This window comes from Puntigrus tetrazona, chromosome 17, assembly GCF_018831695.1.
Source record: "Puntigrus tetrazona isolate hp1 chromosome 17, ASM1883169v1, whole genome shotgun sequence".
Taxonomy (NCBI): Eukaryota; Metazoa; Chordata; class Actinopteri; order Cypriniformes; family Cyprinidae; genus Puntigrus; species Puntigrus tetrazona.
The window spans coordinates 10,885,442-10,952,732 of NC_056715.1; the positions used below are offsets into that span (position 1 = coordinate 10,885,442).

The 67,291-nt window shown below is 37.0% G+C and overlaps 1 protein-coding gene across 2 annotated transcripts; it reads left to right on the forward strand.

The window, feature by feature from the left end:
• Positions 1-25,664: 25,664 nt before the first annotated feature.
• prkd1 (protein kinase D1) lies at positions 25,665-59,294 on the forward strand. Of its 2 annotated transcripts, XM_043263847.1 has the most exons (19): positions 25,665-26,871; positions 41,506-41,644; positions 45,379-45,510; positions 45,593-45,753; positions 46,004-46,027; positions 47,305-47,512; positions 49,076-49,153; positions 49,709-49,907; positions 50,601-50,724; positions 50,810-50,887; positions 51,097-51,382; positions 51,907-51,959; positions 52,424-52,496; positions 52,819-52,925; positions 53,562-53,723; positions 53,923-54,021; positions 54,703-54,970; positions 57,195-57,280; positions 58,279-59,294. In XM_043263847.1, exons 1-19 carry the CDS (start codon positions 26,707-26,709, stop codon positions 58,495-58,497), a joined length of 2,661 nt encoding a protein of 886 aa, XP_043119782.1. In that variant the 5' UTR covers positions 25,665-26,706; the 3' UTR covers positions 58,498-59,294. The 2 variants fall into 2 exon arrangements, with proteins under 2 accessions (XP_043119782.1, XP_043119783.1); XM_043263848.1 differs by lacking the exon at positions 46,004-46,027.
• The last annotated feature ends 7,997 nt before the right edge of the window (positions 59,295-67,291 follow it).

The following is a 67,291-nucleotide window of genomic DNA, read 5'->3' on the forward strand; positions in this document are numbered from 1 at the left end:
GCTTCTATGTCATCGATCCAGAACCAATGTGTAAAAGGCCTCTTATTTTCACTTGCAATATCAAAGTTTTCACTTGGAATTAGTCAGCATTTTTTTAAGGGTGTTTTCAGGATGTACAACAGTTTTCACACTGAAGAGCCACAAGTGAGTGCTCGGGGTTTCAAGGAAAAACATAATTTAAAAAATAAAATAAATAAACAAAAAATCTATTTAAAACATTTCTCTAAAATTAGAATAAATACATAAAAATATGCATTTATTCAATAAATAAATCTAACTGTACAGAATTACAGTGAATAGGAAACAACATACAACATTATATTATGTTTTATTCACTATAAAAATAATTTTTTTAAGCGACCATGCAGCATACGTTCAGCATAGTGATTTACAGAAATACTGCACATTCAGGTCACAGTTTAGTTACCCACTGATGCATACTACACGTAAGTTCACGTAATGGGTGGGCTAACACAGTCAATCAGAAGCCTCTTAACCAGAATGGCAATTACTAAATATTAGAGAAAAACTTGCTGTAATCAAAAAAATAAACCCAGTCATGCTGTATTAAGCTATTCACACTTCCTTGAAATTGATTCTGAAAAACACACGTGATTCATTACATCTGAGAGAGATTAAGGCCTTAAGAAATAAGTGTTTTATAAATGTATGAAAGGTGTGTTTATAGTTATGCACTATGTTTATAGTTAAAACTCCCCCGCAAGCTCTTGAGCACTTCTTCAAGAGTAATAAGGAACATGTAAGAGTCTCCCCACTATATTTTTGTACACGCACCCTCGGGATCTGCTGTTTGTGTTGGATCATGGGAATGTGTTGATACAGTTAGTGTGGTAACAAGCAGACATCTCCAAGCTGACATTTTGAGTATCAGGGGTGTGGAAATACCTCGCTATCTCTCACTCACGTCAACCCTTGAGGGGGGAGCGAGCAGGGTACGAGGCTGGGGGAAGGACGAGGTGTAAAGGGCTCGGCTCTCCCTGCTCTAGGATCGTGCCACTGGGGCTCCAGACAATCTATAAACTCATCGGTCTGTTTACGTATCAGCAAACCAAATGTCTCAGATCGTTTTCTATTGCCAAGCCTAATGTATACACAAAGCACCGATGCTGTGTACACAAGACGGGCCGATCGCTGGGAGCTGTGTGCTGTCCTTGCTTTCACAGCACACTGTCGCTTTAATAAATAAAGCACTCGCTCCAGTTAGCTGCTCAGTGAGAGCCCCAGCAAAGCCACATTGCGTGCAAACCCGGCTCACTGCTCGAGCCGTGGAGCGCTTGAGCCTAATCCAAGCTGACATGTTACAGTAAAAGTACTTTATAAAATCAATATTAAATTCACAGCCTTTGACATCCTGGGACATCTAAGATAAAGGGGAAATAAGGCGTAGGGTAAATAGTCCTGCAGCTGTGTCACTCGCTGAAGAAGGAAGCCCGGGGAAGACACAGGGGACCGCGGGGAGAATTAGTGCAGTGCTAGTCATGTTTTATACCAAGGTCTTGACATCAATGAAAACATTATAAAACGGCACGCAAACTCTGACGGAGAAAAAAAAAAGAGAAGGAGCCAAGTAGAGGCCGAGCCGGTGCAGTGAAGGGCAAGTCGCCGACCATTCAGAAGGCAAGAAGAAAAAAGAGAGGGTGGGGATAAGGTATAGAAATGGATACCAAAGGATTGAAATGTTACGTCCCTGGGTGTTTATCCTCAGGAAATCGATCTGTGCCTTTTTATATTTGTTGGACAATTAAAATGGTCCACATGCTGATTGCAAACAAACTATAAAATATTCTAAAATATTTTTAAACAGATATATTATGATTACATGGCATGGTCTGTTTTATGAATGTTACATATATAATATTAATATGACGTTATATTTTAATGTAGTACTATTATCTACTCTTACTGTTACACCACAATATTTATGATAGATGTGTAATATATATTATTATTATTATTATGAGGAATATTATATACCATAGTCTATTTAAAAAAAAAACTGTAATAATTATAATTAATTCTACAAATCTATTAATGAAGTTGTGATTTTACAATCATACAATATGCAATTCCATTTTAAAATGCACCCCACCCCCAAATAGGATATATTTATTTATTTAGCAACACATGGTGTACATTTCCCTTTCAGATTAAATTAATCAGAATTATTGCCGCTATTCAGTTATGATTGACAGGTCTTTTCATGATTCCCCACTCTAAATGCTCTAACGCAGATTTCAGTGTTTGTGTAATATTTCCAGAGATTGCGTTTATTTATTTATCCTGCAGGCTGGCATGTTGAGATACAGCATGGGAGGATTATACGTGTCCTACTTTGGAGAGAGTAATTTAGTGTCCACAGAAGCAGGCACGCACACCGACAGTAGCGCAGCTGAATGACTGAGGCCAGGGGAGTTTAATAGGTCATCGGCGAGAGGAGATATGTTGTGACAAGGACGCAAGTTGTAAAAGGTCAGAGGAGACGGAGCGCACCCTACCCGCTGCTGCAGCCCCCCATCCCGACCCCCCCGACACTCAACAAGCTCCAAAAACTGCCAAATCAACAGATACAGCTTTATTAACCCTTCACCTCATCATCATTTAATACTGAGTCTTTGTTCGAAACGTATGTTTTCAGCATAAATTCTGGGTTTTTTTAATTGGACGGCTCGCATGGATGATTGTTTAGACTCTGAAGGCTGCATATGAGAAAATGGGATACTTGTATTAGTTCACATCCTAATTTGAGCTTGAAAATGGATCTTAATTTCACACCCGGCTGCAAACCAAAACGTGTCAGCTGGTTGAGTGACTTCAGAAAGAATGACCTAAATTTCCACAGCACCAACAGCAAGCACTGAGAATCAGAAAGTCGCCTATGGTAAATAAGGCAATACTTAATTAAATAACAGTCTTTTTATTATTATTGTTTTTCCATTCTTCTTATTATGTCAGGCGTTGACTTGAAAACTGTACAGGGAGCAAATGAGAGCGGTGGTGTCTCTGTTTACACACATTAACACAGTAGAAGTTGAAGATCCTCCTGGTGCTTGCTTGCACACACTCCCTTGAGTTTCCACACAGTTGTTTTGCTTTATTTTGATTCTTGCTCTTCCATGCGATAAGCATAGCTCTGCATTTAGTAGTCAGTACAAGGCAAAGTACATGTTTTATAGGTCCTAATGCACCCTAAAAGAGGATGTCTGTTGCCCTCTAAATGCACTCAGAGGTGAACGAGGCAAAGAAAACAAATATACCGATTTCAACTGAAGTAGAAATTCTTTGCTTTAATATTGGCATAATAAATATACATTAAAAAAAGTTCACTCTGTTTATTTAATTGAGTGGCATTTTTATTCATTTAAGAAAGGACGTGATGCTTAATTTAATTAATTTTTTTAATCATCTGGATCCCAAACCGTCTTTTCCTGTTGCTGATCGGCACACAGCAGGAATCAGACTTTTCTGAATGCATGAATGAACTGACCTGAAAATCGATGTACTTGTGTACACTGTACTGTGTGACAACACTAACAGAGAAATGGAGCAAAGTAATGCTTCTGAGCCGAATTTCCCCTGAACTCGTTCTAATTTCAGCATACTAAGACAGCATACTAAATTTCTTTACAAAAAAGTAGTTGATAGCGGCATGATACAGTGATCATATCAAATGGAAGTGCATATGGTACTTTACTGTTTAATATAATAACAAATTATTATATTCATAAACTATGATACTCAAAGGCACTTAAATGCCGTACAGTTTGTTGTTGCAAATTTTGTCAATTAATAATGTGTTGTTTGTTTTTAGTGCTGTCAAACAATTAATTGCTAATAAACAATAAAGGTTTTTATTTACAAAATATATCTACTATGTATACTTATGCATGTATATGTATACAAAATACACACGTACACTATATTTAAAAAAAAAAAAAAAAATATATATATATATATATATATATATATATATATATATATATATATTATTTTTTTTTTTTTTTTTTTTTTTTTTTTATATATACATGAATGGTTGTGCATTTATATATACATAAAAAACGCAGTACACACATTTGTGTGAACAAAAACTTTTATTTTGAATGATTAATTGTGAAGAATCGTTTGACAGCACTATTTGTTTTTAACCAAATACTATGATCTCTTGAGAAAACCTACCTACTTGATGATTTTTTTGAATTTGAATGTGATGCTATTAACAATTAAATAAAAATGTAAAAAGTAATTTGCAATACCAATATTTTATTTTAAAATAGGTAAATTATTATTACTGTACTGCATGCCGGCTGGGCCTAAGTAAAGTAAATGTTAAGTAAAGGGGTCTTAAGCCTGAACAAAAGTAAAGACCTGTAACATAAAGTTGATTGATTTACATTGACACAAATAATATATTCCAAAACAAATGATCTGAATATACAAAAAAATACAAAATAAGGTCATACGGTTTTTAGAATGACATGAGTTTTAGTAAATGATGACAGAATTGTCATTTTTGGGGTAAACTGTCCCTTTAAGGCAGAATGGATTTACTACTACGTTAGTGAATCACCACTGCATTCTACTTCTCAGCTTCCTACCATTTTCTACCATTAACAGCATTCTCCTTGCTTTTTCCTAAAAAAATTTCCATTAAATCCACCACAGTCGCCACAGACAATCTTTCTGCTGCATACGGGCCGTGTCTTCCTCTTGTACTTTATAGTCTCTCATTTAAAGGCACTAACTGATCTGGCACCGAAGTCTACACCTAACATCAGTGGTTTTTGCGGCCCTTGTTAACACCGGGACTCTCTCTGCCTCCGCCCCTTTCTGTGTGTGTGTGTGTGTGTGTGCGTGTATGTGATTGTGGAGTGATAGACAGCTTGTTACCCTCAACCTGAGGCGGCGCCTCGTTAACACAACCCTTGGAATATGGACATAATGAAAGAACCTGGCAACACATCTCACTCGCTCTATTAGCCTCTCAGTTTCCTCTCTGGGAAACTGCTCAGGGCCTCCATTCAGAGTGGCCGCACAAAGGGCCCGATTCTTTAAACGCTAGACAGGCCCACGGACAGCTGGGTAGAAAATGTCACACGGTGCGTGGAATGCCCATTATCAGACACACTCATTTGTTCTCCGGGCCCTCCAAACCCTGTCAATCTCCACATCCCCCTTCCCGTCAGCCACACACACAACCTGATACCGAATTGACAAATCGAGCCTTGCGTCTGTGACAGAATATAATAAACTCGGGGGAAGGGGGAGCGGCGAGTCCACTCCGTTCTGCCCAATCTAATTGGTTTCGACATCAAAGATGTCAGTCAACGCTAGACTTCCCTTTTAGACAGTTTCTCTCACTCTCTCTCTCTTTCTCATTATGCCAATGGTCCCATTAAAAGAGCCGTCAGTTCCCTGCACTGAGGGATTTGGTGGAAGTCATAATTAGTGATTTCATTTGACAGAGCAGTTCTGTCTCCATTTAGGTTTTTACACCCCCAGGCCACATTTTTCACATAGAGTTGTCTCAACCGCGCTGATCAGCATAGGTGCACCTGGTCTGAGATCCAAGCTGTCACACTTTCGCTATTGTCTTTTGTACACTGTGTTCATAGATGGCCTCAGGGGTTGAGCGCATTTTGCTGAGATTTTACCAACTAATTGACACTTCCATTCAAACTTGGTTAATAAAGATGCTGACGAAAGAGCGCGCTAAATATGCAATGTGAAATTCTAGATTATTACTATGTGAAATTTCAGGGTTGTGAGCAATTCACAGTTCAATTGAGAATGTCTTTTAAATTGTGTTGCATTTTTTTAATCAACAAAAGCGTTTTATCAAGACTTGCTTAAAAAAAAGCTGTCTAAAATATCGTCTACAAAAATATCTGAATTCATTTATGTATTTCAACGTATTTAATCATTTCGCTGTTGTGCAGGAATGCATTACCTTTGTAGTATTTCTTAACAGTTCATTACATTTCTGTCACTCCATTACAAATTTCAATCCGACTTCCTGTGGGGCGTGGCCAATATAATGTATCTCAAACTCAGGAATTGAAAGGAAGTCAATTCTACAATTTTGTATATTCGCCCAACCGTGCCTGAAATGCATAATTCAGTACAAAATAATAAAAAATACTAGCTAACTGACACATTGAGACACAATAAAAACATAACAAAATAAAGCATGATTTTTGAACGTTAAAAAAACAGAGTTATGTGTTTTTGCAAATAAAATTCCACATGTAATATCCCTCAAGAGAGTCTTGCAGTAACTCTCATTGTGTTATAAGCAACCGGCAACCCTTTCACATCCACCGTCACTTTGTGACAGTCATGTGCCGTAAATAAAAGTGTCATCTCTTTCCTGTGGGATTTAAATACTCCAAACCATCCTGTGATTCTGCCTATATTCTGTATTTCCCAATGTATAGATGAATTTCTTTTTTGCTCTAGGGTGAAAGCTATTAACAGATGTCGCTATACGGTGATACATAGCCTTTCTAACTTTACAGGGCTACGTCCCTAAAGTTAAAAGGATTAGGTCTGGCCTGTTTGACATTTGGAGCTCCTCTAACGAGTGATTCTGTCTCCGAGTTTCAACACTCACTGTACCATACAAACCCCAGTTGATTGGCAGTTTGTGTGTCTATGCGCAGCTTGTCTATCCTAGAAGCATCACCACCTGCTGTTGCATGACTGCTTAAGCTCCTGCCCCATACAATTTGACATTCAGTGTGACTACGGAAAACATCAATAAATAAATAACCCAGACAAATAAATCCATAGAAATACTCATTTGAAGGCTCAATGAAACGCTTTGTGAATGTAATATGCTGTGGATGCATTTCAAATGTAAATTATGGTATTCTAACACATTTGGTTTTCCATCTTTTCCGTCTTCATTTAGACGCTGGTTCTACAGGCTCACAGCTGGACTTTTGTTTGCCACTCCACTCACCCTCTTTGCCTCTCCGTTTTTTTTATGTTGCCGTTCAGACGATATTCATGCGGCAGGTTGTGAGAAATCAACGCGTTAGGCCTCAAGTTCATGTGGCAGAGCTCAATGGCATAAGCCATCCAAACACTATTACATCAATTGGCTAAGTCAAGTTTCCTTCTCGTGTTGGCACTGTCTGTGTGATTGGACATTAGACACTATCTGTTTCCTGATTCATAATGTATTATATCCTATGAGAGGAGACATCCATTCTTCAGACCCTGATGTTTAATTCAGATCTTTGGCTTGAATCACAGTACCTTGTCATATGTGAATCCTATAAGAAGAGACATTAGAGAAGAGACGTGATTACAGTTTAATGCTGGGAGATATTTATGTACTTTCTGTAGCTATAGCAGCTAGTGTTGCTGAGCAATCATATAAATCTATTCTACGAAAACAATTGTATACGTTTCAAATCTTTTACATTTGACAGGCATTAGACTAGGAAAACGTATTCATGTAAAATTATCTACAAAAGGAAAAGAGAAATTACATAAAATATGAAGATTTGTTTACATACATTGTATTTTGATTATAAATGTATTTTGCTTTACGGAGAAAAAAAAAGAAGAAAAAATTAGCCAGATCAATAAAAAATCATACACGCGCACACACACAAAAAAAGAGGTGAAATGCAGAAAAAAATTTGCACTTAATATATTTTGCGTCTATTGTTTCAAGGATTTTTTTAGATCGAAATGAGTAAAACAAATAATATTTAATTTGTATTTAAACAAATCCATTTGCATATATATATATATATATATATATATGTTTATAGGATATTTTATAGATGGAATTTTTAAAACAGAGTAAACCTTAAAAATAATAAAAACCCATCTTTGAAAAATTTTTTTGAGTAAAATAATATTTAATTTGTATTTAAACAAATCCATTTGCATATATATATATATATATATATATATATATATATATATATATATATATATATAAATATATATATTTAAATGGAATTTTTTAAAACAGAGTAAATCTTAAAAATAATAAAAAACCCATCTTCCTTGAAAAATAATAATAAGTATATTTATTTTTTATTTATAAGTTTATTATTTATTTATTTATATATAAGTTTATTTATTATGAAAGCATGATAAAAACACTTCAATTGAATCGAATATTATTTTTGCAGGGGCAACATTTTTTTAAACCTGTATATCTATAAATATTTTTTTATTTATTTATTTATTTATTTTTAATTCATTAAAAATTAGTGCTGTCAAATACTTTATCGCAACCAATTTTTTCATTATGTGTGTACTGGTATACTTAAATACACAGACATGCATGTCTATATTTAAAAAAAAAAGTTTATATGTTAAACATATAAGTTCATGTAAATAGAACTGCTTCTTTGTGCGTGTCTTTATATAAACATAATAAAAATACACAGTACACACACATATATAATACGTAAACAAAAACATTTATTTTGTATGTGATTTAGCGTTGGATGGCACTATGAAAAGCATAACACCCTTGTGTTTGCATTTATAGAAGAGCGTGGATTTTAAGACGTTGTAGAAGGAAACCGATTGCAGTGCCTTACACCATGTTTTCCCATTTTAGGTGTCTGTACTGTACCCAAGAATAGGTGGAAACCACTGTCCCAAGGCTGACCGTCCTTCGACACTCTCTATCACTCACAAGTGCTGTATAAAGTACTGTGGGGACACGCGACAATACAAATCCTTACAGCCTGTGTGTTTGCGCCAGTGCTTTGGGGTCAACGGGCTTTCACATGCAAAGGCCATAATATTTACAAATACAGTGTGGATTACGACATGATGGCTGCAAACATTAACTCCTTAGCGTAAACCAGTGCACTCAATTAAGCATTTGTCATAAATTAGTGTACTTGAAAGATTTGTGGATTATCTTGGAACAGGTTTATATGTAAGCTGATCGCACGGAGTTAGCAGGTCATCGCTCATTACCGTAATCCCTGATCATTTGTTTGAGTCAGACAGAAACAAACAGGTTCGACCAATCAGGTTCAACACTGAATTACAGACTAAATATAGGTCATAGGTCATCAGCGTCTAATTGGATACCAGCACAGTCAACCACAGCAAACCATAGGCAACTTTCCAGTAAGTAATATCTGACCATTAAGCTAATTTATTTCCCCACAGAAGCTTGAGCCACGAGGACAAATCCTATCACTGCTGGGCATTTGCTTCTTTGAGATACCATGACCGCTTTAGCCCCGTCCGTTCATCTGGCACACCTCAGTCACGCAATTTCATTTGACGTCTGGGAGGGATCCCAAGGGCGGTTCACACGTACAAATAGTTTTCCGCTTATAGGCATACATATCAGTGCGCTCGACTTTCGGACGTCCACTCGTGAATTGTTGTGATGTAAAGATTTTCACATGTGAATTGTTTTCGGTGTATACACGCCCATGTGCGAATTACCGTTCCCATTTGAATTTGCAGATATTGATTGGTCTTTCTCTGTGAACTATGAGTGCGAACGGGAGACCGGGCCTAGGTGGACGGCGCGGATCGAGCGTTTCGTGTACGAGAGAGGGCCAGGCGGAGGCTGAGTGGGTATAAATGTGAGGGTTTGAACACCGGTGCGTTTGCATATGAAGCACATTAAGCGCAATATCATTTAGCATTCACAATCCGACTTTAAATCTGTCGAAATCGCACACTGTCGGTGTCCAAAAGAGCCGCGATCAGGTGTCAAATCAAAACATTTCACTCTGAAGGATACCGAAAGGCAAGGCTGGACGCACAGCGCCCCCTAGCAGACAGCGTGGAAGTACATTCTCCTAATATTCTCCTAATATCTAACGTTGTCTGTGCAATTTTGAATGATAATATATATTTATATATATATATATATATATATATATATATATATATATATATATATATATATATACATATATTTTTTTTTTTTTTTTTTTATTTAACTAATTAAATAGTGCGTTTTTGCTATTGGAAAATGTCACACGCGCTGCAGAATCGTAAGCACTTCACTCGCTTTAAACCGAATCAAACTATAGTTATAAGCTATAATTATACAAACTATAAATCAATAATAAATAAAACTATAAATCTATGATAAAAGTAATGATGTTTTTAAAAAAAGTACGCAACACCTACATATGATTTCTACAAAAAATAAAAAAAAATTACAAATATTAAAAAAGGCCACAAAATGTAGCTCTATTCAATGGCCTTTGATTTTTAAGACGGTCTCGGGGCGGTTTGAAGTTATCACTTGCTCTATGCTTTGCCTCATCGCGCCTGTAGATGGCAGTACTCCATAAAGTTTCAGGTGAAAGCCTTCTCCCGAGAGCTCGGGTTTAACTTCAGTCTGTTTCTGCAGAAGAAACCTAATTATACACATTCCTTTTGAAACCACAGCTCTTGACACATTAATGTATCATCAAAATATTTTTCGCTCATTAATATGACTTGTTTGTGCTACTGCTTACTAATATCTTGTGTTGTTAACATGCCTATTAGAAAAGGCATTTGGATTAAATCTGATTTTACATAAGGCAAAACTCACTTATCAATTAGGCTGTGACTGCATAGGTGTTTTTCGACAAATAAACAACTTAACAAACGCACCGCTGTGGCGCGCGAGGCTAATAATTCGGAACGAACTCTCCCGCGAGACGAACTTGGCGAAATTATTCCGGCCCTTCACAACAACATTTTAACATTTTAACTGGGGTTTTGATATTTTCTTAAGCCTTGCTATGTGACCGAAAGCGGCGACCCGGTGCCTCGAGAGCAATGAAAATCAGAGGTGAAAAAAAAATCCCCTCAAAAAAGCTCAAAGAAAGAGATATTTGAAAATGAGGAGTATGGGAAGGGCGGGAACTGTCAGGAAAAGACAGGAATTGCTAATTTAAGCTTGGTCTGGATGGGAAAAGGTTTGTGAACGGGCTGTTAAAGATTAAAAAAACATAGCCTAGTCTTCACGGTTGACTTTTAGAGATATTTAAATCGCGTGACACGTATGAATCATAATTCGGTTATTTTAAGGATGAACGGGAAATTAGTTTTGACATTTATTTTGGTACTCCTTACAGGCCCGAAGCGCAAGTAATATAAAGCTTCTCGGCTGTCAGGGTGCGTTTTGTTTGATTCACAGACGTCTGTAATGAGCAGACGCAGATGAACAAGCCGAAGTTTGCAACTTTGGTGAGTTTGAAATACTTTTTAATGTCTGTTTAGATTTGATTTTGACAGTTTGAGTTTCGGCTCTTTTGAGCATCACGCACACGAGTCTGTGGTGGGCCTAATTTGGTGAGTTTAGAGACTGATAATTCATAACCTTTCTGAAAATAACGTTAGGTGTGACCCGAGCTTTCTAGGAACTCTAAGAACTATGAGCTTAAGGTATTAAATTCAGTGATGATGATGATGATAATAATAATAATAATAATAGTATAGAGAAAGCTAAAGCTATAGAGCCTTAACCGTAGTCAGCAAGGATATCGCACACATCCATACGGGTTGGTTTCTACCAAGACGTGTTGTTGATCCTATCCTGTGTTGTTTGGCAGTGGCACATTTTACTGCATTGTTAGTCTCGCTCATTGTCTTCCTCGCGCGCGCAGTTTCCGCGGCGCGAGCGCGCATCGACGCGAGAGCGCCGCATTTGCGGGTTTTAAACTGTTGTCTGAGCGCGCAGAAACTAAGTGCGATTTGATGGACACTTGTTTGTCCACATTAGAAAACAACACTGCTTGTTTTTCATGATCTCCCACGTCATTTTTTTTTTTTTTGAACGGCTGCCTGTAGGCTACGCGGTTTATCCGGGACTGAGATTCAGCTTCTGCTGAAGACGCTTTAAAATGCACGGGGGAAAAAATTGATCCGAGGCTCCGCGCATTTGCGGCATCGTTTTTTTGTGCGCATGATTGTGTATGTGTGTGTGTGCTGTGGTGGAACAGAGTCCCACTGTGCTAAATGACCTGTGACTGAAGTCTTCCATGTCAACCCTATGATTCACACTGAGCCCCACGTCACCGTGCGCACACACACACACGCGCGCGCGCTCAAACCGACGCCAGACCCCGGGCCTATGAAAGCGCGCGCACACACCTACGCGCGCGCAAGCTGAGCACGCATCAGAAAGATTGTGCGTTCGGTGATGCCGCGTACAAGCCGGCTTCCGCCCTGGATGTTCGAGGGGAAAATCCTGCGACGTGTTGATCAAAATGATTACTATTTTGTGTTTTACCTCCGGTGTTTTGTTTTATTGGTACAGAAAGTGAAGGCGGACTCCAAACAAACAAACAACGAAAGTGGAGGGCTGGGGTGGGGTGGGGGTGTTGTATCGCGCCAACAAACCTCTGAGTGAGAAACGACAGACACGTGACTGGTTAATTCTCACTGACACTATAAACCTGGAAAAATACACAACATCACAAAAATCTTAGTCCCCTCATTCACATCAAACCGTTGATAGTGTTGCCAAGTTGTGCTTTATTAAGCTTCGCTCCACTTCTACATTAAACAGCAACATGTTTTTTTTTCACTCAGCACTCCTTTTCCCTCTCTCACCATCTGTTAAATCATGGGGGAAAGGGGGGAAAAGTTGGGAATTAACAAGTTTCCACATGTTGCAGGTGAAAGTGGCACAATTTTTAATTATACCTGGACTCCACTAATTCCAAATACTTAATATAACAAATGGCAAATCAGCTCCTGGCTGCTCCCTGGATAATTGGGACTCGCTGTACTCAGAGTTTCTTTAGCGTCTGCTACATTAATTAACGCTGCAATGAACCCAGCCACAATATGTTCTGTATTTGTTCAAATTGATTCCCCTGGTAGCGTCTGTGAAAGGTGGGAAAGCGCAGGACGATGAGGCTCCAACCTGAGCTTCATTAGTTCAGCTCACAACCCACTCGGCCTGCCACTGCTCCCATCGAGCTCTGTGGTTTACATATACGTCTGTTCTGGATAGTATAGAGCTAGCTGCGTTCGCCCGACCAGATTAAGTGGCAGAGCTAAAAGTGATGTCGAGTGATTTGGATTAGAGTCTGTAGCTTTTGCTTTCCAGGACAAAGATATACACATACTCAAGTGTGACCTAAGAGGTTTATGTTAGTGATATAACCTGTCATTTCGATATGTACCCATCCAGTGAGATTCCATAATGAATTTCATGCAGAGGGGAGTATTAAGTCAGGCCTTATGGAAGCAAATTAAATTTTGTCCCTTGTGGTAAAAGCCACAATGCAAGCTAATCTTAATATACGAATATAATGTGCTTTGCTTTGGAGATTGCTGTCAGCAGGTGGGCAAAAATATCATCAGATTTATTCTTAGTATCAAACCTAAAGATTACAAGTGGTAGATGGAGATGAACAAAGAAATTGTTATATTTGTCCTCTTGTTATTACAGGAAGTCATGTGTCTGAACACATCTGCACAATTTTTTACTCTTCGATTTTCTAAGAAAATGAAACGGTTAGTTGAATATTTACCCCCCTTTCTTTTCCCTCTCTCTTTCTCACTCTCTTTCTTAATCAAGCAATTTCATCATCCCTCCTCCACTCCCTCTCTCTTTCTTTCTCTCTCGACACACGCACACCTAGAATAATTATCCCGATCTGGTAGAGAGTGTCCTTCTGTCTACCAGCCATGTCTGCATTAATGGCCCCTCTTTCCCTCCTCTGGAGTCTCTACCTTTTTTGGATTAATTTCAGCTCGCCATTCTTTCTCGTTTTCTCTAAGAGGATTGCGCAGAGAAGCCTGTTGTACGCCCACACACAAAATCTCCTGTCTCCGCCCTTATGTGTTACAATGAGAGATAATGGTTAAGAGACAGGATTTCGAAAATGAATGGCTTTACATTCCATAAACACATTAAAATGAGTTCTCTTTGTGTGTGTGTGTGTGTGTGTGTGTGTGTGTGTGTGTGTGTGTGTGTGGGTGTGTGTGCACGCATCTGTATGGGGAAATGTGACGAAAAGGGTATGTGAAACAGAAAATAGAGAGGGTAAGAGGGAGGGAAAGAGAGAAGGACTACTTTGTGTCTGAATGTGTTATTAAGCTTTGTGTTTTCCAAAGCAAAACTCAAATACGTTCCAACATTTCAGTGTGTTTTTTCCCACAATATAATGCAAAGCAACCAACTGGCTTACATATTTGTTATATCTCTAATTACCATTAACATTATATTTTCATTTTTTTTTAATATAGTAATTTATCTTTATTCCATGGCATGGGATAGAATATTTGCTTCAGATTATTATTTGTATTGTTGTTATATTAAGAAAAACGATCCACTATCTATTTGAAAATATTCCAGTGACAAAGATTTGTTGCAAAATTTATATCAATATTCATTTGTTTACTTATTATTTGTTGAATTTCTCAGCATCATTACATACAGCTGCAAGAAAATAACAAGCTAAACTATATAGGACTTAGTAGGTTATTGTAATATTATTACTAATGCGAGATAATTGACTGTGACGGCCATAATGAGTCAGCTTCCACTAATAGGGTGTGCTTTAATTTGCCCACATCAAACCTTAGAGACATTTGAAGTAATTTGAGTTAATGTCCAGATGGAGAGAGACCATTGACTATTTCTGAATGCAGTGAAATTGTAGATGTAGATTTATCTTTTAATGTAAGGCACATATTGTAATATTATAATAAATCATATTGTTCATAAGTGAAAAAATAAATGTGGTTGCCAGAAATTCAGTCAAAATGTTGCCTGTATTTTGCAACTAAGATTTTATACATTTTAGTATATCTGTAGTGTATTACTTGAATGAATTAATTCAAATGGACTGATGACCACCATAAAGATATAGGTGGTACAGGAGAAAGTCACAAGATGTATCAAGAGTTCGTTGTGAGTGGCTTTTCTGTAAAACATGGCACTAAAATAATGCAATAAGTATTATTTAAATAATAGAGAATGTTGCACAAAAATTACATACATTCCTGATAGCAGAATAACAAATTATTTCTACATATGTAAAAGGAATAATCAACCTCCCACACACATTAAACCATTTAGATTTTTTCACCATAATGGTAAAATGGCTTACCGTTAGCAGTTATCAGCTTTTTACATTAACAATTTTACAATGACAAACATCACATTGAAGACCTTTAAGACATTTGACTGAACCTAACGAACACATTTGCATTTCTAGCAACGTATCTGTGGGAGTGTCCCAGTAATGAACACCCATTATATGGCCAACAGGACATCGAGGCTCCTCCCTGACACAGCGCCTGTGCATTTGTAGACATGAATAAATGTAAAGGCATCTGGAGGAGCTGAGAATATATGCGTGAATATAAGTGTCTGTGAGAACATGAGTGAAGACAAGACAGTCAGTATGATTGAAAAACACTCCCTCTCTTTAGTCCTCTCGTTCCGTCACACACACACACACACACAAACGCTGTCTCACCCAGTTGTAAGGCTGCTTTCTGGTGACATACAGTATGTGTGAGGCATATGTTACACAAACATTGTCAGCGTACCACCATTTTATTGGTAAACAACAAAACTCAGTTTGGTCAATAAATGATCCGTGGGCGTGCCATCGAACTCAGGAAAGCCTTCGGCGAGTCCCTCAGGAGCGCCCTGCTGCTTTTGCGTCCTTTGTTCAAAAATTCTTCAATAAATAACTACTCTTTAATGAGCCTCTTTTTTGGCGGCGACGCATTTTCAGACATTTGCAGCCAAATGTCTTTTGTTATTTACAGCAGCTATTTTCAAGCACGCCTGGCGTCGTCGATGTAAAATAACAGTAATTGCTGGATCGTTTGCAGGTTGTTTAGCTTGTGTACCGAGCCAGATGAGAACAGTTAATGAGCACAGCTTCCAGCGGCAATTAGTGAAGCAGTCGTGTACATCACAGATGATTTGCAATTAGCTAGCTACATATTATATACACTATGCCAGGAGTGCACTAGGCGCTTCGGTGTGTGTTTGTTGGAAAGGCGGAGGGGGGGGTCGACTGGCAGGGGAGAAAGCTGTACGCAGGGATGAAGGGGACACGGGACGAGATGCTAGCGAATATTCACACCTATTCCTCAAGGGAGACCTGTGCTTGAGGGGATTAAGCCCCTCCTCCTTTATTTCGCTTTACGTTATGTTAATTGGCTTAATGGTCTGTTTCAGAGGCTAAAAATTATCCGTAGCTGAGCTGCAATGTGAGGCCTGCAAAGCCTGGGAAGATACAACAGCACCGCACATATGCTGCAGTGACGTTTTTATAGTTCGGCCATCATAATCATAATGCCTTTAAAGGTGCAAAATAATACCTATATCTCTTGCCTGTGTATTCCAGGCAATTTGTTCGGTGATAAAACATGGAGATGTATTCTGGCTCCTATAGAAGGAGCGTATATGTCAAAAGAGCCAGTGTGTTCACGGTTTATAATAGCGGCGTGCATAGGAGGGGGCGGGAAATCACTTTGGTGGCTGTTTCTTGCATGACATCATACAGCACCCTCTGTGATATCTGGTAAGACTGTCAGGTCCTCTGACAGACACGCCAGATGGCTCTGAGTGTGTGTGTGTGCGGATTATTTCATTGTTGTTACACTCCAGGATAGCAGCAACGTTGACACCTTTTAGCTGCTAAAGTTCAAACCTTAAAACATGAATGTATGAGGAAAAATACAGCCACTGAACATCATTTGCGTTTTTTCTACCGGCGGACTTTCTCTGAAGCCGGTTTGGTCATGCGAATGGGAATCGCTACAAGCGTGCGACATATATATTTCAGTGTCTTTATCAGCGAGGCACAGAGCAGTCGATGATCGTCAATGCCATGTTTATATCATGTTCTGCTGTTATCAGACCTCATAAAGTTTCGTTATTTATAAGCTTGAACGTAATCGCTGTGCGTGTCTTTTTCTTTGTTCTTAGTGTCTTATATATAGCTCAGGAGCAAGCTGAGAAGCGTGTAATATTAAGGTCAGAATTACCTGCGTTTATTAGGAGAAAAATATGTCTGTACATACTGTGTTACTTTAACGTCTGAGCTTTGGGTTTTTGTCTTGCTTCCGACAGAAAACATGTCGCTGTTTATTTGCCTGCTGGGGCAAAGGAGAGCAGAAACTTGAAATGTGCGGATTGTGATATGGCTTCGTATCTCCCTGACAGGACCTGTCAAAATGGCCACCGGGTGACAGACTCTTTGGCAAATTTCTCCCTTGTGGGGATTAATTAGACCATTAAATATGACACTACATGATGTGTAATGCAGAGCTATGATGGAGAGCTAAATAAATATTTTAAATGTGATTCTATAAAGCTGCGATGTAAAGGATACTAGAACTAGTAACACTAGTTTTACTCCAGAAAATCCATCGCATTTACTCAGTGAATAATGTGTGTTTCTTTATAGGCCCCTATGCACATTAAATACCAAATAAAAAAATAATGATATATTTGCCTTGTCCAAATGCCGGAATGTGTGGTTTTATCGTGTTTACTCAACATACATTACTAGTACATTACTAGTTACTATCACAGTTACAACTCGCACGCAAACAGCTCATTTATATCACAAAAATACACACCAAAAGGACACTCCTTTCAGCCCAAAAACAGCTCATGTCCACCCACATACATACTCTGCCGTGTGTAACTGTGACATCAGCCACTCAGTACGTCAAAGTAGGGACATTTTTAAAGTTAAATTTAAACGATTCATTTGTTGCAAGACACTCATGAAAACAAAGGGAATCTGTCACACGTATAAAGTGGCCTGTTGAAGTATTAACATTTTTAATAATTAATAATAATAAATATTAAAAAAATAAATAGCTATTAATTAGAAGTTCCTTTTTATTTATAGATTAAAAATAGAATTATATATATATATATATATATATATATATATATATATATATATATATATATATATATATATATATATATATATATATATATCTTACTGAATTAATTAGACTTTTGAAATGCAGAAGTTTGCATTTCTATGTATAACAGCTAAAAACAATTTTTATTTGGAGGGAAAACATACTGCTATTAAGTGATCATTAAATACTAAAGGACATTCCAAAGAAGTTAGAGTTGCATGATAACAAATGCATAAATTGGGAAAAGGTTTTGCAAGTATACAAGTGTTTGGATGTCCCGGTGGACACAGCTGGGGTAATTATCAGGAAGCTAGAGAGACTAAACAGAAAAAAGGTTGTACCTAAAAATGCCCCAGCAAGGCCAGCAATCATTCGAAAGAGGAAACATTCAGTAGCAAACAATGGAAAAAAGCTTTGCAGCACAGTAACCATAACTAAAAACACAACCTAGCTGTGTTGTAAGAAAACCATCTGGTAAGATTAGACGGCCTGATCTTATGGCAATTTGTACATATTGTACGAGGTGGCTAATTTGCACGCCCACACTCGTACAAATCCATATGATTTTTGCTAAATGTACTCATATTTTATGAGTTGCCAATTCTTATGAATTTGTATGAATGTCCTGCACCTAACCTTGAGGTGGCGTTGGATTAAACCAAGAGACAAAAAAATGCTATTTTGGAGAAAAGCTACAGAACGATCCCACAAAAATGGACCAAATTAACATCAAGCAGTTTAAGATTTGAGATCAAGTGGTTTAATGCATTTGAGAATGTGATGAATATTTCTGCAAGCATTTGAAGTTGGTACCTATTGTCAAACGATTAAAGCAAAATGTTGTTTTTCAAAATATTAAAACGAGTTCATTTGTTCCCATAGCATGTTTACATTTTTGCTTTTTCAAGAATGTTGTCTGACATAAACGATGTGACATTAAAATAATACTTTTTTATTGTGCTTTTTGAAATGTCAAGGGTCAAAAGATTTGACAATACGAATCGGCTAAAATGAGAAAATTGTACTTTTGAGGCCTATAGACATTCCTTGACATAATATTGTGACGGAAAGTCCTCTGGAGAGCAGGTACAAATGAAACACGTTTAAAATATGCTCAATTCATATTCATGCATTTTTATGAGGCGCACTTGCAAGTTATTGGGTAGAGGTCTGAATACTTTTGCAAACCACCGTGTAATTATAAACTCTACGGCCTAAATGTTAAGGCGGCAGAGATGTTGTGTGATGCCAAACCGAAGAATGACCAACCTGCATCCTAAACAAACAAATCCATACATTTGAACCAAAGGACACGGTTTGTTAGGGGCTGCGAGAGAAAGGCCAGAGCAGGGGTGTTCAATTTACAGGTTTGAAACTGTAGATTAATGCGGTCTCTGGGGAATCTATTATCAAGTGTACTCATACATGCAACAGTGACCGCCATCCGCCCTAAATCCAGCCACACCCTGTACCCAATTAGGCCTGTCCCTGGTGACTGGGCAAGAGGAGGGCCTGCCGAGGTCTGCCCCGTGCTAACGAGATGGGTGACAAGCGAGTCATTAGCGGCCTGTGACTGTAGAACTAGTGATGTGAGCCATTAGGGGACAGTATCCGTCCTCTTCAAGTCCCAACTGAACGCGAGCTCTGCTTCCACAGTCCCTGCCTGCCTCCGCAAGCCAATTAAAGTTGTTATTGGGAGACACAAAATAATTAAAGGTGCACTTTGTTGTTTTTTATTTGGGGTGCTGAGGGACCGCCCCTGGCAGTGTTGCAATATGTTTTCTGATGTTTGCTTTTCAATTTCCCAGTTAAGTATCAAAAATAAGCTCTGGCCAGCATAACGAAGAAGCGATTTCTCTTGCGAGGGTGTTGTAATCATGTCAGCTATTTACATACTGGCATGATCGCGTTTCGTCATGATGTTATGAAAACTAAACGTGCCAATTGTTGATAAATAGCCAGCTCTAATAGTTGCATTACACACCTATACACTACTATACAAGTTGTAATATTTGTATTTGTATTACGTTTAAGTAAAAGGTATATTAGTATATAAACGTGATTTATACAGTAAATTGTATATAATATATATCTTCATGTAGAAATATTGGTTATACTGTACATCTATCTATCTATCTATCTATCTATCTATCTATCTATCTATCTATCTATTTTTATGTTGCCTTCATGACAATGATATATATATATATATATATATATATATATATATATATATATATATATATATATATATATATATATAGCTGATTTATTATTTAGAATGCTTTCAATTCATTCATTCTTTCATTAATTAGTTAGTTAATTCATTAATTCACTCTTAACAACTAAAAAGCTATTTTGTTTTAATCTTTCGTTAGCACATGCAACCAATCCATTCCAGATTCCCCATAAACCAGTGTTTTGATTTCAGTTTTTGTTTGAACGTATGGATGTCCTCAGCACACCGCTCGGCTTCCACTGGGCATGTATAATAATTCATATAGATTTCAAAATGCTCTGCAGAGGGCTCTGTGACTCTACATCTGTTTTTCAAAGTAAACTTGTTTGTGAGCACATTTTCACTAGAGGATTCCCAAGGCCTCAAATTAAATGTCCCGTAGGTTCCAGAAGTAGACAAGAGACAGAGCAAGGAGAAGATACACATTATATGCACACACCTGCAAACAAACATGCATAAATCACAAACATCTTGCCACATCATTTCATCTGCACCCTAAAACAAATACGATGCAATCAGGAAATCAACTGTATAGCTAATTACAGTTATGTATCTGTCACCACAAGCACCTTTACAAGACCTTAAAGGGATAGTTCACCCAAAAGTTAATATTCTGTCATCACGTGTGAAAAAGTTGTCTATGTATATATATATATAGTGTTCATAAATGAAAGTCAGTTGGGTTTTGAAACATTATTCAGAATAACAGAGAAAATAATTCACACAAGATCATTAATAATTTAAAACATGTTCATATTAAAACAAAATGTGTATACAATTCATAATTTAATAGTACATTCACATCAAACATAAATAGCAGCATTTAATGCCCCAAATTTGATTTTACCCTCAGTATCTTTTCCACCAATCAATATGATGCAGTTAAACGCTGCACAAACACAATAGACTGAGTATGTTCAGGCCCAACCCAAAACACTTTACTTCACACATCTATCGGGGTATTGGCATTTACATACCCTGTTATATATGCTTCCTATTGTTATTTGAATTTCACCCAGCAAAACTACAACATTCTAAACAGGACCTTTTTGCAGAGTCCTCAGAAGTGTCATTACAGAAAAGGCGTCTTCGCTGTGGGGATTTAAATCGCTGCCAAAGTCACAATCACAATGAATATAAAACAAACAGAATCAGCCAACGAAATGAAGACTTTTCGCTCAAGTAGTCTCTCCAGATATTTAATATGCGTCCCTGCTGACCACATACTAAATAAACAAGATCTGCACAACAAATTTTGTGCTTGAACGACGAGCTGTCAGTGTCAATCTCACTTACAAACTCCCCCCCACCCCAAAAAAAACCCCAAAAAACAAAGTAATAGTTTATCATATGAAACGAACCGTTCGCATTAGCCACTGCATCATGAACCTGAGTATTAAGAAATAGCGCACGGTTTCGTGGGTAAGCAGGGAACAAATTGCAAATCATTTGAATTGTAAGTTTTGTTAGCTTTGAAGATGTCTGCAGAAAAGATAATGAATGGTAACAAAAGGTCAGTGAATGAAAGACTGAATGAGATTGAGCATACAGAGAGGGCACAGTGGCTGAAGAGGCCCACAAAAGATTGATGAGTGGCTCTTGTCAAACAATGGTTTCACATCAGACATGCTTATTTCCCTTTGATGCATCCGCTTTAACCCTTTGATTGCCATAACGAGTTTATTTCAGATCTGTGTGCACCCTATATTTGATGAGTGATGATTTTACATCGATACATATTACAGAGATAAAGAGTTAATCCTGAACTTTAAATTAAGCTGTTTTTAAAACTAATCAGATGCTTATGTTAATGCATGGCATGACGCAATGCATATAACCGGACGATAATATTGTGATATTTGGATGACAATATTACATCAATAAAATATTTTCATTAAGCTTTTTTGGATATGGTTCTATATTTAGTGTAAAATTATTCAGAATATATTAGGATCTATTTCTCGATTGGTGCTTGAACATTGATGTGTTGCACAATTACTTGGTCTAAGGTCGAATTTAGTTTGAAAGGACGGAAGTAAGAGTGTCTTAATGCACAGAATGCTTATTTTCTAGAGTATAGCTTTTATAAATATTTTGGATGATGTTTTAATTTTTTTTATTTATTTTCAGTTTAAATTTTAAACTGGTCAGGTCAAGTTTTTTCAAATTTTTCAAATTTTATTTTATTTTAATATTTAAAGTGACATTTTACACAATAATTTTCATTCTGTCATTAATTACACTTTCTGATGCGGTTCCAAACCCATAAGACCTTTGTTCTTCTTCAGAACACATATTAAGATATTTTTAAAGAAATGAGAAGTTTGTATGAGAACAGCAACCCGTCTACCAAGTTAAAGAAGCATGAAGGCTAGTAAGGATATTGTTAAAATAGTCCATCAGTGGTTAAACTGTAAATCTATGAAACTAAGACACAAAGAAAATCTAAATAATGCAAGCGTGTGGTGCTGCTTCTTGGTTTTCTTTGAGCACAAAAAGAATTCTTGTAGCTTCATAAAATTACAGTTTAACCTCTTATATCTTTTAATTGTATTGTAGAAATACGCATTTCTATAGACATAATTTGAGACATTATGCTCTGTGAAAAGCATTATAAAATATTATTACTACATAAGTTTCATGTATTTTTATTTCAGCTTTGATGATATTCAAATATTGAAGTTTGGATTTCCTCTTAGGCGCTAATTGATGATGGTCTTTTTTCTGTCTATACGGAAAATATACATTTACTGGAAATGAACTCTCATTTAGAGTTGGATGGAGTGCAATGCATCTTTAACCAAACCAAAGCACAACCTCTGCTGCCCCAAGATGCCACACCTGACACCAACCGTATCAGTCAAAACCTCCATGTCACAAAAAGGCTTGATGGAGCAGTCACTCCACTCTCCATAATTATAAATATAGACATTTTCCCTGTCAGTCAGATCAGCACTGAGGATGTAATGGGCGTTGAGTTAATTGCTGAGTGAGCCACAGCAAGAGAAAGAGAGAGAGAGAGAGAGCGCTGGGTACTAAACTGAAAACTGTCATTTCTGCCAAGCCCCTAATCATTTATTCTCCATTTTCGACCATGTTACTAAAACTCTTTCCCACTTATTACATAAATTGCAATTAGAAGTCATCATGACATGCTGCTGGGGGTCCTGACCTGTAATGGCTCCTAACACAGAGAAACCTTATTATCTGTCAAGAGGTGCTTTGGCATATGCCAGCGTTTTTTCGCTCTTTCTGTGTGACATGCTCCGATAATCTTTTGACTTCCTGTCTTCTGTAATTTAGACTTATTTAAGGAAGATTATTTTACAGGCTTATGAGTGGAATAATTTTAGTTCCTTTTGTCAAATGAGAAATTGCGTGTCATGAAGAGTTTACCGAGTCAAACAAGAATCGATGCGCATGGAAAGGTTAGCCACCTGGAACTGAAGCAGCATGCGAGATGTTGGCGTCACCTTAACAAAATACCGTGGCCGATCCTCGCGTCTTATTTCACAAAATCAACCAAAATTGTGCAAAGGGAAAGAAAAACACACAGTAATGAAGAACAATGAGTTATTGCGAAATGATTTGCATTGAAAAATTGCAATTCTGTCATCATTTACCCTTGTGTCGTGCCAAACCTTTATTATTTTCTTTGTTCTCTGGAACACAAAAGGAGATCATTTTGAAAACGTCTCTGTGTTTTTGTCCATATGATGAAAGTTAATGAGGTTCAGTGTTGTTTTGGACCTGACCAGCTTTGACTGTATGGACAAAACAGAGTCTTATAGGTTTGAAATGACACGAGGGCGAGAAAACGATGATAGAATTTTCTGTTTTGGTTCAACTATTCCCTTTAATTACATATATTAAATTACTCTAAAGGTTAGTGTTCCGGCAGCTAGTTATTTTAAAAAGGACATGGATTATTAATTATCGCAAACGGATCGTGATGAATCTGTCAGGCTGTGCAGCTGACTTGAAAAATGTGTTCACGGCGTACAGTACTGCCCATTCAAAACATTATATCTTAAGACAAAAATAAACAAATAAACGAATGACTTTTGTAGTCATTCATTTTGTTTTCATACGAAACTACTTTTGACAGCCAGCCAACAATATAGCTACAAATAACACTTCCTGTCGTGAAAGAAACCGACTGTAACAAATGTTGCCACAATCAACACATCATTTGTTTGGGGAATTTGTCTGCTCTCTGACAAAGCGGTAAGCCTGTGTGGGTCTAATTTGACCTAAAACAGGCAGTTATATTAGTGATCTCTCTAATTGAATGGAGTGATATTGGTGGCCTTCTGTATGGTACTACAGCAGTGATGAACACACAGTTGCTCTATGCGTGGGAGGCGAGCATCAGCTGGCCTCTCTCCTAGCAACTACAAGTCCTTGAGCCCTTCTGTTTACAAAATGCCGGCACACACAGAGGTGCACGAACACAGTTGGCCCACTCAAGCCTGGTCAGAGTTATTTGCATCCTAATGTTTAAGTTTCAATCTAAATAAAAGGCATTTTAATGAACCACTCAACTCTGTCTGGGAAAAAGCTACAACTGTTGTGCCCTTGTCAGTGAGAACACTGGGCTGCACTAGGATGAACACTATATATATGTGAGTGTGTGCATCTATACAATAGATACACGCACATACACATGTATGACCCTGGACCACAAAACCAGTCATAAGTAAGTAGCACGGGTATCAATAGCCTACAATACATTGTGGGTCAGAAATATTGATTTTTCTTGTATGCAAAAAATCGTTATGATATCAAGTAAATATAATTGTTAGCTTTGGGCAATGATTAATCGTGATTAGTCGCATCCAAAATAAAAGATTTTGTGAACTGAATATATGTGTGGGTATTGTGTGCATTTATCATGTGTATATAAAGACAAACACATACAGTATACATTTAGAAAATATTTACATGTATATATTTATTTTCATGTAATTAATTTTTTTCTTAAATATATACATGCATGTGTCTTTCAATATACATGATAAATCACAGTACACACGCATATATTTTGTACACAAAAACTTTTATTTTGGATATGGTTAATCGTGATTAATTGTTGCACAGCACTTTCATTTTATATTATAAGATATTTTGTAAATTTCTTAACATAAATATATTAAAAAATTTTTTTGATAAATGCATTGCTAAGAACTTCAGTTGGACAACGAAGATTTTCTCAATATTTAGTTTTTGCACCCTCTGATTCCAGATTTTCAAATTTCATCTCAGACGTATTGTCCTATCATAACAAACCATATATACATCAATGGAAAGCTTATTTTTTCAGAATTCATTGAAAATTCACCTTTATGATTGGTTTTGTGGTCCATTGTAGTCCCTTATGCACATCAAGGATGCATTTACGTGTTTATTTGCTCAAAAATAAAGTAAAAATACAAAATTTGTGAAATACTATTAAAACATTTTTCAAAATGCAATTTATTTCTGTAAAGTCAAACTGAATATCCAGAAGCCATTACTCCAGTCTTCAGTGTCACATGACATATGCTGATTTGGCGCTAAAGAAGCATTTATTATTATTGTCATTTTATTTCCAAAAACCTTGATACCATTCAATTGTTTTTATTAAGCATATGCACATTAACTAAGTCAAAGGTAGCAGTAAAACTTTTATAATTTAATGTAGATAAATATACACATACACAGGCTACATACATATTTTAAAAAATGTTTTCACAAAATAATAAGAAGCAAAAATGTGTAATGAGAATAACCATTATTACTAACTCACCAATAGCAATTCAGCAGCAAATCAGAATTTTTTTTAAAGAGAATCATTTTAATTTAATTTTAGCTCTGGACAAAAAACGTACACTTTCAGAGGGACTCGGGCTGAACGTGGGCAGGTAAAAACCACCCTAGCAACCCCCTAGCAACCAAACAGCAAGGCAAATAAAGCAAATCGCACAGATCTAGTTGTTTTAAACTACAGTCGTAAAGTGGCATTAGCCACATCTTTGCGTAATTCGAAAACGAAATATTCTAAAAGCTTCTTACACTGTTTGAAGGATGCCCCATATGGTTTTGCGGAAGTATTTTGGCGGAAACTATGGTTACCATGGCAATTTTTTTTTGTCAGCGCACCGACTCTATTCCACATAACCTGTAAACCAAAAATGTTCTTTTTATCTGCGTTTCAGAGTGTCAAGAAATAATCCAGAGCACAGAAACTTTGACATTCACATCCCCGTTCGCCATTGCAGCAGCATCTGAGCCTCCGTGATGAAGGAACCAGCCAGGAGGCGGTGTCTGATCAGAGCCCAACATTAAACATATCTGACGTCTATATCTCCATCATCATCATCATCATCATCGCCTCTCAATGTCCAAATAACTGTTTGCATTTCAGTGCCAGCGTTTTTTTTGCTCGAAATTCGTCTTTTTCGTCCGCTCGCCCGTTTGAACGTCTTTAGGGATCTGAAGTTTTGCCTCAGTTTGCGCAACCGGTGTGTGAACTCGATCCAGCAGCCCGATCCGATCGCTGTCCAGGCGTGATTGTGCGTTGACACCAGGGGATTCATATGAGCGCGCCTCCGGTGATCCGACCGCCGAGCCCCCTCCCGGGGTCGCAAGGCATTTCCTTCCAAATCCAGATCGGCTTGAGCCGGGAACCCGTGCTGCTGGACTCCGGCGAGTTCAGCCTGGCGCAGGTCCGAGAGATGGCATGCTCCATCGTGGACCAGAAGGTAACACTTTCCGTACGCCTCGTGTTTCGTTCGTTGCCGTTCACGTGAAAATACCACAACGTGAGCGTCGTGAATAACCAAAGAATCGACCGGAGTCCGGAGTTTGGAAACAAGTTTTACTTTGTAGACCGCTTACGCGTTTGGTGCTCAGAAAAGGTTTTGAGTTATACTTCGCGTGTGTACATCGCCTCTGTGTTTCAAGGCAGCGTCTGTTCAAACGTCTGCCTGGTGAGTTCTGTCCTTGAAGGTGTTTGTGTTTGTTTGGAAATACAGGCATACAGACGAGTTTTAAACTCTCAAAAGATGAAACTAGGATGGAGAAAATAATAGAAAATGGCGGCTAAAATGATATGCACTGTTAGTTTACTCAGCAGAAACACACTTGATGTGTAGCATCATTAAGTGTTCATCATTAAGTGTTCATCATTAAGTGTTCTGCATTGCATTTTCCATTGACAGCGGTGACGACACGGTGACGCTGGGCACTTATTGAACCAGTGAAGAGCTTGTACTAACACACAGCACTGCAGGCCTGTCTCTTCTACTCTACTGCATTCTTCCAAAACTATTCAGTGGATTATGGCCAGGGGTTTTATGCTTTGTTTGATGATGTTTGGGATATCCTACAGTACAAGTTTATGTTACACAGAGTCAGCATCGAGATTTATGTTGGCTTAACCGATGAAACGGTCGTATAACGTGGCCTTGAACTTATTTAAACCGTGCATTTTCAATATAACCATTTAAACAACCGGATTCGATGGATGGAAATTACTAATGAAACATGTATCTGCATTGTTGCTCTGAAGCTGTAACTTTTTCTTTGCCGTGAGATACCGTTTTGTCAAAATTACACTATGAATTAATTTAAATGAATAGTGACAGTAGCTTACATTATCAATAGCTTAAAACATATTTAGATATTAAATGTAGACTATATCCTTTAAAATAAAAAGTTCTTTATATTTTTATAAGTAAAAATGTAGCCTAAAAAAAGTTTACTAATTTTTCTCTAAATCCAGATGGAAATGGTTTCTGTAGCAACACTTTTTGCTCTTTTCTCCACTATAGTTGGATATAACATGTAACAAGATACTCAAACACTCAAATTAAGTTTCGGTGTCAAATTTTATATACATACATATATACAGTATATATATATATAGACATTCATTCAGTTACATAATGTTATATATTGTTTTTCATCCAAGTTAGAAGATGTGGAATATAATAAAAAGGTCATATGGACTATCTGAAGCTTAAAATCGCTTACTATATAGAAACTATAAATAACTAATCTTTTTTAATTTTTTATAAATATACTTAATGGCTTTGATTCAAACTTTTTTCGTGTCGTTTTATTGTGTTCGTAATGACATGAAAGTGACGACCTTTATGCAGCAAAAGAGCATATGAACTCACAAGTACTTACAATAATTCTTCCGCGCAGATTCACATTCTCCGAAATCGCATAACACAGTGATAACACAGCAGTCAGATTGTCACCGCAACCTAAAAGGCGCATACGATGACATCTGCACAGTTATTAATATCTTTTAGCAAATTGCGTATTCTGTTTTGTAAGCACCTGTGCTGTGACACATCACCAGAATGATACTAGCTCCATAAATATTACTCATTGCGCGCGTCTTACAAAGTTTGTGACGAGACAGGAGGTGTTGACAACAACATCATTTCCCACCATTATCAAACATTGTTTTCTTCCCAAAATCTCATTCCCTCCCTCGAGACTTCCTGGTTTATTCTGTGGCACAAAGTGCAGAGGTTGCAGTCTGTAGTGTTTTAAGACGTACAGGTGTTAAAATGCAGAGCAGTATTTTGATAAGCATAACAACAACAAGCATCATGTGACACTTAACAAGAAACACCTTTTTTTTTAGGCCTGACGTTGTCAGTGCGTGTTTTGGAAAATAGAAGTACTTGTTTAAATATATTTAGAAGGGAAAAAACGCGAATGAGAACAACAGATCTGCAACCTGAGCTCCTTCAACGCCTTGTATACACGTTCTCAGATGGGAAGGCTCTCCTGAGCATAAGCACTCAGAGCATTTAACACTTTAAATAGTTCTACGTGAGATGTTGAATAAGTGTGTATGAGGTGAAGGTGGCATTTCTCAAACAATTCGCTTACATTGTTTGGTTGTACTGTATGTGTTCGTAGGATGGAGGAAGTACGTTTAGTTTCGTACGTCTACCCACGGTATACTGTGCCGTTGTATGGGTGTTCATATCATACATGGAAAAGAATCAGACGACCCAGAGCTGTCACTCTGAGTCACACTTCATTTCCTTCTCTTTTATTGTTACATATAGGGTAAGTCTGATGTGTGACAACATATGTGTGACAACAGATGAATGTAATCCTAACAATAGAACTGTTCAGTTTGTTCATATGTTAATTCCCTGTTGTACTACAGGCAGAATTCATTCGTCTTTAAAGCAATAGTGACAATAAAACTTTGCCATCGTTTACTCATCCTCGTGTTGTTCCAAACCTGCATGTTTTTCTCTCTTCCGTGGAACACAAAAGCAGACATTTTAATAATGTACTCTTTTCCATGCAATTTCAATGAACGAGGATTTCAGCTTTCAAATGTCTAAAATATTCTAAAAGTAGTCAATGCAACGCCTATGCTGTATTTCATAGTTTCAGTTAGCTTCGTTAAAAAACTTGATGAATAGGTTTGATCGGTTTTGTGAGTTGGATCAAATGATGAATCAAAAATATTTTCATTAAAAGAACAATTAGTAATAATTGGACATCAATTGGAAATCATTTGCAGCTTTTTTTTTTTACATTTATTGGCGTCAAATGGTTCCATGAAGAACCTCAAAACTTTCCATTGTACCAAATGTTTTTATAGTGGAAAAAGATTAAAAAAGAACAAGAACTGTCCCTTTTTAGCCCTTATTTGTAATAATTCTGGTCAATGTTATTTTGTAACTTTTATTATACTAAATAGGGCAACAGGATATATATAAAATTATAAAATCACCTTTTTGTCACACAGAAATAAAGTATTAACAATTACAGAAGCTTCATTCAGGTAAACCGTATCTTTAAAGACAAGATGTTCTACACATAAGCTGGCCTTGGCAATCAACTTCAGTTAGTTACACCTTCATTTGGATTCTTTGCTTTGCTGCTTTGTTAGGATACAAGTCAAAGTCTGAGCCAAAAAGCAGTTTAAGTACAGCCGAGGATAACAAATGTCTCTTGAGCTGTACAGATCAAGGACCACCCTCAGTCAAATCCCAACAAGTCATGAAAGGTGGAGCAAGACTGCTTGACCATGAACCAACTTAAAGAGTGTGATAGGATTTCTGTCATAATACAGTGTGCAAAGCTTTCCAGCAAGCTAATGTGGTGATTATAAGTTTGTCAGTGCTGAGATTTATATAAATAAGTAGATTTATAGCTGAATATCTTTATATTTTCATTTTATAAACAGAACATGAAGATGTTTGCTGTAAGAAAAACCAGCAACTGCAAATCATGAAAGACAGAATAAAAATGCATCACAGATTTGATCATGTTGAAAGAATTAACATTCTGTCATCATTTACTCACCCTCATGTCATTCTAAACCTATATGAGTTTCTTTTTTTATGATGAACATAAAAGATTATGCTTTAAAAAATGGTGGTAATGGTTGATGGTCTTTATTGACTTCCATAGTATTTCTTTCCCAACAATAGAGGTCAGTAGGGACAACTATTTGGTTCTTCAAAAATCTATCTTCTGTTTGTTCAACATACATATCGTAATATGACATAAGTGTGAGTAAATTATAAAAATGAAAATATTTGAGGTGAACTATTCCTTTAAGACCACCAAGAATGATACCTAGACCTATAAAGGTAACTATGATAGCTTTTTTAGCACGCTGTGGTTCTGTTGCCTGCCGCTTTAAATGCACATGCTATTAAAAGCACAATGGATTATTCTGATTGGCTGACAGTGATCTTATTGTTTTTTAACCAGAAAAAATTGGTTTGGAAGTGATTCCAACAATATCGCTGCTCTGTGATATTATCGTCACAGTTGTGGTTTGGACTTCACTAAATCTTTTTTGTTGTTTTTGTATTTATCAACCTTGGTGTGAATGGCCTTTACACAATGATTCACAATTGCATTCTGGGAGATTTTATTTTAGATCTTATATTACATTAACTTATTTCATATACTTAGAATCATCTTTGATGAAATGATCAAGCTTTTCCAACTTAGAAGACAAGCACATGATATTTATAAAAGTGATTTTGAAAATACACTTTATATGAAATACAGGGTTTTAAAAAAAAAAAAAAATTATTATTTCAACAGAATCACTCCATATATTTACCATAAGGAGTACATAAAACTAGCAACAAAGGGCAGCATTATGACCTGTGGAGAAAGAAATGAAAACTCTTTACCACTTCTCTTCTTTCTCACATTGACAAAAGTCCTTAGTGCTATCAAGGGGCTGCCTAATAGACTGTGAATCCATTAGTGCTCTGGATTATCAGGCTTAATTAAAGTGATAGCGCCTTTGTTTGAAGTTTGCACCTTTTTGCATTACCGCTCCTCAAAGTGTTCTTATTAATCAGCGGGGCTGCCGCACTCTTCATGCTAAGCGCTAACCGATCCATTGCTCAGTCCATAGCATAGACACGGCTGGCAGATGAGCATGGCTGATGACGGCTGTGCAGAACAGCTACTTGTGTTTGACGAGTGATTTCACGTCAGCCTAATGCATCCATCATGGGTCTAAAATGTAAAAAAAAAAAAAAAAAAAAGATCATTGTTGTCGTGGAGCTATAGGTTTATTGACACACACAGAGTCTCTCTGCAAGCGGGCATGAAAGTGTTGCAGTCAAATAGGCTTTAAAAGCTGTAGATTTTAAGCAATTATACATTTACATTGCCTAAGACATTATATTTGAATTATCGATATTAGCTTATATGGTCATCTTCCCAGCACTGGTCTTTCTATGTGAGTCTTTCTAGTTGCTTGGCAACTGATTATGATTGCCTGTGAAGTACTTATCTGAGTGCCATTATGATGACGAGAGCCATGTGTGGTGGGGTCACGCACTCACACACACACACACACACACACACACACACACACAGGCACACACACACACTCCCACACCGGGGTGAGAGATGAGAGCTGCACATAGACCATTGTTGAGCAGCTGTTCTGGAGAGCATTCAAAGAGCTTTCATTACCATGAGATACATGACGGTGTGCATGTGTGCGTACGTGCGCGCTTACGTCTATTTTCGAAAACCGTGGCTTCATAGCGTCCCATTCATCTTGATTTTTCAACAATGTGTAGCGGCAATGCAAAGCACCCTTTGGTCCTTCAGCCAATCAGGTGGCTTGAATGGATGCTTGTTGTTGTATGTAATACTGTGGCTCTGGCAAAATAGTCTTTGTGAGTTATGGTGCACCTATATGGAGCTCAGGGTTTTAATAGCATTTATTGAGATATGGACTGCCACGCGCGGCAACATGGAAATACGATGGAGAGTTAACAAAGAAACTTGTTAATTGCTTTCAGTAATGAAGTAAACACTGCATATTGCAGTAATTGAAATGACTAAAAATATGTAGTGTTTGTCTCAGTGTCAATGCCGTTTACTGGGAGGTTACATCATTTTCATGGGTGTTCAGGCAGGGTTTGGAAAACACAATTATCTCTTCAGGAGAACCAAGCACAAACACAGTCATGTAATGTTTTTTTTTAGTTTGTACATCCAAGTTACTGAAAAAAGCCCTATAACAAGGTACGCTTGAGTCACTTCGAGTTGAACCTTAAAGCATCACCATGAACTTTACAGATCAAGTGTCTGATTTATTTAAGCATTAAGCACTTTTTGTTTGTTTTACTGATATATGTATGTAAAAGGTGAAATATCCTTTGACATTTTTTGGGTCAGCGATGTGAAAAATGGATCAAAAGTGGCAGTAAAGACATTTAGAATGTTGCAAAATTCAATTAACATAAACACTGTTCTTTTTAACTTTCTATTCATTGTCGAATCCTGGAAAACGTATTAAAGTTTGACAAAAATATTTTTTCATTTTAGTGTTTGAATATGGTAATGCTAATTCAGTTTTTTTCCATCACATAAAAATATTACTTTAATAGGAATTGTTATTTTAAAATGTAATACTATTTCACAATATTACTGCTTTTAATGTATTTATGATCAAATAAATGATAAATTTTACCTTACCTATTTTTTAGCCTGCCTATATTTATCTGTACACTATTTCAGAGTGTAAAATATGTTATTACTTGTAATTAATAGTTAACCTTACATTTTCTTTTTTGTGGACATACTTATTGACCCTCTTAATAAAACATGCTTTTGCAACAAGTTAAAAGCAATGAATTTTAATTAAATGGCTTTCATAATCTCCTTTACTCTTCATATTTAAACCAAATGAAGTTAATGCCACCTTCAATAAAAAAAGTCACTTTTAATCTAATCGGGACTTTAAATGTTGTTAATTTCATATGAAAGCGGTACAGTGATTGAAGAAGCACACAAACGCTTGGCTTACATATTGTTTCATGATTGTTGCACCTCATGCTGTGTGAGGTAGTCCAGTTCACCATATCATAGGCAAAATATCAAAATTATGAAGTCAATTTAGAGGTGCACCACCCGCTAAGCCTGTCATGTTATTTTAATGATCTGCTGTAGCACCTCAAAGCCCAACAGAACTTGCGCTGTCTCCAGCCGAGTGCACTTTGCCAAGGGTTAGTTAGTGGGCATGTCGGCACCGAGGAAGAGAGCTGTAAAATACTCACTAATAAAGTGTGAACATACAGCTATTAAGGTGACAATGAGAATCTTAGCAGTCCTAAAAGAGAGCTGTAATTAGATACAGTCTTATAGTGTCGTTCATCCAGATGATTCTCCACAGGATTAAGCACATGTAAATGTACAGTATGTGAGTGAGAACTTAATGTTGAGCTTTGAATTGAGACATAAAGCTCCTTACCATCTCAATAATTAGCTTGATGCTTTTTTTTTAATTGGCTCTTTGCTCATTTTTTGGCCTATGCAAATTCTAGTTATTAGAAATCATCAGTATAGATTTGATTAAATGGCAAGTTCAAACAAAAAATGAAATTCTGTCATCATTTACTAACCTCATGTTGTTCCAGACCTATATGACTTTCTTTCTTCCTTCTTTGGAACCGGAAATATTTTTGAAGGACATTTTTTGCACATGCAGTAAAGTAAACTTTTATTGTGTGGAAAATAACATTTTTGGATAAACTACCTCAAACATACTTGTGTATATATTAATATGATGTGATATGACCTTGTCTGTAACATCTTGACGCAGCAGCAATGTCTTTTGCAGAACACACAGATGGTTGTTTTCTTGTGTGTGTGTGTGTGTGTGTGTAGGGTGTATAAATAGAGGAGCAGTGCTCCAATAGTATTGATCAGTGGTTGTTACAGCACAGCCAGCAGCTCCTAACCTGCAGACTACACATGGCTCGGACAGACTGATTGACTGATGGTGGTTGGGGTTCATGCTGTCTAAGCTCATTGACTGGCTCTCTCTGAAGTCTAGTGTGTTTGGTTTTCTGGTAGATGTACAAAGCCATGTACTTTACAGCTCGCTATCTAATATGATACATTTCCACTCAGATGTTTTGAACTGTGAAACGCTTTATACAGGAACTGCTCTTATGTTGAGTACATGGATTATTGGATTGATTCGGTTTGTGTAAACCCTCTGTTAAATGCTTATTTTCCACGAGTCAATGCGAAACGAAGCCACTATTCATTCACTATTTGGTGCTCGAGAAATATTTCTTTTCATTATAAATGCCAAAAACAACTGGACAGCTTAATATTTTTGTTATTATTTTCCTCAAGATTTGTTGATGAATAAAAGTATTTATTTGAACTAGTTTTCCTTACTTTTTATTTTAAGGTGTAATTATACACTGAGTACTGAGTAATATTAATTAACTACATGCACTCACTATAAGTGTAGGGTTAGGGTTAGGATAAGGGTTTGGTTTAGGGTTACTTTTATGTAATTATGCATTATTTACTGTTATTATAACAGTAAGTACTTGTAACGTGTAACAACGACACCTTAAAATGAAGTGTTACCTAAAATATCTTTTGTAGTAATAGTCTTTACTGTCATTGTTGATCAATTTAATGCATCGTGAATTAACTTATTAAATGATTTAACTGAAATGCACACTTTGTTTTGTATTAATGAAATGTTTTTTTTACTGCATGTTTACCTGTTTGCAGTGTAATAATACATGGATCTGTAAATAGTTCTGTAAATTTTAAATTGAATTTGTTGAACTTTATGTTATGACGCAATTAGCTCCTTTATTTGCTGTCACACATCACAAACACATTGCTTTGTAGTTTAAAAGGTTTTTTGCACTTTGTTATTCTTCCATTTATATTACACAATGTTTCATGAAATTGAAGAAAGTAGATTTCTGTGTTGCGTATATGTCTTAGTGTTTTTTAGTGATCACCGAAACCGGTTACCAGCCTTCTTAAAAATATAGCAGCTATAATATCTGTAGTATTTAGCAATTTTATTTCAAGAGAACGCTGCTATTCCTTAAACAGCCTATATGTTTGCGCTGTCCTCCATTGGTGCATCGGTGACAGCGTTCTTAAATATTAGATAGTCGTCAGCCACATTTTTAAAACATGTTTTGGAAAGCATAATATTGCAAATTATATTTCTCAGTACAAAGCGTTCTCCCTTCTGGCACATTCATACAGTTTCTCACAGCAAACTTCACTGCCAAAGTTACAACAGTGTTAAGTTCATTACACTTCACCCAACCACTCTGAATTTACTTATGGTGAAACTAATGAAATAAATCAAGTTGAAACTCGGAGGACTCCTCTGGAAGTGCCAGAAATGACTGTGACGAGTCAAATGGAAGAAAACAATAATGATTAAATCATTTTTGCAGTGAATAAGAAAATGTTTCATAGTAATGCATCTGCTTATCGTGTATATAGTTATGCCAAATATAAGAAACGAGCATTTGAGCCAAAACAATGTGGTGCAACATTTGACTCACTCGTGCTTTTGCACGCAATGGCTCACAGCACCACAAGGAAACAAACCACACTGCTCTACTGACTTTGGTACAGTGTGAACAGCTATTTCTCCTCTGCTCATAGCCTCTTGGTTATTTATCGTCCTCAAAACTGATTACAAGACGACAGTCTGTGCGTCACTGGTGTCTGTTCTTCTACTGGCATGGATTTCGTAGCCTAATATAGTTAGACATCACTGCATATGCGCTGCTGTTGTCATTGTCATCTTTGTTGCTGATAGCTCACAGCTCTAGTCTGCGATCCTCACAGCAATTTATACATGTTTTGAAGTAAAGTGTCACATAAACCGCCCTGATTTTTATATTAAGTTGATATTTTTTTTGTTGTAAACATGCGTGACACACAAATCACTGGGCCGCTCTTATACATGACAGTATTTGGTTTAGCCTTACATATACACTGCATCCAAATATGCCTATCTCTACTATATGCAACTTTTTTTTATTTTATTGTAACTTGAATGTGTGAGGCTGCTATGTCTATACCGTTTCTGGTTATTTTTACTGTACGAAACCGGTTGTAATACTACTTGATATTGCACACTGCTGTTACTTAGCATTTCATGGTAGTTTATTGTTGCAATTCTAAACACATTGTTTGTAGTGAAAATAGTTTTACTGTTTAGTGCACTTTGGTATTGTTTCTTATTATATAGCGGTATAGACCATGTTTCAATTATTATGCAATTATACAATTAAATATGATAATATAAAATGTGACTGGCATTTAAAAATCCATTCACACAGCTGTCATGTTCTAGCTGGAGCAGTGAAAATAACTAACTAACCAATGCAGTCACAGAGAGGGATTTTCTGCTGATGACTGGACACTGAGGGAATCGGTGCGAAACTCATCAAAACTATTTAAATACAGCTACACAAATCAGAACTTAGTTTAGAAATGCACTAGATAAGAACATCCTGATCAAACCCACCAGATCCCATAAAAAAGTAAGGTTCACGAATCCAGTAAAAATAAATAATAAAATGTACTGTTTGCATAGGAATACAAAGTAGTCGCTAAGGGAGTTTATTTCAGTAAAAAATTTGCTTTTTTATCTACTAGTTTGTTATTCAGTTTCATTATATTTATTAGAGTGAGGCCCTGTAGAGTAAATTACATTGTATTGTCAGCAAACTGAGCGCCAGTCACAGAGCTGGTCAAAATTAACAAAGCTTATTGGCGAGATAAAATGTTATTATCCAATTTTAATGGCAAATAAGCTTCGAAATTTAGTTAATTTAATACAGTATAATATGGCATAGTAGGAATTGTCCTTCATTGTCACAGTTGTACTCAGAGTTATTCAAATGCTTGGTAAATATGATCAAAGAAGGCTGTGAAAATAAGTCTAAATGATCCGTTTGATCATTCATTCAAAACCTTTAACTGCAAGTAAAAAAAAAAAAATGATAAAAGCCACATTATTTATGAGGGTTTAAGAAAAATCCTTCATCCAATAACGAACTCCAGCATATTCGGTTGTCAGACATGACAGGCTTCTATAGTCAGATGAAACATTTGCTTTTTAACAGCAAACTCTGAAGATGGTTTTGGTGCACACAGGGATAAATAGTAGTACCTCATGTGTACAATGAATGCTGGATCTTTAATGTTGTTGCCTCAGAGATCCTGGATATTTTGTTCAGACAGATGGCAACATGCATTCAAGGTTGGATCTTCCAACAGGACAATGATCCATAACCAAATATAAAAATATAAATCAAAATTGGTCACTGAGATCAAACTCTGACCTGAGCCACATAGAAAAGGAGTGTGGTAAACTGAAGAACATAAGCGCCAATGTGGAGCTAGAAGTCCGAAAGGTCTGGAGTGATTCTGGATGAATGAATGTTTTAGGATCTCGTCAGATGTTCTGTGTTTCTATCAGGCATTACGGGTGCAGATTTAGAACTGCCGTCTTGGCAAAAGGAGGTTTCACAAAGTATTGAAATAAAGGTATGATTACTTTCGACCAAAAAAACATTGCTTCATGATGAGACTCCAATGAAAGGTTCTATTTTTGTATATTTAAAATAAAAAAAGATTACTGATGCAGACAGATTTTTTATAGCCTTCTTTGATCTTATTTACCAAGGTTATGAATAATTCTGAGCACAACTCTACATCCTCCAACAAAGCAATTACCAGGTGGTCACTCTAACACAATGCCTACACATCAGACAGACAGACTATTTTATTACTAATCATTACCTTCAACAAGAAAACACAACCAAAACAAAAGGTAAAAGTGGGCTGCAGTATGCAAAATGTACTGCTGTCCTAAAATGCAAATCAGTGAAGAGAACTTAGACCGCAAGTCATATGACATTGACAGCATGACAGATACAGTATGTCCATATTTCACGTCCATATCACACTACACATATTCACACTATATAAAACATACTTTTAAGAGGTCACGGAAGCTAATTATTTAAATATAGTGTGATTACAAATGGAGTTATAATTTGTTTTTGCATGCATTTGGCTGAAAGTAGTTAATATCAATGCAAAGGTTAATTGATTGCTAATCATCCAACACATCCACGTGCACATTCACTGCGTGCTTAAAAGTATTTATACATGCTAAAGCGTAATTGTAATAGCTGTAATTCAATATGTATTTTATATGTAATATAATGCATGTCTCCCAATATTACAACAGGTTGATATCATTAGTTTGAGTAATTAAAGGGCTAAGGTTCTTTAGGATGTCAAAGCGGTGCTGGGAGGAAGGAACGGCGGTTTAGCGTTAAGAGCAGGGCATTGAGCCTGGTACGGCGTAGGCGAGAGGGGGTTGACAGTTGGAAAGGATGATTCACTCCTTACGAGCTTTCAGAGCGCTCACAGGCTCGCTCTTTCTCTCTGCCCGTCCATCTTTTTTTTTCCTCTCTCAATATACCTGCCTTTTTCGGCACACACAAGTGCTCGCTCCACCCTGACAACCAGCTTCAGCAACCAGTTGTTTAAAAGGAAGACAACATCCAAATTGATGTTCTTCTCGCCGCTCTAGCCTGTCATCTATAAAACACATACAGAGAGATGGCAGAAAATGACAGTCATGAAAGACCATCAAGCAAGGGGGTCTGGGCAGCTCTCTAAGAGGCAATAACATAGAGCTATTGTCAGAGGATTCCACCGATCAGAGCCAGACATCTCCCAAGGGGTTAATGACAAGGATCGGTGTGTCTTCGGCTTTGATGGCTCAGACATGCAGCAGATATATGTGCATCCATTTGTGCCAAACAAATGAATAGTGCTCAATCAGGAAAGAGCCTTGGGTGTCCGCTGCCATGACAACCCACACTGTTACAGTGAGGCTGCTGTCATGGTGACCTCAAAAGCACACTTGCCTCTGTGTATCTTCATTGTGTAGCACTCATTAGAGCTAGACAAGAGGGGAAGGAATCTGCACAATTAAACCCCCAAAAGAAAACGTGAAAACAGATACTCCGTCAAACTGAATCGAACACGCGTCGCAATGTCGTGAGAATAGCGGAGGAGAGTCTGTGTGTGGGGCTCGAATCGAATTTCCACGCATCGGTTTGGAATGCGTGCTTGCGGTGGTATGCTTTTAAAAGGCGAGTCTACCGCCTCAGTGAATGATACGCTAACAGCGCGTTTTGGTGCAGGGTACATCTTGTGTGGGCGTTCAGAGGTGAGCTCCTCTGCCGGGTTGCTAAACAATGATAGAGTCATCGCTGTTTTCTCCAAACCAGTGCTCTGGTTAGAAGCGAGCTTGAAACATTTGCACCGATCAGATGCTCTTTAGAGGCTCCGACTGTAAAATGGCACACTTAGAATTGTGAATAAATGTGACACGGCTATTCGACAGGATTTGGGAACAAGGCGAATGATTAGTGTTCAATCTGTTAACCTGTAGCCTGATAATCATCATATGCTTTCACGGTCTGTTAGCATCCAGATATGTTGGATGGAGTCGTTTTGTAATCCCGCAGTTTCTTTCTCAACGTTAGTCACTGCTGTTCGGTGTCTCTATTTAGAAATTGGATTTTCTCCACGTTCGTTCACTTCCTTTTCAGCTCCGTGCCATACTTTGCTCTCTGTAGATGCCTCTTCAGAAATCTCATTCGGAGCGGCTTCCTGAATCTTTGTAGGTTTATATGCATACAGGAATATCAGGCACATACGTGCTCTCAGCTGCATTTTTGCAAAGCCAGAAAAGTGTTTATGAAGTGTCAAAGGAATTTAATCAGGAAAAGGTTGAACAAAATTGAGCATTTGAGAGCTAGCCGACTATAAATTAATGGAATTTGAATTGAATTGGACAGAACACACATGAAGTTAAAATGGAATGGCAAGAATAGGAATGGATCAGAATGAATAAAAAATTCAAAAATTGTGTAAAAATGTATATATATTGTATAATTATATTATATAAGAAAACAATATTTATTCTTATATGATAAAATATTATATTAATATTATAACATATTGGATTTTAATTCTACTTCTGATGTGACTAAAATATCAATAGCAACACACATATACACAACATAACATAAACATAACATAAACTATTAATATTTTTTTTAAATATAGAAATGCCTGTGTGTGTATTCAATATACATAAACATACACCGCACACACATTATGTACCCAAAAGTGTTTATTCTGGATGCAGTTAATCATGATTAATGGTTGCCTAGCACTAATAAACAGTATATATAAAACATTTTATACACACACATTTTCTTTATATGCATATATGTATGTGTGTGTATGTTTGCGTGTGCTGATACTCAACACTCAGCTATCTACTAGTATACTAGAGATATATACTAGTACAGTTTGCATGTGTGACCTTCTAGAATAATGTCAACGTAAATGCATTGTCCAAATACAAGTTAATTTGCGACAGCCAGGGTAGTTTTTATTTGGGATCTTTTTGTTTGTGGTGTAATAAAATGCCAAATAGCTTGGATGTGAGTACCCTTTGTGAATTGTGTAGGTTTGAATTGCCATTACATGCAGGCCTTCTCTGCAGTGTTGCTGCAACTCAACCCAGCAGGGATCAATAGGGAATGAGGCTAGTGAGCCATTTCCCCAGCGGTCTACACGGGTCAGTCAATATGTTGCTCTCTTCTTTTGACATTGAATTGATTGTGAGGCTGCTGTTCGTAAAACTGTTTAGGAGCAGTCAAAAAGAGAGAAAAAAGGAAAAAAAGGAAAAGCATTTAACGCTATAAATCAGTCTTTGTCAGTCAGGTTTGTCCCATGAGCATCATAATGTGGTTTCTGAGTACTTTTAGTAGCTGAATGAAAAGCTTCAGGTATGAGAAATGTTATCTGTAATTTGAATATGTGGGCAGGGCTTTTAGACGCATTATATGTCTGGCATCAATAGACAAGCAATTCATGTAAGCTAACCATCATAAACTACACGCCACCCACTCAATGTAGCCTTTACTCTGTAGAAACATCTGACAGACATCATTTTTCTTCCATCACAGTTCCCAGAATGTGGCTTCTATGGCATGTATGACAAGATTCTTCTCTTCCGTCATGATCCAAACTCAGAGAACATCCTGCAGTTGGTGAGGTGTGCAGCTGAAATTATGGAAGGGGACCTGGTGGAAGTGGTCCTGTCAGGTGAGTGGCACATTCCCCAGGCGCAGATGTACATCCATCGTCTTCTAATTCGTGGCATAACATGTTGTTTTATAGATCAGTTACACAAGACACTGCAACTTTGCTGCAATACCCGCCAAAGTTTTCTGCAGTCTGCCACACACACCAGAGTGCGATTCCTGTGTCATTTCTGACTGTTTTTTTGTCCCTCCTTTTTCCACTCTGGAAAAGTTGATGCGCATCCAAGTTTTGATGCCGCACCCGGTGTGAAAACCGGAGTTGCTTTGCTGAGGAAGCGATGGAGGTATCGCATTTGACACTGCTAAAGTGTTTCTACAAACACTTGGCAGGCCTTCCCCTCCCATCCTCCCCCTCTCCTCCCTGTGCTATGTCAGGTAATTGAGTGAAGTCTATTCTGACGAGATAAAGCGGGGTCTGACACCTCCTTTTCCCCCAGCCTCTCTTCCAGGTCTGGTGCGTTTCTCTGTACATGTGCATGTCTGTGACAGGATGAATCAGGTGATTAACACACCCAGATGCACACATTCTCATAGATGAGCCTTTGGGATCCCTCAGTAACACTTCTCAATGACACACTTGACAGCTGCTTTCACTGTAAAGTAACACAGAAGAGTTTTACAACTGTCACCAAAGTAAGGTCAACGGTTATTAATTATGACACCCCCTGAGGTCCCCCTGAGATTGTCACGTCACTTTTCTCGAAGGGTATCATTTCACTGGCCACTGACGCAAAGTAAGTCAATGGTCCAGCTAATAGTTTTCCTTTTCTAATTAAGAAAACTTATTATTTTAAAGCACTTTTAAAGCTTAAATTAATTCTTCGATAGCAATAAATCTGGTTTTTGCTCACCATATGGTTTTCAAAGCAAAAGTTGTATGCTTTGTAATTGGCCTGAATCTGAAAAAAGGCGCAACGAGCGGGCCAATAAATGCTGATCTCTCGGATTATCACTTTGACAGTATCTCCTGCAGCAATTAAAAAGAGCAGCATTTCATGAAAATATGACCTACGCTTTTCTCTGCTGGGTCTCTACCCAGTCTGTTGCGGTCCTTAAAGTCTGCTTGAAGTCTATTTTCTGCTGGATAAATTTAGAGTAACCACGGGTTGGCTTCACTGAAGCATGCTGACAGGATGTTTGGCTGTGCCTAGATCAACATAATTGCAACCCAGAAAATGCGTGAAGATACAAGCGCCATACAGAACGTGTGGGATTCGTAACCATACGCGAATATCGATTAAGGAGCATGCAGAAAATTAAGTGATCTGCCTTTACTGTCTCGGAGAGGAATCGCAGGCCAGAGCGTGTTGGGCCAGAAAACATCCAATTTCCACCGGCAGCAAAAGAAAAAAATGACGGCAGAAAGAAGTATTTGCATTAAGTCAACTCAGGATGCCTTTTCAGCATCATACTCATTTCCCTGAAGCATTTAATGACAGTTTACAGGTAGTTCAACTTGCAAACATATCTTGGCCTTTAAACAAAAGGCAAAACAATAATTTGAATGAATTGAGGTAATTTAGCTGCAGAATGGCTAATCAGAATGTATTCTACTTGAGCGTTCTAGGGGAAGCCATGTTGGAGAGGAGGCAACATGAGCGTGTTGAGGCAGGCAGTTCTCCCGCTGCGCTCGCCACTCAGCCGCTATTGGTCCTGTCAACATGCAGCCAACAAGAGCCAATCAAAACACTCCAACCACCCCAAATGCTTCCCTTTCATAGTACAATTTGCAAATATAAATAAAGCTGGGTTTGTTTGGAAGAGTTTGTATGGCAATTAAATTTCCTCATATCTCTGGATTTCGTTCTGTTTTGTAAGATTACGCTGTGCTGCATGAATTATTATTTTTAGAGGTCATGCTTCGAAGGGAAATATATGGTGCAGAGATGTCGTGCGGCTTTTAATCGGCTTCTTTGTTGTATTTTAAAGCTCTCAAACACTCACAATGAGTTCTTAATTAATTAGTGCTTGACCACAGGCCCCTCTAAAGGGACCACCATCTCTAGCCCATTAACCCTGACAGACACACGGTCTGCCCATCTGATTAGAATTAGGCAAGGCCAGAGAGCCTGCTGCCCAGGCCTTGCGGCAGTTCTGTGGAGACAGGAAAAGCGTGCCAGACTGGCCATTGATAGATTGGATTTGGCCCACCCTCTCATCCATCTGTACCCCAAAGATACACATGCCTTGTGGGAGCTCGAAAGAGGACGGTTCATAAAATAAAGATATAACTCCCTCTGCAACATTTGTTTGCCTTTTTAATCATGACATGTTTACTCAGTGCTGCTGGGATTAAGAGCGAAGCAAATTCCCTCATGAAGTCGAAAGTCCAAATAATGCAAACAAAAAGTGTGCTTATTTATGTGAGTTGTTATGGGCAAACAACTTTAATTATGATTTTAAGTTGTAAATTGGAAATTAAGTGCTTGGGATGATCTATGACTCACTTCACTTGAACAACCACAATTACGCGCAAATAACAGATGTTGCGGAGTTTAAAGTTGTCAAAACCTGACGTCTCTCTCATCAGGTACTGCACATCCTTTAATGAATTGCCAAGGATTTACATTGATGTTTTTAGCAGATGCGTTTTTTCCAAAGTGCATTCAAACAAAAAGCACAGCTAATGCTAATTGTGAGTATCAGGACAGTTAGCTGAGAATACATAAAAAAAAACCTAATATGAGGTAATTTGATCAATTTTAATGTTGTCATTGTGAGGTGTAATTGTGGTTGTTAAAGTGAAGTGAGTCATGGATCATCAAGTGTTGCAGATTTACACAGATAATGAGAAACCCTGAAACCATCACATATTAAGAGACAAAAGACTCACCATTTTCAGTTTGCTTGAATGTCAAACAGTTAATCAGTAACTGTTAAAATAAGTGAAAGGATAGTATTTGGAGTAAAAGCCTACATGCTGTTGGGGGTAAAGTGACATTGTTATTTTGAATAAGTATGTTACTTAAATGTGTCTCAATCCTCTCTCTTAAGCTTCTTTCAGTGCAAATTATGTTTCTCCCCAAAAATAATTATAATCATTTTTTTAAATATATTTATTCTACTATTAGTGTGCCCTAGAGCATGACACAGGGGTCATTCCTGTTATTTAGTAAAAATGCTAGTTTTGTAATTTAAGGATGTATTTCTATGAAAGTGTGCAGCTCATACGCTGTGGTCAAGCTCAGGCACTTTATTAATTATAGTGTGATTATTTGCTTATTAGCTGGGTGCCATACAGCGTGGAAATAGAGAGCTAAAATTAGAAAGGAGAGTTAGCTTACAAGAGGGTTTCAACCTAATTTAATCTTTGATTAATTTTATACAGTTTATTTAGCTCTTCTTTTTTTGTGTAATTTTGTAAAAAAAAGGATGGAATGTTTTATATTGGGCACAGGAAAAATGTGAAAAATTAAAACGAAGACAAATTTCCCATATCTTGAATAAATCAAGCTGTTTCATGCCGAAACTTGAAAAAGCTTGATTTTTCAACATATCAAAACAAAAGCAGTGAATTGTTTACAGTCGTATAATTGTGATAAATAAAAACTAGCTAATATGACTTCTCTCAGCCAAACTGTGTATTACAGCATATTATATGATGGGGACATTCAAATATACTTGATCACAGACAACACAGTGTCGCCCTGAAGAGAAAGGCGCTGTATTTGCTCTGCTGGAAGTTACTTTATAAATGTACATGTCGCTTTTGTGTGTTTTGTTTCAAACTTTCAGCCTCAGCTACTGTGGAGGACTTTCAGATCAGACCTCACGCCCTGTTCGTCCACTCATATCGAGCTCCGGCATTCTGCGATCACTGTGGAGAGATGCTGTGGGGTTTAGTGAGGCAGGGACTTAAGTGCGAAGGTAAACGTCTAAACATTGCACTTCTGTCAGCGGTAGAGTCAGACCACCACGTGATGGCCTTGTGCTGCTGTCTTTGCACCAGGCTGCGGGCTGAACTACCACAAACGCTGTGCCTTTAAAATCCCAAACAACTGCAGCGGCATCCGTAAACGACGACTATCTAACGTGTCCCTCACCGGCCTGACCAACACTCGATCTGTGTCCGCTGAACCGTCTCCAAGCACCTCCGATGAAGCTTTACTGGTGAGTCTGATGACAAAATTAGATCAAATGCTCCCCTTCAGTTACAAAATAGAATAAGTGTTCAAATATAAAATGCAAATCCTATAAATCTTACAAATAACAACGGTTTGTCGTAATAATCAGTTGATAGACTTGGTCCCCGTTTGTTCGCCCTATGCTAGTGCTGCACGCTTGTCCTGTTTATTAACACTACTCATTCTCTGTCTGTCTCTTCTTACCTCTCCCCACACATCCCTTTATTCCTGCCCAGTCTCCTGTCAGTCCTAGCATGGAGGTAGGCCCTAACTAATTCAGCTTTAACTAACCACGTCATGATATATTGTCTGTCACAAACCCCCTGTTCTACGCAGTATGAAAAAAACGTAAAAGGAAATGTGTTTGATCATTTGTTTTGAAGCGTAATTCATGTCAGACTTAGACCTCTTTTCTTCAAGAGGTTAAGACATGACACTAGAAATGTTGTGGTACACATGTAGAGTTTGTTTAAAGAAAACTGTTAATCGGCTGTTGACAGCAGAATCAAACATCTGTTAACTGCTCTCTAATCTGCTCCCTACACCTAGACAGGTTACAGCAAATGAACTGCATCTGTACTTTAGCTTGAACTGAGCTCTACGATGCCTTACTTTCCACGTGAATCTACTTAAGGCCTTTGGTGAAGTGTACAACATGGCAACAGGAAGCTATTGATCATTTTCTTTCTTTAGAGCACATTGAATAGTTGATTATGCACACCTGCGTGATGTCAGATCTATTCACAACAGGTGGTAAGACATCTGCATCTTTGCCAATCAGCAGCACATTAAAGATCAGCTTGATGAGAAAGTTGTTGTTCTGAGTTGATGCAAATTCATCAAAGCTCAGCATATACAACAATCTCCCTCAGCGTGAACCTCATAGAGCCCTTGTGTTTTTTGTTCACCTAATCGAGGGCTGACTCTGCTCGGGTTAGTACCTGTGAGCTTGCGTGACAAATGAATACTTTTGAATCGCTTTTGATAATAGTTCTTTAACATTTGCGAAACGTAATGACAGAGTGTCAGGTTTCATCCAAAAATATTTCTTAAATTCAAACAGCTTGGTTGTCACACACTTACTTTACTCCAGTGAATAGTTATTTCTGTATAAATGCATAAAGTCTTGGCTAAAATCTGATGAACATTCAACCTTTCAAAAAAAAAAAAAAAAAATATATATATATATATATAGTTGTTTTTGTGACAATATGCCCCAGTTGTCATAATGGAACCTGCCATTAAACGACCAGTTAATAAAAATACACACAGTAAAACAATTATGAAACATAAAGCCATTTTTGAAACAGCAAATATGTGACAGGAAGTGCACAAAAATATTAAATAATTTTAACGAACAACATTATCTAAATTCATCGCAGTATGACAACATCCCCTACATAATACAGAAGTTTACCCTAACCTGACATTTATTAAAAAAATACCAATGTACTGAGAAACAGTTACACCTGTGCCATAGCCCTTGTGTTGTGTGGATGATCTACGCATCACAATACGATACATTATTTGTTCACAGCAAAAAACACCATCAGACATCTTTCCCGGAAGAGGCCGCTCCAACTCTCAGTCCTATATAGGTCGGCCAATAGAGTTAGACAAGATCCTGCTGTCTAAAGTGAAGGTGCCGCACACATTTGCCATTCATTCCTACACGCGCCCCACCGTTTGCCAGCACTGCAAGAAGCTCCTCAAGGGCCTGTTCCGTCAGGGACTACAGTGCAAAGGTACAAGCTTATCTTCAATATTTCAAGCTATGGTCGTAGAATGATCCTCTTGAAACTATTACGCTTTATTGTCATACAGTAATTGTTTTAGTGTCTTATTGCTTCACATAATAATGTGCCTAGCCTAAATCCCATCTGATCCTGATGTTTCCGTGTAATTCTGATTCTCTGTAATAAAACTGTATTAACTCATCTAAGCCGCCGTTGGAGAGTGATTACTAATTGCTGTGAATCATTACTTTGTCCAGATACCATTGCAGTTTATTCACAATTTCCATTTAAACTAATTACACAAATTATGATAAGTATACAAATGTGTTTAATATAATATTCACGATCATTTCTTCAGCAGATATGATGCTTTGTTATTATAAGAATAATGGACTGTGTTAGATAATAGTAGTCAGTAGGGCTGTGTTCAAAATGCATGCTAGTGTACTGCATATACTTTGTATGTGTGTGTTAAAAAAAACATATATGAAACAGTATGACTGTGCAAATATTGGCACATGTTCAGTGTTAATTTAATGCTTGCTGGAAATAAATAAGTTACTTTCCATTCATTTTAATCCAGCTTTGTGGAAAAAATCCTTTGGCAAAATGGTTAAATAATCAGTTGGAATGGTTATGTTAAATTTTCACAGACCTTCCACAATTATTAACATTGTAAATCTATTTACTAATTAATTATTTAAAATATATTGTATATTTATAACACAATATTTTTTTACCTTGGCATTAAATTACAGAAAATTTGTTAGCGCTGCTGGACGAGTGTATCTAACACAATCTATCTCTCTAGATTTTTTTTCGTAAAGTTATTATGGATTTTTCTATTGGAGCAAATTGTAAATTGTAAAAATGCCCAATGCAAAAATGATATTTATTGTAGTTTCAGTAGTTCGCCCAACTATGGCGATTTCTGCTGGAAATCTAAAAAAGATCCATTGCTAGTTTAATGCTAATGTAATGCATGCCATTGTGGGAGATTGCGCTATGGTTTTGTAGCTCAATGTATATATTACTCTCCACCATAGTATTCCATGCATAAATGAAATCTGCTGCACAGTATTACATAGTACACTCCATTAAAAATAGTATGCATAGCATACAATTTTTCAATACGTATTCTATTCCTAGTCCATTAGGTGCCAATATGCAATGTATCGATGCTTGCTTTACAGATCCTACATTCCGATAACACCACAACTATCAGTGTAACAGATCACTGAATTTGTTGATCCTTTTGTGTCATGTAGAACAGAGCACAAATATAAAGTGACACAACAGCTGCTTTTTATATACGATGTGTTTGTGTAAGAGGAATATATGCCATGTGCCAAGCAGTAAAGAGTGCAGTTGGCTGGGCTGTTACAAACAGCTTTAATGTTCATGTGTTCAATGTGCGAGGTCTCAGCCTGTCAGCCACCAGCACAACAGGAACTCATATGTTTATGTGCCAGATTGGTAGTAAACTCTCCCTCACTCCCCCCTTTAACTCTTTCTCCCTCTCTCTGTCGCTCTGTCATTCTTCTCTGCTCTCTTTCCCTCACACTGTCTCAGATTGCAAATTCAACTGCCATAAACGATGTGCACCCAAAGTGCCAAACAACTGCCTCGGAGAGGTGTCAAGAAACGGAGGCAAGTCTAACTTTAGCGTCTCCATGCGATTCAGTGATCAACACTGCAATTTGACGATAAAAACAACAATATTTATTCAACTAAACATTAAACGGCATGTGAACATCAGTCTTCATTTGTAGCATAATGTGCTCAGTCAAAAAAAAAAACTGGGGTAATGTTGCACGACAAAATCTGTTTGTTTATATCACTTATAATAGTTAAGCTAAAATTGTTATTTTCAATTTTATTTAATAATTTATTGTAAAGGAAAAACTGAATTTCTTTCTTTACATTAACGTAAAGCATAAAATATATGCAAATACTAAAGAGCATAATGATATAACTCCAATGGGGACTTGATTATAATATTCCCTATTTATATTATAATATGATATTATTAACAGTACTTTTCTGAATAGAAATTTGAAACTGCTCATTTTCATGTTCTGCTTTCTGTGGTTGGTGGTGTTAAACTGACAGCTTTTTTTTTACACACACCATGCACGATGTGACTTACTTTGTCTTGGTTTGCTGTCGTATTCTATCCGATCCTTTTCTTATCACGGCTTTTAGATCTGTTGAGTCCTGGTGCTGAATCAGATGTGGTCATGGAGGAGGGTTGTGATGACCACGACGGGGACAGACACAGTCCACTTATCGATGACATGGAAGAGTCTCTGGTGGTAGACTCCGCTGCTCTTTTAGAAGCTGGACATGGAGAGCTTGGAGATTTCCAAGACCAAGACCCAGATGAATCCAACAGAATCATCAGGTAGCTCCTCGATGCTTCAAGAAGCACTGTAAACAAAACCAACATCACAAACGGTATCACACACACACACACACACACACACACACACATCTCAGTCAGTGGTTTGCATTAAAAAAATACTGAATGCAAAATAAAGAAAATAAATGACTGCAAATACTACTGATGTTCAAAAGTTTTGCAAAGAAGTCACCAAGACTGCTTTATTTGATCAAAAATACTATTGCAAAATTAATATGGAAATTGTTAATATTTCTTATAAATGCCTTTACTGTCACTTTACTGTAATTTTAAGAACAGATACATAAAATACACTTCCAAATGGGGAAAATATAATAACAATAAGCCTTGGTGTATTTTAGGTAACAATTTAAGTTAAAATGTGGAGGTCCGGCTTAGTGGTAGTTAAATTAATACATTTAAATATTTTTTTTATAAACATGCATTACTGATGTGCATCTTACGGCAAAACAAAGGCACAGACATGTTTTAAGTTTCTTTCAGCTGAAACAGCTCAGATTTACATTTTAGTCTAGGACTAGCCTTGTCTGTGAAACCGAGGGAAGTTTGTCTGTTTGAGGTCAACCACGAAATAAAGAGGAACTAAACAGTATGAGTATTCTAATGCTATGAAATAGATCTTGACCCGCAATTGACATGTTCTAGAAGGTTTTGACATGTCACCATGTTTGTAAGCCCTTCCACCAGCAACAACATCCCGCTTATGAGGGTGGTTCAGTCTGTCAAACACACAAAGAGGAAAAGCAGCAATGTTATGAAAGAAGGCTGGCTCGTGCATTTCACCAGTAAAGACACATTGGTAAGTGCTCTGGGTTTCCATTATAAACCTTATGAATTAATAGGTGACTTACCAAGTGATCTTTTCTTACTTTTTTCCACACTAGCGTAAGAGACATTACTGGCGCCTCGACAGCAAGTGTATTACCCTGTTCCAGAACGATACTGGGAGCAAATACTATAAGGTAACTAAAAATAAAGTCTGATGCTTGAAACACTAACAAATTAATGTAGGAAGTTATCTAGAGGGCTTTCATCATTTCCTTTGATAATGTTGATAGTTTGTCTAGATAGGTTTTCACGGATCACCGCACACATCAGATCCTCACGCATGTCTCTGCAATCTAAATGAGGTTTCAGCTTTCAGATAAGACCTCTTCACCTTCTCCGACAGGAAATTCCTCTTTCTGAGGTGCTGTCTCTGGAACCGGCGAAAACATTCAACCTTCTGCCTGAGGGTGCCAACCCACATTGCTTTGAGATTGCCACGGCATCTCTGGTGTACTATGTGGGAGAGAACCTGGCTCGGGGCGAAGGGGGAACGGCGGGCTATGGAAGCAGCGTGCTTGTTAGCGGCGTGGGACAGGACGTGGCCCGCATGTGGGAGATGGCCATCCAGCATGCACTTATGCCTGTCATTGCCAAGGGCATATCTCACGGCAGCCATCACAGCCACCACAGTATGAACTTCATGGTGAAACATTTAGGGGCTCATGCGAAGACCCTTAGAATGTTTCTGGGGGGAAACACAGCATATATAGAAATGCAATGTGGTTATAATATTACATTGTGTACCTTGCTGATCATCATTCAAGTACATGCATACTATGCATTGGTATGAGACATGCACTATCGACACCACCGTAATTATTATAAAATGTCCATTGTGCTTTGGACACCTTTTATCACACCCAGACATCTTGGAGAATATTAATGGCCATTTATTATACTCTAATCAAATCATTTATATGTATTTGCCGTATTAAAAATTATATTTTACCAGTAAAATTATGTACTTGACAACTATAGTATATATTCATATTTTAAATTAGACATTTTTATTAAAAAATGCATGTAATGTGACATGCATTGTCATGTATTTCTTGTTCAGCTAAATTAAATTAGTAAAGGTGTAAATCTAAGGATATGGCATTCAATACAAGAAAGACATAAAGAGTTTGTTTGTTTGTTTTTATACCAACAGAAGAGGTGTCCATTAGCATCTCTGTATCTAACTGCCAGATCCAGGAGAATGTGGTAAGCTTTTTCTCATATTTTGTGACGAGCATATATATATATATATATATATATATATATATATATATATATATATATATATATATATATATATATATATATCTCATATTCTTTCTGCATCGTGCTTTATTTCCATGTGCAAGAGCTCAATGTTCCCGTCGGCTTGCCTATACCTGCAACCTTGAGTTCCAGTGTGATATAAACACACAATGCCTCTATTGGAGATTATTTTGATTACCTGCTTGGCCATGGGGTTGCCATGGTTACTCGAGTCTTTCTGACACAGTCCTAGTGAGATGTGGAAATAGCTCTTTAGGCTACTGGTCTGAATTCAGCCATTGTTACAGTACAAAATAAAAAAGACTAGATCAGAAGAAACCTGATGTATCACGCAGTGCTTCTGAGCTTTGGGAACAGCCCATTTTGGCACATATGCTTACATTTTGTTTCTGTTTTTCTTACAGGATATTAGCACAGTGTATCAGATTTTCCCTGATGAAGTACTTGGCTCTGGGCAATTTGGCATTGTCTATGGAGGTAATGTACCAGTCTATTTACAGGGAGTTCTCTGACACGAGCATCCGGTGAGGAAATCTGTATGAAAAGAAAATATGTGTCTTTTATTGTATTTAAATATTTAAATTACTATATACTCTATATAAACATGTAATATGTTTAATATTTAGTATTTAAATACAGCTCAAGGTGTTTTTATGTAGTAAAAATAATGTGTAATGAGGGTAAACACTGTGACATTAACAATTCGCATTTACATATAACCATACTTCACATCCATTAAATGAATAAAAACAAACTGATCACAATATAAAGCTAGATAATGCTTTCTGATGTAATGCAGGAAAACACAGGAAAACAGGCAGAGATGTTGCCATCAAGATCATAGATAAGCTGCGATTTCCCACCAAGCAGGAAAGTCAACTGCGTAATGAAGTTGCCATTCTCCAGGTAAATACAGAAATAACATACAATACAGAAGTTGCAAAATTGAATGTTCAAATACAGATGTCATATATATATATATATATATATATATATATATATATATATATATATATATATATATATATATATATATATATATATATAATCCATGCTCTTATATGTGTGTGTGTTTAAATAATATTTATATATATTCTAGGGATGCACCAAAATGAAAATTCTTGGCGAAGCTGAATAAAAAGCAACTTCACTGAAGGTCGAATACTAAACACGTCTTTTTGTGTTTTCTCCATATATTTTTCAAAGCACTTATCAACATTAAGAAATGTTTAGTGTTAAGTAAATATTATTAAATTGTTGTTTTGCAATTTATTTCGAAAAGCTGGACAAAACAGTAAAAAGCACATTTAATTTATGCAATTGTGAAAAAAAAAAAAAAAAAGATAGGGGAAAATGCAAAAAAAAAAAAAAACATTAGGTATTAGGCCTTCTGTGCAGTGTTTCATTTTGTTCGGCCTTGGCCAAGAATTTTATATATATATAAAATACAAACAGATTTTTTTTAATTGAATGTCAATGTCAATATTACTGTAAAGACAATAATATAGATATTAATACAGATGTCACATATGTTTTATGTAGAATCTCCACCATCCCGGCATTGTAAACCTTGAGTGCATGTTTGAGACACCAGAGCGTGTCTTTGTTGTCATGGAAAAGCTCCATGGCGACATGTTGGAGATGATACTGTCAAGTGAGAAGGGGAGGCTGCCAGAACGCATCACCAAGTTTCTCGTTACGCAGGTACGTCTCGCAGGCAGTGTGTTTCGCACAACCTCGTGACTCCAGCGCAACAACGGCAGAATCATCACACACAATCCCATATAAATATTTAAAGCAAAAATAAATGTTAAAGCCGGACCTTTGCTTTTGCATTTTTATTTATGATGTTTTATGCTTTATACCTCATTATAATAATAACAACGTTCCACTCTTTTCCTAGATTCTCATCGCTCTCCGCCACCTTCACTTCAAAAACATTGTTCACTGTGACCTCAAACCTGAGAATGTTTTGTTAGCCTCCGCTGACTCTTTTCCACAAGTGAGTAAAATCTGAACAGAACGAGAAGCGACAACAAAAGAAAGGAAATATCTGAATGAAGTGAGGCCACACCGAAATTAACATAAATGGATCTGTTTTTGTAAATGTGCAAGAATAAAAGACGGTAATTATAGCGTTCTCATGGTGTGTTCGAGGCACAGGGTTGTGTGTGTCTCTACATTCTAATGAAAGATTTCTAAATTATCCTCCCATTGTTTCTTCTGTCTACTGCGCGAGCTTGTCTCTGGAAGCTCTCGAGCAGAAAGATGACTCACTGTTTGAGCGCAGGCAAACATTTTGGAAGAATACTAAACAAATCACTGCGTGTCATTTACAAATATTTGGCAAAAGTGGAAGCAGAACAAGAGCTGTCAGCGTCTGAGCTCGGTTCTCATGTCCTCAGGTGCTTGTTGCTGTGCGCAAATGTTTCAAAGGTGGAAAGTGTAGATCAGCAGGAGATGCATTGTAACCACATCCAACTGGGTGATAATTTCACTTGACTTTCGTTCAGACCGTGACAACTGATCATTACAGCGTCTGTGGTGTTAAAAGCTAGCGCGAGAACAAAAGGATGTTATTTTTTTGGTCTTTTGTGTATCTCAGTCCTAGTCGAGTTAAATAGCCAATTCCTCCCAGTGTCTGCTTATTGTGAAGCTCATTATTCGTCGGTTTGTCTTGCAGGTGAAGCTGTGTGATTTTGGTTTTGCACGTATTATTGGTGAGAAATCTTTTAGGCGTTCGGTGGTGGGCACCCCGGCGTACCTCGCCCCGGAGGTGCTCCGGAATAAGGGCTACAACCGCTCACTAGACATGTGGTCGGTGGGTGTCATCGTCTACGTCAGTCTAAGTGGGACTTTCCCCTTTAATGAGGATGAAGACATTCATGATCAAATCCAGAACGCTGCTTTCATGTACCCACCAAACCCCTGGAAAACAGTCACCCCAGAGGGTAAGTTTTGGGGAGAATGGATAGTATGTGGCACAACCTTCAACGAATGTGGGATTTCACCCTCAAAATCACCCTCAAAACCTGTATAAGTTTCTGTTTTTCTGTGGAAACAAATAATATAATATAAGAAGCTTCTCTGTGTTTTTTAGGGTCTTTAGTGTCCAGTGAAGGGGTTGACCGATATTTTTCAGGGCCTTTGCCAATACCGATTATTACAAATCAAATAGATAATTTTGAACTGATATACACATTTGAAGTTAATCAAAGTTGTCCTCAAGTAGTTTTTTATCTGCAAATCAGTTTTGAAGATGGCTGATAATGATAACTATAAATTGCTTAATATCGGGGCTGACGTTGTGGGCACATTCAGCACTGTTGTGCTTTGGGAGTCGCGAGTTCGAGTCCCAGCTCACGGACCTTTCCCGATCCTGTCCCACCTCTCTCTAACGCTTCACTTCCTGTCAGCTGTGATCTGTCCTATTAAAAATAAAGGCAAAAAAAATCGTTAAAATAAAATTTGGCACCGATAATCGGTCAAGCACTAGTCTTGTTCTGTTCCCCTTGACTTTAATGATATAGATATTATTTTCTAAAAGCATTTTCTAAAATATTGCCTTTTGTTTTCCATACATGTTTGCTGAGGTAATACAATTTTATTTTTAGGCAATCTATCCCTTTAACAACAAAACATTTAGTCTCAGATCATATTTTATAGTAAATCATGGAAAAGGTTGTAAAATGACTGAAATGACTATTTAAACCAAGTCAGAAGCTGTATTAACCTCTCTAAGCTGGAAACGATTCATGTGTGTTAATCCTCAAAATGTAAGCGTTAATCCAGGCACACAGCTATTTTGCGAATCTAACCTCTCGTGGCTAGCTGTATGCGAATAACCTTATTACACTAGTTTTTACAAATTAACTTCCATCAGCTAATGCACAAGAAATGCTATTTCTAGCCCGCCTGCTACTGAGTTATGTGACGTAAAACTCTATTTTGAAGTCATACTTCAGCTTGATGTTTTCTACTGAAGCTCTAATTATTGCCGCCCTGTGACTGTACACGGATGACCTCAACCCAAATCATTTCTGCATAGCTTACGGTTCATGGTCTAGGAAGATAAGTTCAGTATTAATTCACAGTAAAGGCTTGAATTGAGGTCTACGATAGGTAATATTTACCTTTAAGTCATATGCAATCTGTACGAATAGGACTGACCTTCATCTCATTACCTTAACTAGATTTTTGATGCCCTCACCTTTGACCCTGTTTATTCACTAATAACCTCCTTCTTCCTCATTAAAACAACAAGAGAACTAGAGACCACACTTTACTTACTTAAGAACACAAGCAATTGGAACAAATTATCCACACAGAGTTTTATTTATTAATATAGTTTGGTTGGTATTAAATATGGCCATTGTTACAATTACTTTTTTTTAAAACAGTTTTAATTTAATTTGTTTTGTGTTTTTTTTACCGTGAAGTGAAAATATTTAAGTGCCATAACAAAGAGTATCTGCTTCATAAAACAAGTTGCAAAACATATGGAGAAATTTTAGAACAAATTAGCTTAGATTAGTTTTAATGCAATGTATTTAAATGGAAAATATATAATATATATATATATATATATATATATATATATATATATATATATATATATACACACACACACATATATATATATATATATATATATATATATATATATATATATATGTGTGTGTGTGTGTTTATTATTATTATCTTTGCATATTTTTCATTATAATGTAACTATAAATATTTAAAATCATTCTGAAAAATTATAAAACATATTCTTTTTTCAAAACTGTTGTTATTACAAGTGTATTGTAGTAACATTAAATGACTTCCCGTCTACTAAGCTAATAGTAAACTGTGCAGATGTGGGAGAGAGAGAGGTGAAAGAGAAGGAAAGGGAAAAGAAAAGATGAAGAGAAGAGAGTGCAAAGGTTAAGAAAAGAGATTGGTGAGAGTGTGCTCAATTTTTGTTACGACCCATTCATGTGAATAATGCCAAACGATCCTTTAGACTAAAGCGCGGAGGCCTCAAGGTTAAGAAACTTTGGAGTGTCTCTGAAATTTGTGACCCTTGAAATGATGTTAACGTGATGTTGGTTTTGCTCATTATCCTTCTGGACACAAAATCCTTCAGGTTTTCCACCACAGCCTGGTCACTGACAACCTGTTTTGTTGTTACAGCAATTGACCTCATTAATAACCTGCTGCAAGTCAAAATGAGGAAGCGCTACAGCGTGGACAAGTCTCTCAGCCATCCCTGGTTACAGGTTAGAAGATAATGACTTTTATATTCCCTGCGTAAAAAAAAAGAAGCTATGATATGCACACAAAAAACCTTTTGTTTCCCCCCACAGTCACATTAGGCAACTGAAACGGGCACAATTACCCCCCGCGTCTGTGTAAGAGAATATTAATGTCTTAACAAGGCAAGAATAACCGTTCGGTGCCAGTGACCGATCATCTTAATGAATCATTTCTTACATGCGTAGACAAAGCATGTGATAGATATTCACGCATTACAGGAAAATAGAATTTTTTTTAATGAAAATTATAACTAAAAAAAATATTTTACTGCTTTTTATGTGCTGTCATTTTTTCCGTCACGTTACATTTTTGCTTTCGTCCATTTAACTTGTCGCGATAATTACTTCCATTTCTACTATTTTTACATTTTTAAATTAACCCTTGAAAAACTAAGAAACAAACAACAGAGAATTTAATGTAATGTTTTCAGACACTTAAGTGCATGTTAATTGCAAATGAAAGTGTGTTCTATTTTAAATTGATATTAAATGCAATTGGTTGAACTTTGACTTTTTTTCTGACTCACTTTAGTAGGACTTTAGTAGCACATCTTTGTATGCAATATCGTAATTGTCTTTAAAACATGATTAAAGTGTACTGCTGAATGTACTCAAGCATTCACGGTCAAATCAAATATATTAATAAAGTCATTTATGTTGAAACTTGAATTTGAATATATTTGTAATTACACATCTGTCATTTGAGTTGCTATTTAAAAAATATTAAATGGAATATTATAATCGACTACTTTAGATTTGCTTTATTATGTTAGTCAACATGTCAAAACAAGTGTACCTCGAAGCACAAAAGATTATTAAAACAATGAAAAAAATGTGCTGTGTGTTAAAAAAACAGCACTGAAAATGTATTGCGATCTGAAATCACAGATCATTTTTATTTATGTATTCATTTAACAGTGTGGCATGTTTTTGGTACCTAAACACATATCCTTCTATGACAGGACTACCAGATGTGGCTGGACCTGCGGACTTTGGAGTGCAAAATGCAGGAGCGATATATCACCCATGAAAGCGATGATTTGCGCTGGGAGCATTTTGCAGAACAAAATGGCCTTCAGTACCCAGCCCACTTAATCAACCCTCACGCCGATGTCCGTGAACAGGCGGAGTCTGACGAGCTAGTGATGGGCATGCTCAGTGACAGAGTCAGTGTTCTGTAAATTGCTGCCTGCCCCTTTAAGGGCACAACAACAGAACTCAAGCCAACTGTATACTGCAAAAATCACCACTTTAGCCAAATGTTAATGCCTTGACAAATCCTAACAAAAGTACTGCACAATTCCATTTAACGGTACACTACAGATCAAGCACAAATTTCACTATACACACAGTGCCTAAGCCACAAAAGCCAATCCAGCCATACACAGAAATACCCAAATATACAGACAAAAATCTAACAAAACAACTGCACTTAAACTACTATGAACAAACATAACGTACAGGCTCCTTTTGTTCTTGAGGACTTTGGAGCTTATCTGAGAATACAGTGATGTATTAGTATTAGTATTTTGCCATTACGCAACACTTTATCAGCAGTATTTGTATAACTCACAAAAGAAGTCTTAATATATGAGAAATGTGTTATGAAATTAACTTATTAAGTCTTTTATTAACTAAATTATTCTGCTAAAAAATACCACCGCAAAGATTTTGTGGTGGCCCGTTGCATTGATGATTACTTGACAAATGTATAGCGGAGAGCATTTATAGCTTTTGTGGTTTTGTGTTCGTGTGCTTATGAATGTAGCGTGTGTGTGCGTGCGCGTATGTGTGTGTGTGTGTGTGTGTGTGTGTGTGTGTGTGTGTGGTGTTTTGGGGGTTGGTTATGTTAGTGTTCTGTGCAAGTGTAAGACAAAACAACACTGCCTGTGGACTGGAAATGTTTTTTTTTTCCTCTTTTGCTTTCTTCGGAGTTGTTGGAATAATAAAGTGCAGCTGGTTGTGTACGCATAAAGTATTACGTGCTCGTGACAGATTTTCAGCGTGTTTCATTTAGTGTGCGGATCCCTTTAAGTGAGGATAAGAAGTGCAACACTGATATCAGCAGTTCTGCCCAAATGGCTGATTAAATGTTAATAAACAAAATATTTCTTTGGTTATATAATTATGGGCTGGAATGAGCGCGAGTGGCAGAAAGGCGGTTTGGAGGATACCAGCCCAAAGGTGAGTGATAGAGCCATAGTGCTTGGAAAAGATCATATACTGTGGGCTAGTGTTTTTGGCACGCCGCTGCTTCATCGCCAAATCAAGGAGGTGTTATCTGCTGTCTGCCCTCAGGAAGAGTGCTTCCTAATCGACAGATGGCGCTGTATACTTGTGCAGCATTACAGCCTGAAAGTTGGTACGGTGGGACACTACAAACGTCTCTCGACACAATATCTTGCGGCTACAGAAATAGATTGGCAGGCAAAATTAATACGACCGAAATCAAGTAATGTAATGGATCTGGCCTATTTACCAATGTGAGTATCGGGATGGTAAGCTGCAATCAGTAAGGATATTTTGAGTGTTTAAAAAAAATAATAAATAAAGTTGCATTAGATTTTCTCGTGATTGAAAACGAGGCTGTGATAGAAACGTACGCCGTAGGCTGCGGTGTGTTTTGTGTATATATTTAATGCCACGATTTTCCAGAAGAAATTAGAGTTTCTTGGTCGCAGTAGCCTAGGTTTTCTTATTGCTTCAGCTAACGAATGACAACACAGCCAAAACATTACTTACAACATTTTGTAAAAAAATAAATATATATATTTTAAAATCAAAATATTAAGTGTAGCCCGTATATATTTGTACGTTTTTAAAATTATCACTTAAATCTTTTACGAAGTGTATAAAGTAACTGTTGTTTTATTAATTCATTCATTTATTCGTTTTTTTTTTAAATACCGTCTCTTTTAAACATGCATTTTTATTTATCGCGCAGGCCTATAATGTAAACATGGGCTACTTATTTTGTTACCGTAACCTATGCCTAAACATTTTTTCACCGTTTTATAATTTTCTCGTTTCTATTTTTTACAACAGCTCTATTGGCTATCGGTTACGCGCAGGCTATCCAGCCAGTTTCCAAACGTATATTTGTCAGGAAAACGCAAAACGCGCTTCACTTCCGTTTGCCTAACTTTCGCCGATTTAAACAGAAAAAAATGTCCCGTTGTAAAACAGCAGTCGGTCTTTATGAATCATTTACACAACGCCATCGGCCTATTCCTGGACAAGAGATGACGAGCTCAGACTGAAAGAAAGGGAAGAATATTACAGATGGGCTGTCTATCGAGTTACGCATGATTTGAGTCTGTTTTTTCTCTCTCTCATCCAAACTCCTCCCCACAATAGATGGAGAATAGAGCCAATAGTGCAGGTGTTACACGACCAAAAGGAAAATGCACTGTATGTGAGTCATGTCTCATTTAAAAACAAGAAATTCGATTGAAAACATGCATTACAAACGTTACAAATCAGCTAGGCTGTGAATAAAGACAGCATTAAAAATAAAAACCTACAGCGGAATAGAAAATTATACGGCTGAGATTTATAGTTTTTAATTATAATAAATTAATCTGATCAAACGGTTCATTGCCAATACTTATAGTTAATTTTTTTCATAATACTGAACATAAATGTATCTATTATTCATTTAAAATAGACTTTAATTTAAATGCACATTATATATATATATATATATATATATATATATATATATATATATATATATATATATATATATATATATATATATATAAATAAACGTAAAATGTTTCAGTATAACAGAATGCCCACAGTCGGAAGAGATTTAATTAGTCTTCGAAAATAAACAAACTAGTGAAGAACTTTTAATTTCTCAACAATAGAAACAAATACATTAGCAGCGTTAAAATGTGTAATATCCGCGATTTCTGCAATAATCAAGTGATATAAAAGCAATCAATGTATTAAATTATGCCTTAGTAGATTTCTTATTAACACATTTGTCTTTTTTTCTCCACTCTCGTATATGATGTATCTGCTGGAGTTGCACATGTTTTCTAGGGAATGTGTACTCGGAAAATAGTTAGTATGCAAATGAAGAATCACAGCTTTGACAGTGAGTAACCATATGTTCTGCAATTGCATATTAAAAAAAAAAAAAAAAAAAAAAAAAAAAAAGGAGAGAGACAGAGATATATCCTGAAAGGATTGTTGCCGTAGTAACTCAGTTTTTCTTCATCCTGGCTGCGTTGGCACAGACAATTTCACCAAAAGGAAAACAAATATAATAGTTTCGCACGTCTGAATTATTTGGTTCTGTCAGACAAAACACGCAAATATTTTCCCCGATTCCGTGTTGAGCAGCAAACATGAAACCAGACGGTGCAAAAAAAATTGCCGAATAAATGACTTTTCGGTTCACGAGTCAAACAGTTAGGCTGCTTCATCTCTTTGTGTGATATTAATTTCAAACGATACCGCAAAAGTCTAAATATAAAACGCATCCATTCTGTTATAGGCTAATCTATTGCTGAAACACTATTTAATAGACTTTTTGTTGTAAATGGGTTTATTTAATCAGCTATTTTTTGGGGGTCATCTGTGTATTGTGCGTAATATCTTTTACCTCGAAGCAGAAACGTCTCGCTATACTGGAGTGACTTAAGCACCCATCAAATGAAATCTCGATTATGTGGAAACAGGTCGGCGTCGCGAGAGGCAGGTATCTGTTTGCAAAGCGTGCGCGTGCGGTTCTGAGCCGCGCCACAGCTTCATCGAGCCCAGTTATCCTCCGAATTTAAACAAAGAACAAAACGTGCTCGAAAAACGCGTTCTGCTTTTGTATTGAATTTGATATCAAATTGTGCCGGCAAAAACATAACGCTGACCTGAGGTGCAGCCATACCGGTCTGGGAACATAAACAAAAGAATATGGTCTTGCTTTAAACTCAATCGAAACGTTGCTATTTTCTTATAGTAAAATTCAATTTGCATAAGCAAAATTAAGTATAAAATGTATATGATATAAAATAAAATGCAGAGGATTGAACATTTGGACAATACTCGATACATGATTTAGCCTTGGTTTTATCCTCATTTATATAAAATTAATGTAGCTGATAATGTACAAATATTTAAAATATGTACATATTTTTAATTACCGTGAGAGTTAAATCGCTTCAAGACATTTTAAATGCATATTTTTGTCTCATTATAACAATGATTACAGTGTTGAGGAAGAACGCTAGGGGACGCCAGAATAGAAACTGATACGGATCAGCTATTGACAAACGAGTAGTGAATACTTAAAGAAAGAGTATATTAAAGTAAATGTGTAAACACACACACACACACACACACACACACACACACACACACACACACACACACACACACACACACACATATATTTATAAGGAAAAACAAACGGTTCAAAAAAAAGTTTTTTGTTTTATGTATTATTAATAAATTCATAATAATTATACATCTAATCAATCATTCATATATATTTTTGCATACTGCAATTTCTTTTTCTTTTTTAAATTTAATTTAGTTTTTATGTTCATCAGTGTAACTTGTCACAATCATTTAAAGGGTTTTTTTTTATGTGTAATTTTTTTCAGTTTCAACTTGATTTTCTTCATTAGAAATTAAATCCAAAGCTTTGAAAAAAGTGCAATAACTCATCATTGTAGGCTGTCACTTTGACACCACTTTAATTTTTCTTAAAATGTAAGGTAGCAATTAAACTTAAGATTTTACACTACAGTTTTAGTGGATTCATTTTTTTATAGCGTATGGCCATATTGCACAAACTATTTCATGTCTAATTATCAAACAGGCCAGTGTATTTGAGTATTTAGATGAATCCTGAGAAACAAGTTTTACAAAATTTTCAGTGGACAACTAGCTTTCATGGCCCACTTGTTACAGTGAGCTTACACCCGCAAACTTTCATTTTCACTTAAAATATATCCCGATGTTCTGAATTTCTCCATTGGGAAGCTGTTCAGCTGATAAATTAGACTAGCTAAATATTATGATAACCTTTTCCATCCTAATTTGTAGAGCAGCCTGCACACATGCTAGGATCAACATCAATTACAGTGCAACATTTCAAGTGCATGGCTCAGAGAAATGTCAGGGAGTCACTGAAGGGGAACGTGGGGTTTTTCGGGGTGGGAGTCTAGGGGGCCGATATTCATTTCACACAAACCCCAACTCTTAATTCCTTACATCATCACCCTTTACTATTTACAGCGGCCGAAATACTGTACGATCAGCGGCTGGGTCCGCATTCAGATCTTGAACGCATAGCAAAGATTTCATTTTAAACCTTTGTATGCTTTTATGTTTATGTTTATCAGTCCAGAGTTGTTTGGACAACAGCTCGGCTAAGAGGCTCATGCAAATTTCTGCACAGATCGGTCATCCGGCTGTGTAAACTGTTTTCTCTAGCGAAGCAAGGAAACAAAAATAGCCCTGTTATTCCACCACACCCAACATGTTGCTAAATGAGGTTATTCTGGGTTGACAGAGCCCACTGCCTGGACCACTGAGAAGTCCCTCTGTGGTGGGAATTCAATAGTTGGCACCGGCGCACATACTCCAGCCTTGCACGCAATGGGCTCATAGCGGAAGTGGAGCGACGGTCGGGTCCATTTCCGCCCACTGAAACCCATCCCCCAAACAAATTACCACCCCTTCGTACAAACGCCGGCGAATGCTGTCGGATAGGGCACGCTCTGCTGGGATTGGGCAGAATGGATGCACAGGGATTCTCTGCGTGTTTGCGTGCTATGTGGTGGAGATTAGTGGGATTACAGACTTGGCAGAGGGTGGTGGTGGGAGATTAAAGGCCTTCCTCTGCACAGCAGGGCAATTTTAGTGCGGCTTCGGCAGGCGAGGCTGGACAGTCTTAACAGCAACATGAAATAAATGTGGTGTGCAGATGATTGCTCTGCTCCTGTAGAACCGACTGTAGAGAAACCTCAAGCCAGGCTGGCTTTTGGCATTAAACAACAAGCAGATTAGAAGTTATATCAGCCTACGTGTCAATGTAGGTCATGCACTGATGATTACAATGTGCGTTCTTTTTCCGCAAGTTCATTCACTCTAAACCCGACCCTAACAATGCAATCCTGCAGCTGAGCACTTTTAAAGAGAACTTTAAATGCATTCCTTTACTTAAACATTTGCACCTGACCCCTTTCCTTATTAGCGTCAAGCTTCTTAGGCTAGCTGAAAGCATGTAATTATGTAATGTTGTCAGGTCTTAGCGTTAGGTGGAAGTATGGCACCAGCAGACACACATGACTTTAAAACGTTATCAATCATATGTATCGTGTATTTTATGTGCAAATCCCGTAAAATAAAACTAGAAAACCTAACATGGTTTTAAATAGATTTTTAATGCTGTATTTGAAAAGCCAATTTGAAAACTTAAAACCTTTTAATACTCTGTGCTACTTAACATGCTCAGTTTTTAAGCTAATTACATTTTATGCCACGGTGATGCTAGGCTTTATAAAATAATAATACTACTTTAATGAAGCCATCAGATGAGTATTTGAGTATTTTATCTGAAAAATGATCAATAAAAGAGACGATGCAAAGGGCTACAACTACAAACCAAGATTCACAATAATAGATTTTAAAATCTTAGGCAGGAAAATATGGACATATTTTCTACAAAGTTTGGCTATATTAAACCGTCTAAAAAGTTTTGCAACAACAACATTTAATGGTTTATGATAGAATTTACTCTCACCAACTATTTAAAGGTACAGTGAAAGAACATCTGATTTAAAACTTTGTTTATACCCCGTGCCACTTAATATGCTCAGTTTGTAAGCTAATTACACTTAATGTAGGTTGCAGTGAAGATAGGCTTTTTTACAATAATAATGAAAAAAATCAACTAAATTGCCAAAACTCGTATTTAGACACTAATTATTACACTTTATAACACTTGGGTGATTTTCATTTAAACAATGTAAACTGAATTTGCAAATAAAACTGAAGGCATGAGCTCTAAGGCAACAGGAAATCCCTAATATCAAAATATGAAATATTGACTTCTAGGAGAACTGATGCATCTCCAGCAAAGCCGGCAACTACGTCTGTGAAAACTTTCCAGTCTTGTAACTGGTTGCATACAACAAAACTTGTCCTTATTTTGCGCATTCTGACAAAAAAGCAAAAAGGCACAATGATTAAATACTAGGTGAGTCGAGCAAACTAACAGAGGCAACTTTTCTTTTTCGTTTTTTTTTTTATTTTTTATGCATCTAAAATAAAAGCAGACGGTTTACGATGAGCAAATATTTTTCAGAAATGGAATTGTGATGATGTGACAGATGCTCCAGTTTTGAAAGAATTAATCTATTATTTTTGCAAGTATCATATGACAGTGCGCCATTTGCGGTTTCACTTGTTGCTAGCATATGTGCAGGAGTTGTTGTTTTTTTTAAGTGATGACTGACAGCTCGTCTTTTTTCTCTTTGTTCTGTCAGTTTTGTCAACGGTTTAAAAGTTCTAAAACCTCTATTTGATAATTCGACACATAAAAGAGTTGGTTTTTGGAAGCAGTATTTCATTTCCTTTCTACAATCTGTACAATTTTCTCTCAGTGCCCTATTGTTTTGTCATTCACTGTCCACAGTTAAAATAACGCACCTGACAAGCAATCCAACCACTCCGACCAAATTAGACATCATTTCTCACGGAGACAAAAAAGCCTGTCTTTCTAGGCTTGAAATGTCCTCTTCATTTGAAATTTCCGATGATTTGGTCAGTGTGTTTCTAATCCTATGACCCACAACTAAAGTGTTTCCACACCTAGAAGTCTTTGCTTGAAGACTGCTTTCATATAGAAACCAGCTAAGGAAGGAAAACATATATATATATATATAACGGCTTTCTGTCAAAAATGCTTTGCGCATTATCTCCCGTCGTTGTAAACAAACTTTTATTTACTACTTTCCACAATAATCAGAATGTTGTGGCAGCATTTAAGCAGTAAGCAGCTATCAAATCTGCCTCCTAATACTTTAAGTGCAAATATATACAACACGTAAGACTAGTTTCGTTCCTGCGACAAACAACATGACTGCACTGAGTTTCATGTAGCGTATCTTCTCAAAAGGACAAAGAACTTGGAGGTCATAATGAAGGGTATGTGCAGCGGTTGATTTGAAAAATTAGTAATTGTGCAAGCATCTCTCCAGCCACTGGCTGTTTTAATGAGTAAATATTAACAGTAATGGCATGCAATTTCCCGTGGTGGTGCTCACCTTGCTCTTGGTTATTCACTCTAGTGACACTGGCTTTGTTTAGCTGAGGCTGTGCCTTACATCACCTTGGTAACCATAATCATAAAAGCCCCCCTAAGTGCGAAGGAGAAAATTAGAGTCCAAGCTTTAATAAGGGGTCTTATGATAAACCAATGTTCTAAGGGATAAAATGAGAGGACATTTTTTTTCTCTCTCTCTCTCTCTCTCTCTCTGCAAATATGAACATCATTTCAATGGTATTGCGAGAAATTCAATAACTGTCCATTAGTGAGATCCAAGGATAGCTCAAATTTGATAGGAAAAGAAAATAATGAAGTCTGTTGATTGTTTTCTCTCGCTCGCGCTCGCTCGCTCTGGTATTAGCCATTGCGATATGCAATATACCCTGTTCCTCTCGTAAACAGTTTTATGCCAAATTTTAATTCAAAAGAAGATGATTTCCTTTAGCAATACACCTGCAGAGAAGAAGAGAGTAATTTGGCAGAACCAGGGGGGAATGCTGGCGGTGGAGGATAACAGTGATCACCGTCATATTCGATAAGGTGAGATTTTTTTTTTTTGCACTGTTCCTCTTAGCATGCTGACGTTCTCTAGTGGAGATCTATATGCCAACGCACCTACTAAATTTTAGTGCAAAATGGCATTGACTCTATTATGTATTTAAAGGTGTTTTAAGGCTTTTTTTCCTCTC

Excerpts from the sequence above, each read along its gene's own strand:
- prkd1 (XM_043263847.1), top strand. The coding sequence starts at position 26,707 with ATGAGCGCGCCTCCGGTGATCCGACCGCCGAGCCCCCTCCCGGGGTCG. Across the intron at positions 41,645-45,378 it reads GGTGGAAGTGGTCCTGTCAG|CCTCAGCTACTGTGGAGGAC; the intron begins GTGAGTGGCACA and ends TCAAACTTTCAG. Across the intron at positions 57,281-58,278 it reads TCAGCCATCCCTGGTTACAG|GACTACCAGATGTGGCTGGA; the intron begins GTTAGAAGATAA and ends CTTCTATGACAG.